Source organism: Pygocentrus nattereri, chromosome 3 (genome assembly GCF_015220715.1).
Source record: "Pygocentrus nattereri isolate fPygNat1 chromosome 3, fPygNat1.pri, whole genome shotgun sequence".
Classification (NCBI taxonomy): Eukaryota; Metazoa; Chordata; class Actinopteri; order Characiformes; family Serrasalmidae; genus Pygocentrus; species Pygocentrus nattereri.
In genome coordinates, this window is record NC_051213.1 from 41731482 (window position 1) to 41803570 (window position 72089).

General features: G+C 40.2%; 3 protein-coding genes across 4 annotated transcripts in view; 1 reads left to right on the forward strand and 2 right to left on the reverse strand.

Moving 5' to 3' along the window:
* Nucleotides 1–3945: 3945 nt before the first annotated feature.
* On the forward strand, nucleotides 3946–52387 carry chrnb2 (cholinergic receptor, nicotinic, beta 2). The gene is made up of 6 exons (XM_017721737.2): nucleotides 3946–4247; nucleotides 35354–35499; nucleotides 41799–41843; nucleotides 42930–43039; nucleotides 43927–45064; nucleotides 49079–52387. The coding sequence occupies exons 1-6, from the start codon at nucleotides 4199–4201 to the stop codon at nucleotides 49226–49228; spliced, it is 1638 nt and encodes a 545-aa protein (XP_017577226.1). The 5' UTR covers nucleotides 3946–4198; the 3' UTR covers nucleotides 49229–52387.
* Nucleotides 52388–53299: 912 nt separating this feature from the next.
* Nucleotides 53300–56291, reverse strand: s100t (S100 calcium binding protein T). The gene is made up of 3 exons (XM_017721749.1): nucleotides 56239–56291; nucleotides 54386–54551; nucleotides 53300–53865 (listed from the first exon to the last, which is right to left on the reverse strand). The coding sequence occupies exons 2-3, from the start codon at nucleotides 54548–54550 to the stop codon at nucleotides 53689–53691; spliced, it is 342 nt and encodes a 113-aa protein (XP_017577238.1). The 5' UTR covers nucleotide 54551; nucleotides 56239–56291; the 3' UTR covers nucleotides 53300–53688.
* A 4233-nt stretch (nucleotides 56292–60524) lies between these two features.
* The window catches only part of si:ch211-105c13.3 (uncharacterized protein LOC325758 homolog), a 15472-nt gene continuing 3907 nt past the window's right edge, over nucleotides 60525–72089 (reverse strand). The window contains exons 2-4 of one of the 2 annotated variants that reach the window (XM_037535999.1): nucleotides 63010–63042; nucleotides 62232–62359; nucleotides 60525–61475 (exon numbers count right to left, since the gene is read on the reverse strand). In XM_037535999.1, coding sequence (XP_037391896.1) covers nucleotides 61317–61475; nucleotides 62232–62351 — 279 coding nt within the window. In that variant the 5' untranslated portion in view covers nucleotides 62352–62359; nucleotides 63010–63042 and the 3' untranslated portion in view covers nucleotides 60525–61316. The remainder of the gene's footprint in view (nucleotides 61476–62231; nucleotides 62360–63009; nucleotides 63043–72089) is intronic. The other variant, XM_017721738.2, reaches the window with a different exon arrangement.

Consider the following 72089-nt stretch of genomic DNA (forward strand, 5'->3'; position numbering starts at 1 on the left):
ACTGACTATAAAGTTCAAGGTAAATACATCAGGAATGTTAAAATTATCCCTGCTGAAAAAAACGGAGCAGACCTGCATGAATTCCCTGGCGGTCTAGGGCTGGTTTAGCATGGTTGACCACTATACCAGCATCCAAAACACAACGTGTGTTAGTTTTGGTGGTGATTATAAGCCCTGACTTCCCACTTCCGCACCACATTGAACACAGCATTATGCTGCTGTCAGAAGAAACCCTTCTGTCTCTGTTTGTGTCATTTTTCAGTTTTTGACATAATTTGAAAACACCCGTTATCCTTTATGCTGTGTTCAAACTTCATGATGAATGGACCGAAAGAAACAGTACAAAATGACTTGGAAAGACGTCTGGTTCCATTGACTTACATTAAAAGTAAAGTGGTTTTTTTCCTTCTCCTGGAAAGTTACCATTTTAGTTTCTTCCAACATCAGGTATGTTGGTCAACCAGCATGACTATACTGGTGACTAGCTAAACCAGCACTAGACCAATATAGGCCAGATTATTCCATGTCTGTCTTTGCTGTTTTTGTTTTACCTGGGACACTAAATAGATAGATTTGATTATTAAAGTTGTAGGAATCATAAGTCCATTCAAATAATCAACATTCTTATGAAACCAAGGACTTCTGTTTTCTTTATTAGTCTAAATAATAAAACATTCTTTGAAGATGACTGTAGAACCCTTTTCCAAAAGGTTCTATATCAGTCTGAAGAACCATTTCATCATTATTTATAGAGCTCATGGTCCTGAATAATACCATTCTTTTTACTAAAGAATCCTTGAAGAACCATATACACCACATTCTCCAACAATCTAAAGAACAATTTCACCATGCGAAGAACCTTTTAAGCATACAAATGGTTCTTTGAGTACTCATGGTTCTATATAAAATCATTGTCTTTACTAAAGAACCCTTAAAGAACCATCTTTTTTTAAGAGAGTATATATAGTTTTCGATAATGGTTCTATCTAGAACCATATGAAACACATTCTCCATCAATCTGAAGAAAGATTTTACTATGCAAAGAACCTTTTAAGCATGCAAATGGTTGCATAATTCTATATAGAACCATTATCTTTACTAAAGAACATATGAAAAACCAGACTGTAGACGAACCCTTTTTGGTGCTATATAGAAGCTTTTTCCAAAATGTTCTGTATAGAACCTTATACAACACCTTCTCCATCAATCTAAAGAACCATTTCCCATGCAAAGAACCTTTTAAGCTGGCAATTAGTTCTTTGAATGCTCATGGTTCTATATGGAATCATTGTCTTCATGAAAGAATACTTGAAGAAACATATTTTAGGAGTGTAGAAGAACCCTTTTGGTGCTATAGATAGAAGCATTTTCAAAAGCAGAACCATATACAACACATTCTCCAACAATCTGAAGAACCATCTCACCATGCAGTAATCTTTCAAGCATGACAAGGTTCTATATAGAGCCATTGTCTTTACAAAAGTCCCTTAAAGAACCATCTTGTTTAAGAGTGTAGGAGGATCCTTTTTGGTGCTATACAGAATCATTTTCAAAAAGGTTCTAGATAGAACCATATGCAACACATTCTCCATGAATGTGTAGAACCATTTCACCACGAAAGGGACCATTTAAACATGACATGCTTCTGCATACAGCTCATGGTTGTAAATAGAAGCAGTGTCTTTACTAAAGAACCCTAGAAGAACCGTCTTTTTTGAGAGTGTAGGTCTCCATCAGGACATTCTGGACATACCACGGAATTCACCCAAGCGAAGTTGTGTTTGACCTTGCGACGGAGACGCTGGGCATCCTGTGAAAGAAAAACCTCCCCAGCCTGCTGTGCTGAAAGTGGCAGTGAGAATGGGAGGTATGTCCTCACCCCTCCTCTTCCTCTTTATCGCTCCAGCCCGTCTTCTCCCTCCTTGTGCACTAACACCAACGATACTTTGTTTTCCACCCGTATTTGGCAAGCCCCACCTCCTACAATGGAATTGACTAGTAGGATCCTACCTGCTGGCCCTGGATTGGCTAGCAGTCTAACAGACTACACACAGTAAAGATCTACTACTGTACATAGTAAATATGTACTGTACAGTACTATATATATAAAACAGACAAGTAATTTATTTTTCAGTGTCTATTTCTGAGGAGATTATGTTATACGATAATCTACTTGCATAATGAAGGAGAAAGTCAAAGGAAAATAAATCTAAGCCGCTTCTCCTTCTGGGTCGCAGGGGGTGCTGGAGCCTATCCCAGCTATCATCGGGAGGAAGGCAGGATACACCCTGGACAGGTCGCCAGTCCATCACAGTGCAGACAGACATATACATTCACTCACACCTAGGGGCAATTTGCCACATCCAATTGGCCTGACTGCATGTCTTTGGGCTGTGGGAGGAAACTGGAGTATCTGGAGGAAACCCAGGGGAGAACATGCAAACTCCATATGGAAAGGACCCTGGTCACCGGGGAATTGAGGCCAGGCCCTTCTTGCTGTGAGGTGACAGCACTAACCACTGCACCACCATGCCAATGTTTGCCAAGGCAAATAAATGAAAAAGAAATGCTCAAAATATGATTAAAAGCTGAGAAAATGGAACTCCTAACAGCCACCTGGAACACCTGGTAGACCGCCAAAAGTGTCCTTGTTAGATATTCATTCATTCATCTTCTAATCCATCTGTCCTCCCAGGCCAGGGGGTGCTGGAGCTGGTCTTTGGGCAGAAGGCAGCAGGCACACAGACATATACACTCACACACAAACACACACACACACCTAGGGGCAGTTTAGCTCAAGTTGTCCTGACTGCACAGTTTTGAAGGGGGTGGTGTTCGAACACCCGGATGAAACCCACACAGACACAGGGAGGACGGGCAAACTCCACACAGAAAGGACCCTGGTTACCCAAGTGGGGAATCAAACCCAGACTCTTCTTGCTGTGCGTTGGCAGCGCTACCCACTTTAAGACGTGTCTACCTGAAAAGGATGGAAGCGATAATACAGGCAAAGGGCTGAAATGTGCATTTCAAAATGTTATATAAACATTTGTAACAATCTTAAAACAAAGTATAAAGAGCTTTTGAAAAACATAACAGCTAATGTTAATGGAAAAACAATTTAATAAAGTGGGTAATAATCATATATATATGATTATTACCCACTTTATTAAATTGTTTTTCCATTAACATTAGCTGTTATGCTTATATATGTGTGTATATATATATATATATATATATATATATATTTGTATATATATATATATATATATATATATATATATATATAGGGCAGTTTGGTGGGTAGCGCTGTGGGTACCGAGGAGGGCCTGGGTTCGATTCCCCGGCTGGGTGACCGGGGTCCTTTCTGTGTGGAGTTTGCATTTCCTCCCACAGTCCAAAGACATGCAGTCAGGCCGATTGGACATGCTAAATTGTCCCTGGGTGTGAGTGACTGTCTGCCCTGTGATGGACTGGTGACCTGTCCAGGGTGTATCCTGCCTCCCGCCTGATGACTGCTGGGATAGGCTCCAGCACCCCCCCGTGACCCTGAGGGAGAAGTGGCATAGAAAATGGATGGATATACATACATATGTATGTGTGTGTATATATATATATATATATATATATATATGTGTGTGTGTGTGTGTGTGTGTGTGTGTGTGTGTGTGTGTGTGTGTGTGTATATAAAGTAAACACCCTGCACAAGTCGCCATTGCCTTTACTAAAGAATGCTTGAAGAACAGTGTTTATATATATATATATATATATATATATATATATATATATATATATATATATATATAAACAGAGAGAGAGAGAGAGAGAGAGAGAGAGAGAGAGAGATACATTTCACTTGGCAAAAGAAAATGCCTATTTTAATGCTGATACTGGTGCTACTAGCCAATTGTAGCGCAGGGGGCGTGGCTTGTCGGAATACGGGTGTGAAGAACAACGACGTCGAACATCCCTCCATCTACCTGGTTTCCCCGTAAGCTCCTCTCTCTCTCTCTCTCTCTCTCTCTCTCTCTCTCTACCACTTCTCCCTTACCGAGCACACGGAGCATGTGAAGACGTCACAGCGACCAACGACGAAGACGACGGAGAAAGCAACAAGCTAACACTGCTGGGGGTGCATAATCGTTCGTGTCCGTCTCGATCCATCTCACCAACTGATGTCCTCCAAAAGCGGGCTACTATGGCTCCACGGACGCTGCTCTGCCTCCTCCTGCTCGCCATTGTGCAAAGTAAGTTGGCTGTGTGTTGATGGACGGGGCTGCCTGGCATTCTCTCAGTGGAAGAATCACAGCTGCTGAAGCAGCGTGGCAGCAAAAGCAGCTCCAGGCCATTAGCCGCACTGTCCCGGTGGAATATATGTGACCTGTTCATGTCTTTGATAGATTGTGTGATGATGATGCTGATGATGGTGTTGGTGATGATGGTTTAAACAGTCAGAGTGTGTGAAATGGAGACGCAGTGGTGGTTGTGAGGAAACCCTTTAGTAGAGGAGGGAAAGGTGTGTGTGTGTGTGTGTGTGTGTGTGTGTGTGGTGCAGTCACGCCTGGATGATAATGCAGGATCATTAAAGGGGTTGAGCAGAATACCATGCATTATGTCACAGAGCTGATTTGGACTGAAATGTGAGAAGCTTGTTTACCTCTCTGTAACCTCTCAGGGGTCTTTGGTGTGTGGGGTGGGGGGATATACATGAGCTGGCAACCAGTATGTGTTAATCAGGGGTATTAACAGAAAGTTATTGACAGTATTGAATAAGGCAGAGAATAATTAACTGCTAAGGAAGATGAATTGAAGCGTGCGCTCACACTAGGGATGGCTTTAAAGGGCCCGTATCCTACATTTTTGTTCTTAATAGTTCACATTTGTGTGGGTTTGCATGTAATGCTTCCTTTTCCATGACCACTCTTTATCCCTTAAAATTAAACGGACTGTGCCTTTAAGACCAATATATGTAAATGATCTTCGTTCTGATTGGCTGCCTAATTGAAAAAGCATTGAAAATTGAAACACTCAGCATAAATCGGCAGGGCTGCACTGGGGTAGCAGACCATCTGGCGGATTTATGTATTTGTTGATTTTGTGATGTCACAAAAAACAGTATGTTCAAAATGGCATTTTTCACTTAAAAATATGTTTCCGCATGTGGACTCTGTGGTGGTCGTGGGGGTGGGGGGTTGACAGGGGGATGGAATGGTGTGTTTTGAACATTTACAGTGATTATGGAGTATGTTAAAAAGTGAGGCTAGGTTCTAAGACCTAGGCCTTCTAATGATGATCATATCAGCCACTTCAATTTACGTTTTTATGTTTAATATTTTCATTTTATAATCCAGTAGATTTTGTCAAGCAGCAATTTTCTGCCACACTTTTCAAAATAAAATAAAAAAATTCCTACATTAAAGTGGAGCAACCTTGCAGTTGTGTCTTGGAAAATTACCTCTTATTGGCTCTATTTTTTAGTCGTTCTCTTTGTAATTATTTTCACATGCCATTTTTACATTTTACAGGTTCTTGTTTTACGAACCACGATGGGGTATAGTGTTCAGAGTCACCAGTTAAGTCTGCATAGCTGTGACTGTAGTGAAACTTACTTTACTTTAGAATCCCCATCCAAAATTTCACCCATCATCAGGGGATCTTAAGTATAAACACCACAACCAAATGACTAAATATCAATGATATTTTTGCATATTTTGATAAAACTGTGAGAAATCAGTGTTGGCCCATATTTTAGGCCCTAAACTTTAGCATGAAATTTCACAAAATTGCTTGTAGTAAGAATAACTAGCTAGCATTACACTAGAATTACAATACTCTACTTTAAATACTTAAACCCTTTCACCAGAAAACATTTTATCTTAAGTGTTTTTTTCCACATGTGAAGGTAGAAGAACTCATTTTAAACCTTTTTTTGGATTTTTACCCCAGTTTAGGCATGCCCAGTTCCACATGATAGCTATATCTCCCACATCACATGATGGTACCAAGCTGAGGAGGGGGCATCCTAACCACCCAGAGTGAGTGAGACCAATTATGCTTGGACATCCGGCCGTGGACGGCTGTGGTATTGCTAGGGATTTAACTTGCAGTCTTTCGACAGTAAGGCCAGTGCTAAGCAGTTTTGCAGGAGCCCTAGTGGTCGTTTCACTCACAGAATTCAAATCAACTTGGATATATTTCATTAACGTAAACGAGTCGAAATATTTTCTGCTTATCTCAGTTGTCAAATTATCTAGGATGGTGTTTCTCAACCCATCCTGTGATGGACTGGTGACCTATCCCAGGTGTTTCCTATCTTCCCTGCCTTGACCACTGGGATAGGCTCCAGTTCCCTTGCGATGTAGAAGGATAAGCGGCTTAGAAAAAAGGTGTGTGTGTGTGTGTGTGTGTGTGTGTGTGTTTTTCTCAACCCTGTTCTTTCCCACTGCCCAGCACATTTTAATGCTTTTCCTGACACTTGAACTCAATAATGGGCTGTTAAGTTCAATCAGGTGTGTTGGGAGCAGGGAAAGCACTAAAAGTGCAGAGCAATGGGCCTCCAGGAACAGGATTAAGAAACACTGATCTAGAACACTGCTGTCTAAATTGACTCTGATAACTGTAGTGAGCAATGAGGGTTGAGAGGGGAGGGCTGAGGGGGGGGGCTGAGAGGGCTGAGAACCCCCTGCTATGAAAACGCTTCTCACCTACCCATGAAGACAGCTGTGCTGAGATAAAACAGCAGCAGTTTACTTCATATCAAAAAATCGTGTACAACTGCCGCAATTAAACACCATAAAAACACATCTATAACTGGTTCGCTCACCTACAAAGATGAAAATTTAGTTCGCTTGTGGCTTATTGATGAAAAACAGGCCTAGTGCACAAATCAAGAGATGTCCAAAACTGGTGGAAATTACATTTTTTGGCTGCAGTTAAAAGCGGATTAGCGTTTTTGTTTTTGATAGCATGATAGGAAATGTTCATACCATTCCATCCCTAGCAAGCAAACACACACACACACACACACACACACACACACACACACACACACGTCGCAGAGCTGTGGAAATCGGCTTAGCCTCTCTCTTTGTGTGTCGGAGCCCAGAAGGCTAATTCAGCTAATTAAACTCTGACTAGGAGTGAAAGAGCCAGTGAATGGCGTAGGTGGGAAGAGGGGTTTGGGCGAGGTCAAGAACGAAGAGGGGTCTGGGGACCAGTAGCCTACATTCATCATGCCTTCATCCCTTTCTTCTTCATGTGTCTAATTAAGGGCGAATGCGGGTCTAGCACAGGTACCAAACACGCAAACCTGACGTTTATTAACAAGCACGTTTAGCGTAGCCGTGATCTAATTATATGCCATCAAGTCAGCAGCACTGATGTAATGCTGTCTACATGGATGTAGGCTTAGACTGAAGGTGAGTGGCTCAGATGCAGTGTAACCTTGTTGATTCTTGCATGAATTCCACATATTGGTAACGCTGCCTAAGTACGCAGGCTTACAGAATCAGAATATGTTTTATCGGCCAGGCATTTATCTTGGCAGTAGGTCATATTAAACTAAATATTTACACACACACATCTTCTAAGCCACTTCTCCTTCTGGGTCGCAGGGGGGTGCTGGAGCCTATCCCAGCTGTCATTGGATGAAAGGCAGGATACACCCTGGACAGGTCACCAGTCCATCACAGTGCAGACTGACATACACATGCACTCACACCTAGGGGCAATTTAGCATGTCCAAACAGTCTGACTGCATGTCTTTGGAGGAAACCAGGAGGAAACCCACGCAGACACGGGGAGAACATGCATACTCCACACAGAAAGGAACGTGGTTGCCTGACTGGGGACTTGAACCCAGGCCCTCCTTGCTTATATCTTATATGTATTAATGTATTTACTTGTTACTAAATATATAGTATAAGAGATGTAAATCTCTGACCTCACAACAATTCACGTCTAGGAAGGGGAAGATCTAGTCCATTGGGAAATCCCACATTTCACCACAATTCAGTTTTCTCCCCAATTTAGCCATTTCCAATTCCACCTGTTACCTAGGCCCAATCAGATGATGCTACCAAGCTGGCAGAGATAAGGCAAGTATACGCTTCGTCCAAGACAGCCACGTCTTTTCCAACTTTCACTTTGCAGCTCAACACACTCGGAGGAGAATGCTAACTGCCCATTCTGTTACCTCAGCTAACAGATGCCTGTATTGGCTAGCATTGTGCTGAGTTATTAGGGAGAGTTGGTATTGGCTATTGCTACTTTTTACAGCATAACACAGTATATGGGGCGAAAAGCTGTAGACTGCAAGGTTTTTGTGATTTTTTTGACAGAATTTAGCTTTGTTTTCTTTACTACGGTCAACTTTATTACTTACCATGCCTCGATAGCTTAGTAAGTAGCAGGATATGCAAGGAACTAGTGTAGTTGAATAGCATAGAAGTTCAACAATCAGCCAGGACCTGTGTCAGGCTCCAGTCCTCGCAGGCCAAAACACTACAGACTTCAGCACACTGCCTCATTAAACGCTCTTAATTCAGTTCATCAGCTAATTTGCAAAGCCTGCATGAATTGAATTTAGAGTGTTAGATGAGGGTAAACGTTAATCTCCACAGCACTTTAAAGGAAGGTCCCCAGTTTGACAGGCCTGCTTCCAAGTGAGAAGGCCTAGACCCCCAGCCCTCCATAGCTACACCCCTTTATTTAACAATTCATCCAGAATCTTGAAACCGGAGCATTTTAAAGGTCTAATGATAATGATGGGAACTTGATGGTGAGTGAAAAATCCTTTTACGTTAACTTCCATTACAGATTAACAATTTTTTGGTCTCCTAATGGTAAAGTTGCCATTTTGGAGATGGAAGGTTTTGTTGAGACAGCGAGAATGATTATATGCTTGTCCATCGCTCTGTGTTCCAGCAGCAGCAGGTAGCAGTACTAATGAAGTTTGGTCATTTCAGGTCATTAGCAGCAAATTATATTAAGCTGTATTTCCAATGCAAAAAATAAATCCCTTTCCGGTCTTCTGAGGAGCTCTGACCAGTATTTTCCAGTGACTGCCACCAGTCTGTCATTTTCTTTTCTGCTCTCTTGGCTTAATCCTAAAATAGAAAAAAGGATTTCAATTGAAATGTTTTTTCTGTTTTCTATGTGAAAGTGATCTACTGCGTTACTGCAACGTCTCCATTCCATAGATCGTGTAATTAAAAGGTCAGCTGTGGACATCACTTTTTTCATTTCACTGCTGAGCCTTTGCGAAGTGTTTTCAAACAGGACGAGCTCAGCAGTAATCAGGTTTGCAGTGCATTATCCTAATATCAGCATCTTCAAACGTACACTGTACATGTCTGGTGATGAATTATCCCCAAATACCCAGAGAAGTACATATTTCAACTTGCACTGCCATCTCATTTTTCATGCTTGTTATGGAGATACAGTAGCGGGTTGGCTCCACAAACAAAAGATGGTCCAGTATTTCATTTGCTGTGTTTACGCAGGTACATGTTATTAACCCTGGGTTTATGTACGCAGCAGATGGCAGTTACCTATGAGGAAGGCAAACATGTAATAATACTCACAGTAGGTCTGAAAGTCGTTGCCTTAGGGTAGCAAAGTCATTTTCCTCACTTTACAATGACATGATGACAAAATGACAATCAAAGGGTTAATAATGAAGTGAAGCTTGATAAAGCTGGAGTGTGGAATTTGTGTTTATAAGATGCATCGTTTAAATAATTTTACCATTAAGAGAAATTCTTCATATGTGCATGTTGCCTAGAAGCAACAATGTACAACAGTGGAAAAGTTAATGCCTGTAGCAAGTCAGTTATGCAGTCACTACACTTATTATCGGTTGTTTATTTAGAATAACCCTTTATGTAGAATTCTTTTTCATGGTTTTGGTTATTTGGGACATTTAAGTAGAACTTTAACTAGAAGCCTGTTCTGATCAGTGTCACAGTCAGAATGCAGTATGTTTTACAAGTTTAGAAAATGATTACAAACAATGACTTGACAGTAACTTAATAGTTACTGCTTTTAATTGTTTATGCATGTATTTAAATGATGGTTTGGTGTACAAGAAACCAAAACATTACTTTAAAACAAGTAACAGGGTTTCTTTAAAAGAAATTTTAAAAAATGTACTTAGTTTTTTTTTTTTTTTTTTAGAAGTTATACTATTTAATGAGCAATATGTTGTGTTGTTTTTTCCTACATATTTAGATTTAGTTTTTTATGATATCTTGCATGATTATTTTTTTGCGCTGTTACACAATGTTGCCTCAAGGCAACATACTCCAAAAGAACACACATTTTCTATGAAAACTTGGTTTATATTTTTACAACCAGGTTCATTTTATACAACAAATGCTGTCATAATGCGTCCTTGGTTACAGCATATATATATATATATATATATATATATATATATAAGTATGCACTCATTTTTTGGCCAAAATTCTCAGGCTATTTTCAAACACTTGATGTATTGTTTTTATTGTCTATATTCCACTGCTGTGTAAACCATACTGATGTATTCGGGTTAGTTTTGTAATAATTCTGAATAGTACCAGAATAATTTAATCAAATTGTGCTGAAATGCAGGAAATCATATCCTGGAATTGTTATTAGGCTTAAATTGTTGTTGTGAGGTCACAGTTTTAGACTACAGTACTTAAATAATAATGTCCTGTCTGGTCACAAGCAAGGCAAGAATAGGTGGAGAACATTTAATGTGGAGAGGAACCCTCTCGGCCAAAACAAAGATCAATATGGAGTTTCTCTCATTTAGTCGGTTCTGACCTTTCATTAAGAGTAATTAGCATTAGCTTCCCTGCCCAGGCCATTCCTCTCTTCCCCAAAGAGGTGCTGATGGATTTGGTGACAATTCTGGCTGGATTCAGCCTTGGCCTTGAGGGAGCAGTAAAAACGGACAGGGCCCGTTAAGGGGTGACTTACGGCATCCGCTGGGCGCCGATCGATGGCCGGGACAGTGAGTTCTGAGATCCCATCCCAGTCTTGCTGCTCTATCATCCTGTTAAATTCAGGTCTGTTTTCATTATATGGTGCGTTTACAGCCAACATTAGTGCTATTCAGATGGGACAGGTTTTGCTTTGCAATATGTCTGCAAACAGTTTTATGGTAGAATGTCTTTTTATTCTTATGATTGATTTGCTCAGGATAAGACATGTGTTTACAGCCTACCATCAAAATCTCTACATAAAATGATTACATAAAATATATGTAGTTTAGATTTTATCCATCATATTCCTTAGGCAAGGTGTGTTTGTAGTGAAACAGGTAGATGTGTTCACTTACTTTTACTTAGAAAATCAACACGAAAGTAATTTGACCAGTGGTGCCTAAACTGGACTTTATATGACTATGTTACCTAATTTTTTAATGTTTGTTTGTTTTAAACCTGCCATAGTATTCAAAGACATTGAAATGCAGTCAGTAAAAAGTTGCCGAATACTGGATTGGAATGAGATTAAAATCAGAGATAATCTATGAGTAATTACATTACCACAGGTCTCTGTGTTAAACTAATCCTGTCCAAGTAGTGCTGTGCCTCAAAGCAGAAATGTGTGTCCAGCCCCCTACTGAGCAATTTTTCTAAGACCCTGTGGAGAAAACACTGAAAGGAACCAAGATTCAAAATGAAAAACGTCTTAAGAGGCTCAAAAAGAAAACGTCCTTAAGTGACTCAAAAGGAAAAAAAAAAACAGAGTATGAGGAAGAAACATTTAAGAGGAAAAGTTCTTCAAAAGCATGAGGAGAGAGCACGAGAGAAACAAAGGATTAGAGGAACCTTAAGAAGAACCAAGACTTAAGACAAACTCCCTGAGGAGGAAACAGAAAAGAACCAAGATTCAGAAAAAAAAGCTACCGAAGAGCATGAGGAACCAAGACTCAAAAGGAAAAACATCTTAGAGCATAAGGAAGAATCATTGAGAGGAACCAAGGCTCAAAAAAGCTGCCTAAGACTTGAGGACCCTATGAAAAACATAAAAAAGACTTAAAGCAAAAAATAAAACAAGAAAAGAAGGAGGAACCACTGAGAGGTAAAACCCTAGGAACATGAGGAAGAACCACTGAGTGGAACCAAGACTCGAACGGAAAAACCTTCAGACTATGAGGAAGAACGACTGAGTGGAACCTAGGCTTAAAAGGAAAACACCAAAGAACATGTGGAAGATCTACTGGATAGACCTGAGACTCAAAAGGAGATATATATAAAAGGAAGAACCACTGCAAAGAAAGGAGACGCAAAAGGAGATACCCTGCGAGTGTGAGGAAGAACCACTGCATAGAATGGAGACCCAAAAGGAAAAACCCTACGGGTATGAGGAGAAACCATTGAGAGGAACCAAGACTCAGAAGGAAATCCTAAAGAACATGAGGAACCAAGACTTCCTAAGAGCATGAGAAACAAGGAGTTTACAAGGAAGCTTAAACAAAGGCACTTGCATCATACAGAGAAAAGATCAGGGATATGCTAGAAATGCTAATAACAAATGTTAATGCTAACATAAAATATCTGAGAGTTCTACTTATTGTGTGGGACACCTGATGAGAATATGGCAGTAAGAAGTTCAAAATTAGCCTAAGGTCAGTTTCAGGTTAGGACTTTGTCCAGGGATTGTTAATCAAGAAGCTAATAATGTACTAGCGTAGTTATGCTAAAGGTAATGTGTCTAAAATGAGTGGAGTAGTTGTGAAATGCTACCGACTCCCCTTTGTTACAATTAGAAGAGGCTGAACAGAGAGATATGGACGTCCAGGTGTGGTCAGTAGATACCCAGAGAAGTAAATTTAACATGTCTGGACTGCTACGAACACAAGCTAAGGCCTAAGAAACACACACATATGCTAACCTAAACGTGCATGCATTTAACCCTAACATATAAAAAACACACACACTCTTCTTCGGAGGTCAGCGGAAAGCTGGGAGCTACCGAAGGTGTGGGTGGATAGGTCACCTTATGTTCTATATTTGGCATCTATTATACACACCTCAGTGCACACACACACACCCGCACACACAAACACACACACTCAAACTCCTCTCACCCACAGTCTTCCTCCCTCCCTCTTCCTCTCTCTCTTACGCATTCTGACTCTGCAGGGACTTTCAAGGACATTTCTCTCCCTTCCTGTACTGCGGGTTTGCTGCTGTGCTTTGCGCTATGCTAGTTTCCAGAAGACGATTCTGTGGGAAATTAGCAAAAAAAAGAACTTCAAATTTGCCTACAGATCACTGTTTAACTGCTAAACCAGTGCTAAAACTAAATCCTGAAACCAAATGTGTCTAATTGAAGTCAGTCAACTAGAAAAACGTTTGCTTCCAACGTTTTGCCCAGGAGCTACAAGGCTAATGAAGCTAATTGTGATCTAAGCTAATAGCCACCAGATTAGCTTCACCCAAACAGGTTTCTTGTTGTAACAGACAAAGTCAAATACACTTGCTAGAGTGGCTTCTGATACTGTATGACATACCGTCATCCGTAAACATATTAGTGTGTTAAAAACAGTACAAGCAGCCGTTTTGTCTGTACTTTTTTTTTTTTACAGATAACAGTATGAAGCTTATAGCCACTTGGTTAGCATTGCGTGTCTAAATCATAACAAACATGCCTCAAATGGTGCAGAGTTCTTAATCCCAAACTGGCATGTTTATGTGTTTTATAACACTTTATGACTCACTGTTTTCTTTGAAAATGAACAAAAGTATAGATTAAATTAGGGATTTAAGATGCTGGTTCTGTTTTTAATTAAGTGACTCTTATTAGTCTCACAACGTGGAAATTTCACCTCCGCAATCTAACCCATCCGTGCGGTGAGACACCACATACACACTAGTGAAGACACATTCTCGGGGGTAGTGAACACACTCGCCCAGAGTGGTGGGCAGTCCTATCCGCAACGCCCTTGGAGCAGTTGGGGGATGAGATGCCTTGCTCAAGGGCACCTCAGTCATGTACTGTCGGTTCAGGGGATCAAATTTGAGACACCTCAGGGTCACAAGGCTGGTTCACTAACCTCCAGCCCACGACCTCCCCCTTGAGTGTTGGGGGGAGAAGAGGGGTCCATCCTACACACCCAGAGAGAGTGAGGCCAGTTGTGCTCTCTTGGCTTGGACTCCCGGCTACTGATGGCTGTAGCATCTCCAGGGATTGAACTCACGATCTCCTAATGATGGGGCCTAGACGCCTAGACAGTCGTGCCACTCGGGAGCCGTATGAGCTGTATGACACACTTTTTTGTACACTGTAGTCCTGCAGAAGCAAAAATCTTGGCGGATCGACTACATTTGGGGTAATGAAAAAGTGGTGTACATTTTTCACTGAACTGGTATGTATAGTGTGGATTTTTCAAGCGCTCAAGCCTTTTCAGAAGCACGTACTGTAATAAAATAATGTACAAAGTGAATGTACTGTTTCCTAAACCATATCAACAAGTCCGCACCACCTAAATGAAGACCTGGATGTGGTTTCAGCTGGTTAAGAGAAGTTTTGGTGATGTATATTTACAGAAACCATTTGGGCTGTTCAAGTGACTGTTGAGCACTAGCGTTTGTTAGTCTCACCACTCCAGTTCTAAATTAAAGAAGCAAAATTTGGACCAAATTTAGACTCGAAACACGTCTCAGCCAATCGCCTACATAAGATAAGATAAGATGAGATAGACTTTTATTATCCCACTGGGTGAAATTTGCATTGTTACAGCAGAATACACAGTAAGCAGATAAAGAGCAGATGTGCATCATACAAAATACTAAATAAAAGATATACTATAGAAATAAATAAACAAGGCATCTGTTAGCAGAAAAAATATAAAAAATAAAAATAGAATTAAACTATACAAATTTACAGTTTACACATGCAGTTGTATGGATATTGCACATTTCTGAGCAGGTAATGACTGGATATCACACAGAAATTGTAGATTTTGCACAGTAATAATTACAGATATTGCACAGAACTTGTGTATGTATTGCACTTGTACCAATCTATCAGCAGCAGATATTGCACATTAATTAGAGGTAGGATATGATACAGGTCTATGTGGTGCGTTCGTGATAGAGTGCACTATGATAGAGTGAGGTGTGAATCCAAGTGGGGTAAGTTGAAAATTGTTTGTTTGATTTTTCACCTTCAAATTTTCTTGAAACTACAGCTGACATAAAATGAATATAGTGTCAAGCTGTTAGCTTGGCACTAATGTAACGTGACAAAACTCATGGATACTGCCAGAAATTAGTTTTACTGTGCTGCTTGATTTCCACATTAACATTGCAACGTAATGAGATACGCTTCATGACTTTATCAAGCTTGGATAGAAGTGAAAATAAGATTTAAGAAAGGTTATGGAATGACTTTGTCATTCGCAGAGCTGTTGCAGGATGGTATCCTGTGAAACCACTGAGACTGGCGATACGGGAGGCCTATCTGTTCTCTGTGCTATCTGGATTGGCATGGGCCTCTGCATTCAGTAGTGGAGGAGCAGATAGCAGATTAGCATCTGTGAACAGTCGATTGCTGATGTGCAGAAATGAGATAGCGAAAGAAAGTCAGAAGAGGACAAGGGAAGCACCCATTCTGAGTTTAAGCCATCAGTCTGTGCTGCAAACAGGGAAGATTCTGTAAGAATCTTTAAGAATGTAGTATATGCCGTGACTTAGAGAGGAAATAATAATCGCTAGATTTGCTCAGATGTGGCCTCAACATTTAAGATTTTCAGTGCTTAGTGGTGACGGCCGGTGGTGGCTTGTGTACAGTTTTATTTCATAGATGTGTCCACTGTGTCCTCACCTGCTCCAATCCTACTGTTTCAACCTTGAAGTTTTAGTGAAGATTCTTTTATATAGTGCAGATTCTTTTGTATATTAGGTCTTCTGATGTGATGAGAGGCAGGAGTTTTCTAACAAAATGACACTTGGGCTTGGACTAATGGACACTACTTAGATTGGGGCTTGGCAATTTTGTGATATGTCATTGCTGTGACGAATTACAGCAATATATACTTTATTTCTAGAACACTGAATGACTGCGTGTACTATAAAATGACTTCTTCCCACAGTTTGTACCACAGTTAGTTCCGGCCTTGCAGTGTGATCAGCTGAGAGGTGATCTGAGAGTGCCAGTGGCTCCTGATAATTGCTCTCCAACTGAATCTCTTTAAGTATCACTCTGCCTTTTTCGCCTGTAATGTAGTATTGACAACCGGCTATTAAAAAAGTAACAGCCAGAAATATAACGATAATGACGTAAGCGATCATTGACCAAAACACTTCCGTTGTAAGCAGCAGTCGCTTTGCATCGCATCGTGCTGATGTTTCACCTTAAATTCTGTGTAGAGCAGTAACAAGTATGTGTTCTTAGTTTGTCACACCACAAGAAATGACTCAAAAAGTATTTCAAATGAGATTTCAAAGTCATGGGTGTTCTCTGCTCTGAAATACTGAGGGGGTAAAGGTGCAGAAACCCTGCCCAATTGCAGAAAAGGTGCACCAGAGCCAAAATTCAGTTCATAGACAGATGACACTGCCCTACCCAAGAATCAACCTGGTTTCTGTCAGTCTCTCATGCAAGTTAGCAAATGGTATTATTGAGTAGCGCAACCTAGACACTCAATAAATAACATAGAACAATGTTGGGGAACCACTGATGGTATAGCTATGCTATAGTTGTTATAAGGTTATAATGTTAGGGGAGGGGTCATGTTAAATATGGCTTCAGTGCTTCGTTGAGCCATGACCTCAAACCTGCACAAAACATTCTGAACTCAAAAATGATGAAAAGCAGTTAAACTAGCTCCAAAATTGAGTACTACACAGTTTACAGCCTTTTCACGTTTTCAGCAGTTACTTTCTAATATGTATAAATTTACTTCACATAGGCTTTAAATACGGCGGTTAAGCCACACACCTATTGTCAAAACATATGAGGATAAACTGATCTCTGAGGTGGAGAAAAGTGAACTGTATGATCCTTTTCTCAATTTTTTTAAAAAGATGATGCTGGCAGTTTCGGTTAGTTGTACCATGTTTTTAAGTCCACAAAATAAATTCCATAAAGACTTGTGGAGGAACTGCAGTGGCCTGCAGAGACCCTAACCTCAACCCCACTGAACACCTTCGGGATGAAATGGAACGTCAATTGTGAGCCAGGCCTTCTGTCAACATGAAGGCCTACAAATGGTCTTTTGATTGAACGGGCCCACACTCCAAAATTTAGTGGAAAGAAAAAAGTGGAAGCTCTTGTAAAGGGGGGTCAGCTACATGTTAATGTTCATAGTTGTGGAATGGGATATTCAACAAGCTCTTATAGGTGTGATGGTCAGGTGTCCACACACTTTTGGCCATATAGCACTCAGTCGCAAATACTAGCTAAATCATTGCGCTTTACTGAGTTGTTAGTCTTCCCATGAAAAATGTAACAAATATCCAAGTAGTAGGGATGGAATGATATGCTGAATGATATGTGCTGATACATATTGCGAATTGGTAGGTATAAACATCTGTATGGAGCAAGTTTTTTGTTTTGGCTGTTCAGAATCGGCCCATAGCAGCTTCTTAAATCCTCCTGGGACGATTTTTTTTCTCCATGAGGCTGAAGTTGGCTTCCTGTCAACTGTTATCTGTCAGCTTCGTATTAAAAGGTTCTGTTATACCTTAAATGGAGGCGCAGTAACAGTAACTGCTCCACCTAAGGTGGAATGGAAAATTGATATCTTCATAACTGATGCAGCATATTTGTTTGTTCAGTCTGCCACTCTTCACTCGTCATTATTGTGTTCGAATGAGAAACCTCAGCATTTCAAACAGCTTGGCTAATCTAATGTCAAATATTCTTGTTATCATGCATTGTGTAGGATCATCAGATATCATGGAAAAGTATTGTGATGCTATGTTTGTTCCATATCGCCCACCCTTCCCGTAGACTGACGCTATGACTAATACTGCTGTGAGAAATATGTGCCGGTGATGTTCCTTCCCATCAGCATGTCAATTAATTATTGTAGTCTGTAGCCAATATTGATTGACAGCAAGAAGCCATTCTTTCCAGAAAACGAGTCACAGATGGTAATAACATAAGCTTTGTCTGATGATGATTAAGAGTGAACGCATTAAATGCTGTGGTCGGCAGTTAACCCACAACAAAGATGTCAGGATTGACTGCAAGGAGGAAAGAGAAAGAGATGACGGGGGAACAGCTTGGCAGCTTGTGTCCTCGTTTAGTCCTGTTCATGCGTGTTTGTTCTCATCCAGAATGAGCTGCAGTAATAATGCAAGTTTACTAACCATTTTACAGCCTCTTACAGAGGACCGTCAAACCGAGCTATTAGAATGACCATGTGAAGGCATATGGAACATGTATTTGCTGATGGTCAGTTGAATGCTGACTTTTTGAAGTTTATATAGCAGTGGCGAATATATAGCAGGGCTTCCAGGAATTAAACAAAGCATATCTACGCTGTGGTAATTAAGTTTTGGAGGCAAACCAGTTAAGTTCTTGCAAATTGTCCAAGGTTTGTGGTATCAAGGTAGATACATCCAAGCAAACTCTCCCAATGATTAGGCCTTTAGGAGCTGGACTGAAGGCCTTGCATTACAGATGAACCACTAACATAATTAGGAAGCGACAGTGGAATCAAATAAGCATGTTTTGCAATGGATGGGACCAATTTAGTGAGAAGTTCTAGGTGTGTCACTTACTGAATATGAGCAGTAGTCTTACCAGGTTTCACTGAGTTTTTAGAAATGTAAAACAGCAGTGGATCCTTACTGAAAGAGTCACTGTAAAATTGATACATGCAAGGTCAAAAGTATTTAGTAGTGTTGCACTGAAACCGATACTGTATTGGTATCGATACCAATGCTGGCACTTAAACACAATATCAGTGATGGGGATACCGATATCAATGACCAGTGCCGCAAAGCAATTTCTAATGCCTGCATATGTGCCAGTAGACAGAACTTAACAACATGTCAGCATTGTTGGATGATGAGCAGCGATAATGCTCATGACAGTGTAAAAAGTACACTAACCACTTACATGAATGGCTGAGCTGCTTCTTTCAGTAATCATCGCTGTGTGGTTGCATTCTTGACGAACTGAGCATTTAGCTCATTGATTTAGCCTTGATTTATCCTTTAGCACAGCAGCCCGTTAGCCGGGCCTGTAGGTCCACTAGCCCCATGTGCCATGTGCCATTGTTGGTTGGGTATATCACTCAGCAGCAGGGTCTCGAGAGCCATCGCTTCAACCAAGCTAGAAAACCCCTGAAAGTCACTGATATTGACAGCGTGAATGATGGAGATATTTACTGCATTGACGCTCAGAGTTACAGCACGAGTGAACAAGATGCAAATATGAGACAAATGACTTGTCAAATTGGATGTAAGTTGTAAAACATGGTTCTTATTACTAATTATATAATAGTAAATACTAAATATATATACTAAGTAAACATAAGTTTTCCTAAGCAGCTAATAAATATAAACCAACAGCTAAATGCCGTCTAGTCAAGCTGAGTTTGCTTTATTTGTGACACAAAATATAGATTTTACTAAGATAAAATATTTTTTAAATATAATTGTGTAAATATCAGGACCTTTAGGTGAGTTAGGTTAGATAGAGTTAGTATCAGTATTGGTACTCAGTATTGGCCATTCATAGATGAAGTGAATGTAACAACGGCACGTGTGAAGGTCTTGCAGATATTAGATGGTAAGCAAACAATAGATTCTTGTACTTAACAAGTTAGATGCGAGACAAATGAGCAGGCATTAAGACTTGAGGTCTGGGTACTCATGTGGACGTCAATTTGACACGTGCCATTGACCAGAACATTGTTGCGGACTAAGTACACCCCTTCATGGCAATGGTATTCCCCAGTGGCAGTGCCCTTTTTCAGCAGGATTGCAGGATACATTGTTTGGAATGGTTTGAGGAAAATTATAGAGTTCAATGTGTTGCCCTGGCCTTCAAATTCCCAGATCTCAGTCTGATCTAGCATTTGCTGGAACAGAAATTACAATCCATGGCAGCTCCACCTCACAACTTATTGGACTTAAAGGACCTGCTGTTAATGTCTTGGTTCCAGGTATCACAGGGCACCTTCAGAGGTGTGCCTGGTGGCACATGGAGGACCAGCAACATATTAGGAAGGTGATTATGTCCTTGAGGGAGAAGCGGCTTAGAAAATGGATGGATGGATGGATGGATGGATGGAAACTTGGTGTGTGTTAATGTTTCTTATATGCTTGATAGTAATATGGACAGACATTACTGTGCAAAACAAACCTTAATCTTATCAGGATACAATCCAGATATTAATTACCTGAAGGTACCAGCTGTAAACAGGCTATAAGTTTTCTTTAGCGACCATTTTGCCTTAAAACACCCTGCATTCATTCACAGAACAATGTCCCAAGAATAAGCAGCATGTTCATAGCCATTTCATGCAATAACTTTCTGTGAGGGACTTGTAGAGACGTTAAACTCTAACATCTGACGTCTGTTTCCCATCGCCACCACTGAACAATTCTGACTCTCTACGAAGGAGTATTTCATATGAAACCATGCTAAATGATTTACATCTTAACTCTTTAATTATGAAGAAATTTTGGAAAAATGTTCACCTTTCAATAATCCTGGACAGCTGATTCAGTGTCTTGTAGGCTCTTTCCTACTGCATTGCAGGATAACAAACGAGCAAAGCCAGTGTGTTTTTTTGAGACGGGCCCAAACAAGCCCAGACAAGTTCTACCGAATGATCTGCCACCTCCTGCCAATTCCAGCAAGGCCAGCGTCTTCCCAGATGAGGACACTTGTCTATACCACATACACTCCAAGCATACATAGCCAGACAGAAGCAGATGCAGTGAGCAAGCACCTGGCAAAAATAAAGCAGGTCCAAAGTGCTATCGATCAGAAACCTTTTATACCACATTTAGGCAGGAGAAATCGTTTTATAGAGGAAAGGAAGCATGCAGGTGTTTGAAGTATCCCCATAAACGTAACCTTTCGCCAAAGGAGTGCATGAGTGATGGGGTCAGTGCAGAGCAGCGCTGCTTGGGCATTCATCCTCACCACACATTTATTGCAAGCATTAATGGCATTCTGTTAATCACTGTAGGCAAAAGCCAATGGCCATTATTTAACGCTAAGGCAGAGGTGCTTAAAGAATACATCTACCAGAAACACTGCTACTGAGAATTGAAAGCTGTGGTCCATGCTAACTGAGGCCACTGCATGTCATCTGGCCACTTTATTAATTAGGACAAATAAGTTATGGCTTCAATGTATCATTTTAAATGACAGCATAATGCAAATGTGTTGCTCTTATTGAATGCAAATGGCCAAAAATCACATGTACTTATTTCTGCTTATTTTTTTTCTTCCAGTAAAGACATGTTAGGCGTGAGTACGTGCATATGTATGTATTTTTATATATATATATATATATATATATATATATATATATATATACACATACACACAATGTGTGTGTGTGTGTATACAACCCCATTTCCAAAAAAGTTGTAACGCTACAATTCAATGATGTGCAAATCATGTAAACCATGTTTTAAAGGAAAATACTACAAAAATAACATCACATTTTGAAACTGAGAATTTTTTTGATAATATATGCTCATTTTGAATTTGATGCCAACAACACATTACAAAAAAGTTTGGGATGGGGGCATGTTTACCACTGTGTTTCATCACCTCTTCTTTTACCAACACACTGTAAGGGTTTGGGAACTGAGGAGACCAATTACTGTAGTTTTGAAAGTGAAATGTTTTCCCGTTCTCGTTTGATTTCAGCTGCTCAACAATTCGGGATCTCATTTGTCATAGTTTTCATTTCATTACCCTCCAAACGTTATCACTGGATGACAAATCTGGACTATAATTTCTATAAACAAGTATAAGTTATAAGTTATGTATAAGCAACAATGTAGTAATGTAGTAATAGCAATAGAGCAGTGAATGCTACCTGCATTGTACACTGTAATAAATTAACAGGCCGCATTCTCAGCCATTATAAACACTGTTGAAAAGCAGTATACAAATGAAAATATGTTGTAATTACTATTATTATTATTATTATTATTATTGATATAAACCCAATTAGTGTAGTGCACACTCTTCTTCTGCTCACTGATTGAAAAATATTTCAGTATTAAATGTTCTGTAGTGAGTCACAGTCTATCCTTCTGCCTCCATCCTTCCCTCTCTCAGCTGCTTTTACTCCCCCACTGTGTGTGTGTGTGTGTGTGTGTGTGTGTGTGTGTGTGTGTGTGTGTGTGTGTCCTGTTTAAACCTTAATACACGCACGGATATACAAACGCATGTACCCACTATCTCTCTCTCTCTCTCTCTCTCTCTCTCTCTCTCTCTCTCTCTCTCTCTCTCTCTGTGCGGACAGCAGGAGTAAATATAGCTCAAACATGCAGGCTGGGACAGACTTGGTTTTATCTATGATGCTGAACTCAGATGCTTGTTTTTGTGTACAGATCTGCTCACATGTAGGCTTGTTGTGCAGCCAGTATCAAATACAAGTATTTCATCTTTGGCTGGAGCGTAAAAAGCATCAATCCAAAGGTGGTAATTCAGGATTCTAGATTTTTTAATCGATTATAATTCAAGTATCTATTCATTTTTCATAAATATTCAGTTGCTGTGTAAATATCTGTGTATTCAGTGTTTTTTTTAGAATAATTCTGGGCCATACCAAAAGAATCAGTTCAATTGTGGTGAGATTTTGTGAGGCACTGAGTAAATTCCTAACAATTCTAAAATAAATCTTCGATGTCATAATGTATTGAATCATTTCCTAGTTAGAACTAGTTCTAGCGAAATTTCTACTGCATTGAATCATTTCTTGAAACCCCAATTCAGTTGATTTGTGATCAGATAATACAACAAATCATTTCCTAAAGCGCTGAATTTAAATTGAATCATGGTGAAATTTGAGAATATAGGATGCATTGAATCATTTTTTACAGAACTGAATTGTGGTGGAGTTTGAAATTTCAATCATTTCCTAAAGAATTCGAGCCAACTAAATGGTGAAATTAGGCAGTGTGTAATAAATTGAATTGTTTCATAAAAGATGTAATGTGATCGATTTGAGATTGCAAGATACATTGTATCATTTACTGAATTGGGTAGATCATGGTGAAATTTTAGAGCGTACAAGGCATTATATTATTTCTTAAAGAATCAAGTCAATTGTGGTCAAATTTGAGATTTCATGTTATATTGAATTCATTTCCAAAAGAACTGAATCAAATTGATTTGTGGCCAATTTTGAGATTTTCATTACGTGTCAAAATATTTCCTGAATGGAATTGGGGTGCAATTTGGGATGTCTTGATGCATTGAATTGATTACAAAAAAACTGAATTGAGTCAAATTAAATCATGTTGACATTTGAAATGGGAAATTTTAAGAATGACCAAATCGCCTTTTTGTGGGATTTCATGATGCATTGAATCATTTTTAAGGAACTGATCAAATTGTATATGCCATGATCTGAGATAAAATTTTGAGTCAAATTGAATCGTGGTGAAGTTTGAAATTCAATATTTTAAGATTCACCTAATCGCCTTTTATAGACTTGAACAAAATTGAGGAATTTCTTGCTACATTGAATCATTTCTTAATTGAATTGATTGAATTGTGCCAAATTTTGAGATTAAAACTGCATTGAACAGTTTGCAGAAGATTAGAATTCAATCATTTTGAATCGTGCTGAATTTTGAGATTTGTGATGCACTTAATAATTTTGTAAATAATCGCAATCTGATCAAATCTTTATAAGATTGGGATCTTCCTGCTTGGTAAAGCATGCTGTGTGTGTTTGAATGAGTTGATGTGCAGATGTGTGTGAGCATTGCATGTTTGTGCATCTTCTAATGAGGCTGTTACTAAAGATGGGGGGTGGGGGGCTGGGGGTGGGGGAGTACTGAAATATTCATCGGGTCACATTAAGTTTACAATATGCGCAGAAGAGGAACAGCCCATAGCTGGGCAGAGGCACAGGGAAACATTCCAGGCACTTAGCACGGATCTGCCTGGCTTTATATAGCTCAGCATGTGGAGAACAGAGCGGAGACGGACAGAGGAAACATGTTGATTTATTAAAATGCTTCCTTTTCTCAATACAATCCTGTTCTGAAGGACAACACAACACTCTCTCCAAGAGGAAGAGGGAGGGAGAAGAAAGAGAGGGACAGAACAAGAAGGAGGGAAACATACACGAGAGAGAGAGAGAGAGAGAGAGAGAGAGAAAAGATGGAACATCTACAATTTAAAACTGAATATATTGTTCCCTCTCCACTCCATAAAGCCTGTGTGTGTGTATATATATATATATATATATATATATATATATATATATCTCCGTCAGAACTTTGACCAGATACCAGGGGAGGTGGGGGACATTGACTCAGAATGGGCCATTGTTGAAGCGGCTGACTGTAGCTGTGGCCGTAAGGTAGTTGGTGCTTGTCGGGGCAGTAATCCTCGAACCCGGTGGTGGACACCCCAGGTGAGAGATGCCGTCAAGCTGAAGAAGGAGTTCTACCGGGCATGGTTGGCCTGTGGGACACCAGAGGCAGCTGGCAGGTATCGACAGGCCAAGCGATCTGCGGCTTCAGTCGTCGCCAAGGCAAAAACCCGTGTGTGGGAGGAGTTTGGTGAGGCCTTGGAAAGTGACTTTAAGTCGGCTCCGAAAAGATTCTGGCAAACCGTCAGGCGACTCAGAAGGGGAAAGCAGTGTGCCACTAGCACTGTATATAGTGGAGATGGTGTGCTGCTGACTTCGACTGAAGACGTCATTGGGCAATGGAAGGAATACTTTGAGGACCTTCTCAATCCCACCGACACGTTCTCCAGTGAGGAGGCAGAGTCTGGGGACATGGGAATAGGCTTGTCCTTTACTGAGTTTGGTTCACATAGCCGGTAGTAAGTCAGACTCGTTCCCAGTGAGAGTTGGACTCCGTCAGGGCTGCCCTTTGTCACCAATTCTATTCATATTTATTATGGATAGAATTTCTAGGCGCAGTCAGGGGATGGAGGGTGTCCGGTTTGTTGACCTCAGGGTCACATCGCTGCTGTTTGCAGATGATGTGGTCCTATTGGGGACATTAGGCCGCGAACTTCAGCTTTCGCTGGATCGGTTTGCAGCTGAGTGTGAAGCGGCCAGGATGAGAATCAGTACCTCTAAATCCGAGACCATGGTTCTCAGGCAGAAAAGGGCGGAGAGCCCTCTCTGGGTCGGGGATAGGCTCTTGCCTCAAGTGGAGGAGTTCAAGTATCTTGGGGTCTTTTTCACGAGTGATGGTACAAGGGAGCGGGAGTGACAGGCAGATCAGTGCTGGGTCAGCAGTGATGCGGGCTCTTTACTGGTCTGTTGTGGTAAAGAAAGAGCTGAGCCCAAGAGACAAGGCTCTTGATTTACTGGTCGATCTACGTTCCCACCCTCACCTATGGTCATGAGCTTTGGTTAATGACCGAAAGAATAAGATCGCGAATACAAGTGGCCGAAATGAGTTTCCTCCGCAGGGTGTCTGGACTCTCCCTTAGAGATAGGGTGAGAAGTTCAGTCATCCGGGAGGGACTCGGAGTAGAGCTGCTGCTTCTTCACGTCGAGAGGAGCCAGCTGTGGTGGTTCAGGCATCTGGTTAGGATGCCTCCTGGATGCCTCCCTCGGGAGGTGTCACAGGCAAGTCCACCTGGGAGGAGACCCCGGGGAAGACCCAGGACACGCTGGCGTGATTATATCGCCCAGCTGGCCTGGGAGCGCCTCGGAATCCCCCTTAGAGACCTAGTGGAAGTGGCTGGGGAAAGAGAGGTCTGGCCCTCATTGCTTAGGATGCTGCCATATATATATGTGCACACACAGTACACACACACTTACATGCAAATGTTTGAACACCCCTGGACAAATTACATTTTTTTGATTTTCTTATCAGAAAATTACCCTAGCAACAGTATAGTAACAGTTTAGCAACTTCCTGGGATTACCAACTTAACTTCCAAAGATAGCATGGCAACAACATAGCAACACCCTAGCAACCACTTGGGATTCTATAGTAATAACCTAGCAACATTTAAGCAGCCCCTGTGATAACAAAGCAACAGCTTAACAACCTCTTGGGTTACCATAGAAACAGCCCATAGTAACACTTTAGCAACTGCCTGGGATAACACAGCAATAGCCAAGCAATGCCGTAGCAGCCACCTGGGATACCATAGCAATGGTCTACCAACATGTTAGCAACTTCCTGGGATAACATAGCAACAGCCTAGCAACAGCAACAACTTTGAATTTAACATCATAGCAGCCCTGTCATAACATAGCAACACCTTAGCAACTTGGCATTCTATAGTAATAACCTAGCAACATCATAGCAGCCCCCTGTGATAACATAGAAACACCTTAGCAACTACTTGGAATACCATAGCAACAGTATAGTAACACTTTAGCAACCACCTGGGATTTCAGAGACTTTAGCAGAGGCCTTGATAAATCATCTTTCCTCCAAGTTTGTTCACCTTCTAATTCTAGTTTAATGCAGTGTTAAATCAGTGATGTGACTTGGTTAAAGATTGGCCTTCATTTACTGCCTTGTTTCATCAAATAAACCCAGAGAAACACTCGGACTTGTGCATGTTGCATGCACACACGCACACACATCATCTAAGCCGCTTAACCTTCTGGGTCGCGGTGGGGAGCTGGAGCCTATCCCAGTGGAAGGCAGGATACACCCTGGATGGGGCGCCAGTCCATTGCGGGGCATTTGCATGTTGCAGCCATCTGCAAGATCAATAATGATTAACTAACCAAACGCTGCACAGCCCTAACACTATGGATGAGACAGTTGCCATGTTTTGTCCCATAATAATAATAATCACATATTTCAGGTGTTAATAATTCTGATTACTGTCTTTACTTCCAGTCTGAAAACCAACGGGTAACAGCTGTGTCTTTCCAACAAAAGCTGTTCCTAAGGGAGGCACTTTCGTTATGCCCATTATGTGCATCTAAAATGGTTAAAGGAGACTAGATATAAGATAATCCTCTTGCATAAAGAAAAGGAAGTCAACGAAAAAGAAGTGAAAAAACAGAGTAAAAAATGATCAAAAGCTACAGTGAAAATGGCACTCATTGGGTGGAAGGCAGGAAACACTCTGCACAGGTTGTCAGCCCATCACAGGGCAGACCCATATGTCTGTGTATATACCTTCACAGCTAGGGGAACTTTAGCATCTCCAGTTGGCCTGACTGCATGTCTTTGGACAGTGGGAGAACATATAAACTCCATACAGAAAGGACACTTGTCACCTGCCAGGGAATCAAACCCAGGCCCTTCTTGTTGAGAGGCAACAGCGCTACCCACTGAGTGCAGGATCGTGAGACACAGAAGATTCAGCCAGCTTCTAAGACTGAACTTTGGAGGTCTGAAAAAATATCCCTGAAGTTTTGGAACTTGAAGCAAGTCTAGTGTAAAGAATGGAAGCTGTAATAAAGGTCAAGAGTAGACAGACTAAACATTGAGCACTTTGATATTATATGTGAAGACTTGAAAAGGCGTGTGATAGTAATGGGGGATGCAGAGTAAACAGAAGCTTGTGCCAGTAATGGGCAGGGATAGAGGAGATGCTGTTAGACTGAGTGAGAGAGAGATGCAGTGGATGACAGCAGGAGAAGGGGAGGTAGAGTTTATGGTGCATGATTAGCGTCTTCATTGATCTGCTGTGTAAAGCCATCATTCCTGACCACTGAACACGGAGCGAGAGAGGGGAGAAAAAGAAAGATTTACTTTGAGGGAGGAGAGAAAGAAAGGCAGGGCTGTGTGTGCACTTTATAGAGTTACAGTTGTCTGCAAAGAAGAAAATATGTTAACACATCCTCTACAAATATTTTAGTGCACGGTTATTCTTTATGTACATTTATACATATATTTAAAGTCAGTAGACTGGCTGGACCAGTGGTCTCCAACCCTCGTCCTTGAGAGCAGCCTTCCAGCAGAGACTAGTTCCAACCACATACTGCCGCACTTGCTCCAGGTAATCAACCTCTTCCCAAGTATTAGGGTCAGTAAGGGGCACGCCAGCTTATTGAATATAACCTCTGCAGGAAGGTAGCTCTCCAGGAAGGTTGGAGACCACTGCTCTAGGCCATGCAAGAAATGAGTCTTAAGTTGTTTTAGTTGCATGTTTGGGGTCATTATCTTGTTGAAATGTTCATCTTCTCCTTGGATTCAGTCCAAAATTAAGTAGCCACCTGTACTTTGCTCCCTTCATGTTTCCTTCATTGACGTGTAACGGCCTAGTGCTGTTTACAGGCATACAGCTCCATATTGTGATGCTCCCACCTTCGTACTTTACTGTAGGGATGGTGTTCTTGGGATCATTCTGAGCTTTCTCCAGACATTTGCATCTTTAGCATCTGTCTGGGGGTGACTAGTTGTGGTTTCATAAACATTCCACTTGCATGTCATCGAAACAGTTGCACTGACAGAGATGTTTGAGGTCTTTGCTACAGCTCTGTTAAATGTGGGCAATATGATGATATTGTAGCTTAAGCGCAGAAGAAGCAGAAAATATTCTGTGTACAAATGCTCTTGTTTGAACAGGCACTTCAACAGCAAATCTTTACAAAGACCAGTAATGCCCAGCCCAGTGCTTCTCTGACACGAAACACTGGGAGAACTTGTGAAGAAGGTAGACCAACCATTAGTTCACTACAAAGCCCACCCTGCTCAGAAACAATTACTCCAATAAACACATCTATACATCTATACACTACAACCAACCCCCACAAAACAGCAATAACAGCAGTCCCTTTTTGACTGTGGCACACTCCACGTTGCATGGCCACAAGCCCCAAAGATCTTTAAGCAGTGTGGAGCCTGTGGTGGACCCACAAGATTTTATCTTTATTGAGATGCGTTTTCTTATCGTAGGCTCTTCTGAGTATATCATGGACATTGCAAGGTACTTAAAATTCACCTTCATGTTTCATCACAAAGAAGACAGAATTAGTTCTGCTTACCTTGTTTAATGCAGTACAACATGTGGGAAACATGGAAGTCTGGAGAAGCCATGAGGTGTTGCTATAGTTTGTTACCTTAAGATAACGAGTTAATTCTCTTGTGATTTCAAGATAACAACGTTGTTATCTTGACATCTCAACTAACTTGTTACCTTAAGAGAACAACTTTGATTTCTTGAGATCACAAGATAACTAATTTGTTATCTCAAGAAAATAACTTATCTCGGGAGCACAAGATAATGAACTCGTTATCTCAGGAGAACATCTTTGTTGTCTCAGGACCACAAGATAACTACCTTGTCATCGCAAGAGAACTTTTGTTATCTTAATGAACTTTATATTTCAAAAGAACAACTTTGTGATCTCTGGGTCATGAGAAAACTAGCACACTATCTCAAGAGAACAACTTTGTTATCTCGGGATCACAAGAAAAATAACTTATCTCAATAGAGCAACTTTGCTATCTTGAGATCACAAGGTAATTAACTCGTTATCACAAAATAACTTTTGTTAACTCAGGAGCACAAGATACTTGTTATCTGAAGATAACAGTCCAGAAAATGACTACCTTATGGCCTCTCTGGACCATATAAAATGTCTTTTTAGTATCATAATATGATATTTTTGCCATATTGCCCACACTTACACTCTGTAGCTCTGTCCTTCACCATGATTGCTATTTGTTGTGTAAAATCTTCCCAACATTAATATCTAGAACTTTATTTATTTTTATAGAACCTTCATTTAAAAGAGTACTAACTTGTTTACTGCACTCGGGAACTGAAAAAGCATCTGACCTTTGTGGAGCTCCACTCTGAGCCACGAAACAAAGAAGATGTCAGCAGACAGGCTCATATGCTGTGTGCCGCTTTAGTAAAAGAGGATGCTTTCAGTTGGGAACAGACAAAAGACTGAGATTTCTGGGTAAAGCAAAGCAGGATGCAACATGATAGAAGAAAAGCATTGACTTTGTTTTGGATTTAGCTTTTCAGCTCTTCAGGGAGCTGCTATTTATCGACAAAAGGGAAAAAAAGGTTTCGACTCATGGGACAAGCAGAAGCAGCACTTCTTTAGATCCTTTCAGAAATAAGACAAAAGAAGTCGCCTCCCAAAATATAGCTGCTAGATTTCAGAGATAGAACTGCTGGGGGCAGATTTAGGAGAGATAAGGCGGCTTTGTTGTATTGCCTTCTATAAGGACTAATAGATGCTCGGTGAGAGAACACGTCACTACTTTAAGGGTGGAGTGAAGCTTTGAAAAGTATCATTTCCTCCTCATAAATGGATAATAAAGTATAGCTCCGCCCATTCACGTCCAAGTTACGTGAAGTTCAGTCCACACTGCTTTGTGAATGAGGCACAATGCAGGGTCAGAACAGCGCTCATTTACATATCTCAGTCATAGCCACCAGTGGTTCCAAAATGCACTGTGTTATATTCTTCATAACTTTCATATTTTAGCTACATTTAAAAGGTGGGTGTCATATGAGGCTGTAGCTGTCTTCTTTCCAGTCAAATAGATGGGTGATGTAATTTTAAACCCTTATAATAAAGGAAGCTGAGCTATTTTCCACAAATCTAGTCTATAAACTATAAGCATGACTATTATTATAAAATAATACAAAGAGCATTTTTGGCTCTCAGCCAAAAATTGTAAGCGTATAGCAATATGTGTGATCATAAAACACATTTTCTGTTCATTTGAGGGGAGCTGTTACAAAATTTTTAAAAAATTGCATTTATTTCATGCAGTTACTGAATAATGTGCCTTAATTGGTCATGTAAATTCAGATGGACCAACCAAAATACACCCTGCAGAATAAGAGTCTAAAGAAGCAACAAAGCGGCCTGTTTGGCTTTGTAAAGAATGACGTCATGAGTGTTCCTAAGATTGAAGAACGTTCTCAAATGCAATTTTTTAAAGAAATACGGTCAACTGTCTAAAACAAGTATGTGCTGTCACCTCACAGCAAGAAGGGCCTGGGTTCGATTCCCAGACCGGGCAACCAGGGTCCTCTCTGTAGCAGCGTCCTATTTCAAGGGCTGCATTTGAAAGTGGTACGAATAGGCTGTGCCATTTCAAAGCCTCCTTCATATGCGGCCGAGAAATGTGTCCTTCTTTTCCATGGCATCCAAGGATCCAATGGATGGATCCTTCGCCAGCCAGCATATCCCGAGGTTCATTGCATGCCGGCAAAGATTCATGAATATGATGACATATGATGAGGAGTTCACTTTTAAATGAATGTATTGGGTTTAAACTGATTCGAATAGCTAACGATACAGATGTTAAAGAAGCCAATGAATGTGCGAAACGTATGTTTCATTAAGAAAATCTCCAGCTCTAATTAATAAAAAAAAATAATCAAAGTTTATGGCTCCATCTTTAAAAAAACTTTAAAATAGCTTGACAGGAGCGGCGGCTTGTGAGGCAGCAGTAAAGGTCTCATCTCAGTTCAGTCTTAGCGTGTCTACGCAGCATTTGAAGGACATGCCTTTGTAGACTGCATCCTTCGAAGGATCCAGCCCCTGGATTGGGACACACTGTGTGTGGAGTGTGCATCTTCTCTTCGTATCTGTGTGGGTTTCCTGCTTCCCACAGTCCAAAGACATGCAGTCAGGCCAGCTGGAGATGCTACGTTGCCCCTAGGTGTGAGCGAATGTGTGAATGTTTATGTCTGATTTTGTCTTCCCTGTGATGGACTGGCAGCTTGTCCAGGGTGTTTTCTGCCTTCCGCCTTTCTGCCTCAATGGGATATACTCCAGTGCCGCCTGTAACCCAGGAAGATAATTGGCTTAGATGAGGATTGAGTGAGTGTCTGGTGCACGATGACGTAATCAATCATCCAAAGATGTTTTATAGGTGGAGCAAAAGTCATGATATTTTAAAGGAAGGTTAAAATAAAAATTTTGTTTTGTAAATAGAATGTAGAATGATATGAAGAATTGTGCTGTATGACCAGAGACTTCAGTTTTGTTTTTTAGACTAGCTTTAAGAGAAAAAGAAGTTTCTGTCATAAGGAGTAATGCATTTTAAGTTCAGCTCATTTGTGAATCTGCTCTGTGGTCTTTGACACAGTCGGCCTCAGGTGTGCTACGTTGGTCTGGAGGTGCAGAACAGTGCTGACCGTGGTCCTGAAGCAGAGGGCATCGGGAGGATTAGATAAAATAAGATAATCCTTTATTAGTCCCACAGCAGGGAAATTCACAGAATTACAGCAGCAGAGTAATAGAAGTAAGACACAGAGTAATAGAAACGGGAAACAGTACAAACATTATAAACATTATAAATAATAAAAATTGAACTTAAATCTCTAGACTATTTACAACAAAATAAGAATAAGAATAAAAATAAGAGTGGCATAAGATCTGTATTGCACTTATGAAAATATTGCACAATGAAAAATATTTACATTCTGAATGTGTGTATACTGTGTGTGTATATTGTATGTGTGTGTACTGTGTGTGTGTATATTGTGTGTGTGTATATTGTATGTGAGTATACTGTGTGTGTGTATATTGTATGTGTGTATATTGTGTGTGTGTGTGGTCTACTGGGAGCAGTGCTGGTTGAACAGTCTCACAGCAGCAGGAAGGAAGGACCTGCGATAGTGCTCCTTCACACACTTGGAGTGAAGGAGCCGGTCACTGAAGGAACTGCCCAGTGCTGCCAGAGTCTCATGCATGGGGTGGGAGTCGTTCTCCAACATGGATGCTAGCTTGTTCAGCATCCTCCTTTCTCCCACCGCCGGCACTGGGTCTAGAGGAGTCCCCAGGACTGTGCCGGCCCTCCTGATCACTTTGTCCAGTTTCTTCCGGTCTGCAGTGGAGATGCTGCCACCCCAGCAGACCACTCCATAGAAATGGCTGATGCCACCACTGTGTCAAAAAAGGTCCTCAGGAGTGGCCCCTGCACTCCAAACGACCTCAGTCTCCTGAGCAGGTAGAGTCTGCTCTGTCCTTTCCTGTAAAGTGCAGCAGTGTTGTCTGACCAGTCCAATTTATAGTTAAGGACACCCAGGTACCTATAAGAGTCCACTCTTTCAGTATCCATTCCCTGGATGTTCACTGCTGGAGGTGCATGTGTGCATCTTTGGAAATCCACCACCAGTTCTTTGGTCTTCCCCGCATTAATATGTAGGTGATTCCGCAGACACCAGTCCAGTCGTGAATCAGTTCTCTGGACTCTCCGTCGTCCTTATTTGTGATGCGGCCGACGATCGCTGAGTCATCAGAGAACTTCTGTAGGTGGCAGTTTGCTGAGTTGTGCATGAAGTCTGCGGTGTACAGGGTGAAGAGGAACGGTGCCAACACAGTTCCCTGCGGTGCCCTGTGTTACAGACCACCGTGTCAGACACACAGTCCCTTGTCCTCACATACTGTGGACGGTTGGTGAGGTAGTCCAGGATCCGGTGCATTATGTGATGGTCCACCCCTGCCTGCTCCAGCTTGTCCTTCAGGAGCCCAGGCTGTATGCTGCTGTTCCATGGTGCTGTAAGTCTGTAGAGCAGGAATATTCAACTAAAACCTGCCAAGGGGTCCAGATGAACTAACATAAGTAATGGTGGCACGGTTACCTCGAAACTTAATCATAAACGATTAGTCCAGGAACCTGACGAAAATAAAAGAAGACATCAGATGTATTTTGATACGTCTGAACTGTTTTATTTTGAAGGTGTTTTTCTAATTTTTCTAATTGGCATTTTAATGTTTGTTTATTTATTTATTTTTGTTTTTAATTGTATGGCTATTGCTTTTGTCTATTGTTTTTAATCCACTCCTTAATCTGTCATTTTTTATCATGTTTTAATCGTGATATTGAACTTTTTTGGTACTTTCTTTTGATACACAGTGGTCATGTTTACAAAGCTTCTATATAAATAAACTTTTCTTAAATAACTAAATAAATAGTTTTCACAAAAACTCTTAAGTTTATTTTAAACATCCTGAGGAATATTTGTCTCTTCCTAAGGTAAAATAAATTAAACTTATTAAAATACTTCAAAAATAAAATTTTAAATAAACAATAATAAAAGTAAGCATTTCCTGCTCTTGCGTTGTCCGGAAATGGATGAGCAAAACTTTTATAGATAGCTAACTTGTTATCTCAAAAGAGCAACTTTGTTATCTCGGGATCACAAGAAAAGCAGCTCGCTATCTCAAGAGGACAACTTTGTTACCTTGGGATCACAAGAAATCTAACACGTTATGTCAAGATAACTAGTTATCTTGGGATCACAAGAAAAATAACTCATTATCACAGGGTAATTAACTCGTTATCACAAAATATCTTTTGTTATCCCGGGATCATAAGATAACAGTCCAGAAAATTATAACCACCTTATGGTCTCTCTGGAATCCCATATAAAAATGTCTTTTGTCAAGTTGTTAAACTTTGTTTTCTCGAGATAACAAAATAGTTAACTTGTTATCTTAAGATAGCAGTCCAGAAATTGATAACTACCTTGTGGCCTTCCGCATAAAAATGTTAAGTATCATATGATATTTTTGCCATATTGCCCACCCATAATCTCTGTAGCTCTGTCCTTCACCTTCACCATGATTGCTATTTGTTGTGTAAAATCTTCCTAGCATTAATATCTAGTTTTTAGTCTTTATTTATTGTTATAGAACCTTCATCAAAAGAGTCTGGTGGAGCTTTCATGTTCACCTTTGGGTTCATTTTTTATCCAGATCTGGATTTCGTTGGTCGGATCTTTCGTAAGTGACCGTTTCTTAGAGGTACATGACATTTCAATCAGACATGTCAGGTTTGAACTTGAAACCTTGTTGTTGTCAACTTTGCCGTTTTTAAAGAGCCATGTTTACAACTCCAACCAGAAACAGTAAATTAAATGAATTAATCTGAAGAACATGTGCTTTTTGAGTTGATGTTTGCCCTACAGTCTCTGTTCCGAAGAGCTGCCTTCGGCTGAGTTGTTGCTGAAATGCACGGATAAGCTGCTGTTTTGCTCATCTTTGCCAAACACTCCATAATTCCAGCGAGCACTGTGTGGAACACCACTCTTTGAAACTGGATCTTTGTGTTCAGTCAAAGCTGTATCTCGTACTGCTGCATTTAACACGGTTTGTTCGCCCGCGCTCTATGTTGTGTCTTAGTCTTTTTCTTGTCAAAGCACCAAAAAAGAGTCACGAAGAGTTTTCATTGTACAGTAAAACTTCATTTCTATCCGCCCGTAACAGTAAAGAACATGACTCGACTTGACTGATATAACTAAGCCATGTTTCATTTTCTTCTATTAGGTAGCCGAGGGGCTGACACAGAGGAACGGCTGGTGGAGCATCTCCTAAACCCTGCCCACTACAACAAACTGATCCGGCCAGCGACCAATGGCTCAGAGCTGGTGACAGTGCAGCTAATGGTGTCGTTGGCCCAGCTCATCAGTGTGGTGAGTTTATCTTTGCATTAAAAAGATCACGGGGTATGCATAGATGTACATATTAAAAAAACTTGGAGACATTAGATTAGTGCCCCCTTGAGGAATTATGAAGTAGTGATAGTTGGGTAAATCAAGCGGACTTAATATGGAGAAAACTATTGAAGGTGCCTTTACATTTAGTAAAAACATTATATATAGATAAACACTATATGACCAAAGGTATGTGGACACCTGACCACCACACCTGTGAGCTTGTTGCCCAGCCCTTTCCAAAACCATAAGCCCCTTTGTGGCTGTAACATCCTCCACTCTTTTAGGAAGGCTTTCCACAAGATTTCGGAATGTGGAATTTGTGCCCATTCAGTCAAAAGAGCATTTGTGAGACCCATAAAGGCCTGGCTCACTTTTGACATTTCATTTCATCCCAGCGGGCTCTGTGCAGACCACTGAAGTTCCTCCAAACATACTCGTTTTTTTTTGTTTTTTTTTAGGAAAAAAGGCTCTTGCCCGAACTACTGTCACAAAGTTGGAACCATATAATTGTCTAAAATGTATTTGTATGCTGTAGCATTAACATCACTAAGGGGATCAAAACCCTGAAAAACAGCCCCAGCTCATTATCCCTCCTCTACCAAACTTTCCTGTTGGCACTGTTGCATTCCGGTATGCAGTGTTCTTCTGGTATCCACCAAACCCAGATTCATCCATTAGACTACCAGATAGTGAAGCATGATTCATCACAGAGAACTTGTTTGCACTGCTTCACAGTCCAGTGGCGACATACGACATTATCTTGGGCTTATGTGCAGCTGCTCAGCTATGGAAACCCATTTCATGAAACTCCCAGTGCACAGTTCTTATGTTGATGTTGCTTCTAGAGGAAGTTTGGGACTGTAGTGAGTGATGTACCAGAGGATAGGTAATTTTAACACACCACACACTTTAGCACTTGAAAACTCCACCCTGTGGTCTAGTGTTACATGGTCTAGCGCTTTGTGGCTGAGTTGTTGTTGCTACTAGATGTTATAATAGCACTTATAAGGCAAATCTAAAAGGTCCGGAGCTGACTTGTGGCAAACCCGAGCTCTTTAGTACTACCCAACCCATTTACTGCCAGTGTCTATCTATGGAGATTGCATGGCTACGTGCTTGATTTTATACACCCATTATCAATGGGTGTGGCTGAAATCACTGATTAGGAGGGTGTCCACATATTTTTGGCCGTATAGTTTATTCCATATACAGTATTTTAATATTGTATCTTTAATATCCTATTTCCTTTAATATGATTTAATCTTACCGGATGTTGGGCTTGTAGGACACACAGAGCGAAGCTTGTGAATAACATGAAATACATGTTTAAGGGGCTCCTTCAGTGTCAATCTGTTGATTATGTCGGTGAACACTATTTTGAATTATTCATAAAAATTGCACATCGTCCTGGAATTAATACATGGAAATGAAAAGAAACAGCAATAAATAAGTACATCAATAAGAGAATAGATACAAAAATGAATACTGACACACTTAAAAAGATGCTTCTTCAAGGGTTCTCTATATAGAACCATGACCACTCAAAGAACTCTTTTCATGATTAAAGGGTTCTTTGCATCATGAAAGGGTTCACTAGATTGATGGAGAATGTGTTGTAGATGGTTAATTGTTCACCAAAAAGGGTTTTGTTATTGCAATGATGTCAAGAACCATATGTAACACATTCTCCATCAATCTATCAATCCGTTTTGCCATGCAGAGAACCTTTTAAGCATGTTCTACATAGAACCATGGTCTTTACCAAAGGTGTTTTATTGTCGTGTAAAAGAACCCTTTCGGTGCTATATAGAACATGTTTCAAGAAGATTCTATGTAGAACCATCTACAGCACATGCTCCATCAATCAAAAAGACACTTTTTATTGGAGTTGTGCTAACAGATGTGCAAACAGATGTTGCAACAAATGTTTGAGCTCACTGAAATCCTCTCAGACAGGCATATACAAAAGTTTTGGCACCCCTGGTCAAATCCTGTTTTGATGATTTTTGGCTTCAAGGGCTGTTTAGTAAAGAAAATTGTTCTGTCTAGAACCATGAACACTCATTGTGAAAAGGGTTCTTTGAGTGTTTATGGTTCTAGATGGAACCCTTTTTTTTACTAAACAACCCTTGAAGAGCCATCTTTTTAAGGGTGTAAAAGAACCCTTTTGGTGCTATATTAAACCCTTTTAAAAAGGTTCTCTATAGAACCATCTACAGCACATTCTCCATCAACCTGAACAACCATTTAATGATGAAAAGAACCATTTAATCGTGCAAAGGGTTCTGTGAGTGTTCATGTTTCTAGATAGAACCATTTTCTTTACTAAATATCCCTTGAAGAACCATCTTTTTTTAAGTGTGTAAATGAATGCGATTAATTGAAAATACATCTGTAAATGGATAGATAGATAGATAGATAGATAGATAGATAGATAGATAGATAGATAGATAGATAGATAGATAGATAGAAGCACCTAGTCATGCAGACTGCTTCTACAAACATTTGTGAAAGAATGGGTCGCTCTCAGGAGCTCAGTGATTTCAAGCGTGGTATCGCGATAGGACGCCACCTGTGCAACAAGTTTCCTCACTACTAAATATTCCACAGTCAACTGTCAGTGGTATTATAACAAAGTGGAAGCAATTGAGAACAACAGCAACTCAGCCACGAAGTGGTAGGCCACGTAAAATGATGGAGCAGGGTCAGTGAGTGCTGGTCGCCACCTTTCTGCAGAGTCAATCGCTACAGACCTCCAAACTTCGTGTGGCCTACAGATTAGCTCAAGAACAACACAGAGAGCTTCATGGAATGGGTTTCCATGGCCGAGCAGCTGCATCTAAGCCTTACAACACCAAGTGCAATGCAAAGTGCTTCCCACTGGACTGGGATTATGGTGTGGGGTTGTTTTTCAGGAGTTGGGCTCGGCCCCTTTGTTCCAGTGAAAGGAACTCTTAATGCTTCGACAGACCAAGAGATTTTGGACAATTTCATGCTCCCAACTTTGTGGGAACAGTTTGGGGACAGCCCCTATTGGAAGAACTTGACAGGCCTGAATAGAGTCCTGACCTTAACCCGATAGAACACCTTTGGGATGAATTAGAGCGGAGAGTGCGAGCCAGGCCTTCTTGTCCAACATCAGTGTCTGACCTCACAAATACGTTTCTGGAAGAATGGTCAAAAATTCCCATAAACACATTCCTAATCCTTGTGGAAAGCCTTCCCAGAAGAGTTGAAGCTGTTATAGCTGCAAAGGGTGGGCATCATATTAAACCCTATGCATTAAGAATGGGATGTCCCTCAAGTTCATATGTGTGTGAAGGCAGACGAGCAAATACTTTTGGAAATATAGTATAGATAGATAAATAGATAGATAGATGTACTCGAGAGCTGTGATGAAGACTGGTTTGTGTACAAAGAATTAAAAAAGGCTCTAAACCCACATAGTTGTGTGATGTAACTCTGTTTGCTCTGTCAGCTTCTCTCTACAGCCTTATTCCCACCGGCGCTGCACTGCTCCTATAGTCCTCCTGCTCACTGAGCTCTCTCTGCTAATTTCCACTCTATAGCATCCTCTACGCCTTTAGTGCAGTGTAAATAAAGAGACATCTATCCAGGCTGTTAGCTGGAAGCTAATGCCCTGTAATGTATCTCCGGGGACCTGCCTGACCCTGACTGAGGAACAAGGCCATAATCTGTATGAGTTGAGAACGTGTGAACCAGGACTGAAATACACTGTAAGTGCAGAGGTTCTATCACAAGTGCTCTAGCAGTCCTAGAGCAACACCTGGCCCGTCCAATCAGATCAGACCTAGTAAGTTGTAAGACAATCATATCTCAGACCTTGATGTCAGAGAAGCTCTTCTGAGTGTTGTTTATTGCCTGAAGATTTAAGATATATTAGTGCATTTTGGATGTTTGTGGGCTTGTCCAGCTTATTTTCTCATGTGAAACAATGGGAATTGTTATCAGTTAAGCCAATTTGACACTAATAAATTCACGTTGGCTTTAAGGCATTTATGATGGGCTAATGTGGTGCCCTCGTATGGAGAATATTGTGCCTGCTAAATGTGTGCGAGTGAGTTGCAAGCCATGTGTATGGGGTGCTTGGCATCTAAAATGGAGAAAAAGGATGTAGCATAGTTAAAACAGTATCAGACATTGTCAGAGTACATTTTTGTCTGTTTAGACTGAAGTTCCACTCAAACAGCTGAAGTAGTTGTATTTACAAGGGGGGAACTCAAGATTCTAGATAATATAGAACAACCAGATGCAGCATGTAGCTTGACTTATTTACCTTTATGCCATCACAGTTTTGAACCGACTTTATGATGAGGCACGGAATGATGATTTTTTTCAAACCACCATGCAGCATTAGCCTGCTCCAGTTTTTCAACCATACTGCCCAGACTTCTACTTCTAGTGCTGTAAAAGGTAGAAGCCGTTACCTGCCCTAATGTTCTGCCAGTTGTTATTACTAAGCAATTAAATGTGAGGTAAACAATCGTGTGTTTTGTTTAAACATGCATTTCTTCTCTCGTATTATGTTAATAGAGGGTACTTTTGTATTTGCTTGGCTACAATGACAATAACTAATAATTTCACATAAAATCAAATCATACTATTTTAATCTAAAACCACAATTTGCTTATATCTTCTAATAGTTAATTGTGCAGTTAACTCTAATGAACTGTAATTTAACAGTTTACCAAATGCTCATGACGTAACCTGGAGGGTGAGTGTGGGTGTTGTTGTATCCAGCCAGAGCAATAGCACACAAGGAAAATGCTACCATGCTTTTATAACCAAAAACAAGAGGCCAGGTGGCGAAGCAAAACACTGAAAGTGTGTACAATCCTGCTTATGGGAAGGTAACCTGGGGCAATGACAACATGCTGATGGCAAGCAAAACAAGGTGGACAAATACACCCACTATGCAAATAGATGGAGCTAGGAGCCAATGGGAAAGATGAAATTGCAGTGAGTTGATTCACCTGAAAGATGCCATTTGAATGTAAAGGTTCAGTGTGTGGGATATATTCCGTTTGATGTGCAACAAAATCTATTTGGATTCAAACAAAATGTGGGATTGTAATGTGGTTGCCATTGTTACTATAGTGATGTCTTTGAGATATTGTTTCCTAACTGTCCACCAACTTGTAACCAGGCACCCTTCTAAAATAAAATTCTGATGACACCACTGGGATGAAGTTAACCATCTGGTATGTACAGCCTTTCTGGGAGCTCCTGAATGCAAAGTTTCCATTACTAACTAGAAACATACATTTCGTGGAGGAAACGCAGAACGGTTGTGCAGCTTAAATGGTTGTTACTAGTGTCTATCGTGGTTTCTCTGGTGTCTCTGGTGGTTGCTGTGATGTTGCGAAGTGGTTGCTAGGTGATTGCTATGGTGCTGCTGTGTGTTTGCTAGATGGTTGCTATGGTGTTGCCAGCTGGTTGCTAGTTGGTTGCTATGGTTTTGCTGTGGTTTTCCATGTGGTTGTTATGGTATTGCTAAGTGGTTACTAGATGGTTACTGTGGTGTTGCTATGGTATCCCAGGGAGTTGCTATGGTGTTCCTATGTGGTTGCTATTGCATTGCTAAGTGGATGGTAGGTTATTGATATGGTATCACAGGTAGTTGCTATATGGTTGTTGTGGTGCTAATTTGCTATGGTTGCCTAAGTTCACTACAAATTTCCTGCTACCTTAACTACACTTCCACTTTAAATCCACTACCATCTTAAATCTGCTACATTAAATCCAGTGCCACCTTAAATACACTGCTACCTAAAATCTCCCATTTCCTTAAAAGTGTATGTGTGTGTGTGTGTGTGTATGTTATGTGTGGTGGTTTCAGTGTGTGTGTGTGTGGTGTGTTGGTGGAATCTGTGGTGAGTTGAGTGTGTGTGTTGGTGCCAAAACTTTCGCACTCCATACATTCCTATTGGTAAACATTATGCAAAATTGTATTGCTACATGGAAACCGTGCATCCAATCAAAGCTGTATACAAGCCCGAATCAAACACTCAGACCGGACAAACCGGAGTTAGAACAATGTATCTCAAAAACTGCTTTGCAATGTGCAACTATAATTAGCTACATTAGCCTTTTAGAACCAGTGCAAAACTAAGGAAACTAAGCAAATTTCAGATACTAAACAGAGCTGGGCTGATTCACTGTATTTGGAATTAAGGAAAAATTGTGTACATTTGGTTTTAATGACCCTTCCTCATCTTTAAAAGCTGTTCTCTTGTCTTTGTGTGTGTGATTAGCATGAGCGGGAGCAGATCATGACGACCAACGTCTGGCTCACTCAGGTCAGTCTTTACTCACAAAACATGTCTCCTTCTGTTACCTTTCACCCTATGCGTGTAAACACACCAAGAGGGTCTGTTGCATGCATACATGAATGAACCCAGGGTCATTAGCACCTGAGGTGTTGCAGGCCATGGCAGCTTTCTGATGCACACGCTCGCATAGAGCTGTATCATGCTTTCATGTTCTTCATGGTTAAAAATGTTGCTTGGCAGGAGTGTCAGTAGAACGCTGCCACAGTACCTTCACTCTACGGCTGAGCTGCGAATGACCCAGTGTTACACCCACTGCTCAGCTGAACTGAGGGGGAGGGAGTTTAAACGTTATTAAGTTAATGGTTTTTCGGATCAAAGCCCAGCAGAAAGTATGTTAAATCACCATCAGCATCACCAGACGCTCATTACTCTCAGTGTTTGTGTTTGGGTGTTAGGACGACAGCTATTAGTTACGGCTCTTTAACGGCCTCATCCAGTGTGTATTTAATCTGGCAAAATTTATAGCCGGATGTACTTACTCAAGCTTTCTAATCAGACAAATTCAGTCTTCACTTTAGTTAATAAAACATGACTGGACACTAGCAATAGTACATGCAAGTAGTAATAATTCGGTTAGATCACTTGCTTGTGCGCTTTGTGAGGGTAATTTATTCTCTCTATACTGTGAGTGATTTGACTATTCAGACTCAGATTCAGATTCCTTTATTGATCCCAGGGGGAAATTGCAGTTTTACAGTTGTAGCCATTTATATAAAAGAATAAACACTTTAATAATTGAAAACAATATAGAGAAATTTGCAGTATGTACATGAGATTTAAGTACTTATGAATACAGTAAAGTGGCACTGATTGTGATAATAAATATGAAACAAATGGTATAAAGCAGTTCAACTATTTAAATGATTTAAATTAAGTTAGTGTCCCTCTGAGTTATTGCACACGCAATATATTGGCTATGCAGGGAATTTTGTCACATTTTGATGTAATAGCATTACATATTAGTGCTAAATTTGTTTGAGGTTTTAGATGGTAACTGTCACTTGTTTGTGTTCTAACTTTCTACTGAATTGTCCCTGTGAATTTTGTGTTCAGGAATGGCAGGATTACCGTCTAACATGGATCCCAGAGGAGTTTGACGGCATGAAGAAGGTCCGGCTGCCCTCCAAACACATCTGGCTGCCAGATGTTGTACTCTACAACAAGTGAGTACCAGACTCTTCTGGTCTGTAGGTTTCAGGGCTTCTGCTCTGTGATACCTGAGTGTGGGAGGTACCTGCCACTTTTGCTAGTCCATTAATGACCTGACTTGAACTTACCATAATTTAAAGGGTCAGTTCAACCTAATCAACATACATGCACACACTCTCTCTTTCTCTCCTCAAGTCTCTGAAGATCACATTAATAACCCTGGAGTGAGTGTTGCCTAATTCAGTGAACACTAGCTTCTCCTGAAGATTTGCATTGAGCTGTGTACCAGCTTGCAAGCTCTCCAGAGTCTGTTCTGCAGTTTTCTGTGGACATACATGGATATAACTCACTAACCAGTTGGCTCAGGCTTGTCACTCATTGCTGGCATTGTGAGAGTCACAGGCCTGCAGAGTTGAATGTCTTTGCTTTAAAATGTCTTATTCAACATAAGAAGCCTTTGTGGTCTTTGTGGTGCTCAGGGCTTTCAGGACCAGAGTATCACAATTCTTAATCTCAGTATTTTAATTAATTCACCCATATTTGCAGCCATTTTCCTGGGTTCTCAACACATTGGATGGGAGCTGAGCAGTTAACCATTCAGCAGCTGTGAGTTGGGAGGCTTATGGTTATTTGCAAAGATACCTTAGTGGACACAGAAAAGGGATACAGCAACTGGACCGAAGGTTGCATCCACAGGGTTGAAAGTAAAACCTGGTGTACATTATGAAACATTACAGTTAGATAGGTACACCGTTTTTAAACTAGATATGATATTATTAGATTTTGTCTACATTGTATGAATCATACACTGGGAACCATTTGATCCTTCCACCCTGAGTGTGGCAAGATAAGCAAAACTCATTGAGCACCACCTCACCCACCTCTTTTCTGTCTCCTTCAGTGCTGATGGGATGTACGAGGTGTCCTTCTACTCCAATGCTGTAGTCTCCTATGATGGCAGCGTCTTCTGGCTTCCTCCAGCGATCTACAAGAGCGCATGCAAAATTGAGGTGAAGCACTTCCCATTCGACCAGCAGAACTGCACGCTCACCTTCCGGTCATGGACCTACGACAGGACCGAAGTGGATCTGGTGCTTCGAGCTGACGTGGCCAGCATGGACGACTTCACGCCCAGCGGAGAGTGGGACATCATTGCCTTGCCAGGGCGTCGCAACGAAAACCCGTCGGATCCCACCTACGTGGACATCACCTATGACTTTATTATCCGCCGCAAGCCACTCTTCTACACTATCAACCTCATTATCCCTTGCGTTCTCATCACATCTCTGGCCATTCTGGTCTTCTACTTGCCTTCTGACTGTGGTGAGAAGATGACCCTGTGCATCTCTGTCCTCCTGGCACTCACTGTCTTCCTGCTCCTTATCTCCAAGATTGTGCCCCCAACCTCACTGGACGTCCCACTGGTGGGCAAGTATCTGATGTTCACCATGGTCCTGGTCACCTTCTCCATTGTGACCAGCGTTTGTGTCTTAAACGTGCACCACCGCTCGCCCACTACCCACACCATGCCGCCGTGGGTCAAGCTGGTCTTCCTGGACAAGCTGCCTGCCCTGCTTTTCATGCGGCAGCCACGGAACAGCAGTGAGCGCCAGCGCCTTCGCCAGCGACGCCGAGCCAACGAGAGACGGGAGGGTGGCCGGGGTGGCCTCATGGCCGGGCTGGGCCTGGGTGTCTCTTCTGAAAGTGGAGAGGCATGTACATGCTATGTGAATCGTGCCTCCGTCAAGCAGTTTGGAGGCGAACTGGGGGGAGGAGGTGGAGGAGGAAGTGGAGGGGGTTCCATGGACGGTTTGAATGGGCTGAGGGAGGGTGGGCGTGAGGGCAGGGAAGGGACCTCTACACCGCTGCAAAGCTCGGCACTGTCCCGGGGGAAGCAGCAACAACAACAGCAGCAGCAGCAGCCTCCCACAGCCCTCACACAGGCCCTGCTGGGGCAAGCCTGCCCAGGCTTTGAGGAAGCTGTGGATGGGGTACGCTTCATCGCCAACCATATGAAGAGTGAGGACGACGACCGCAGTGTGAGTTGAAATCTTTATACATGTAGCTTGTGTGCTTCTGTCAGATGCCTGTGAATTGAAACATGCTACATGTCCAAAAGTGTCCAGACACTTGTTTTAAGAGATGGATTCTAATGAATTCACCTATTCAAATTTTTTAAAACATTTGCTCAGTGTCCTCCAACAAACACCAGCCATTCTAAATGTTGCTTGATGTGCCTTCACAGTATATGCTTGTTGGAGTCTCCAGAATGTTCTCCCCATTGACACTGTTCTAAAATATACTCCTCCAATTCACACTGTTGTAGAAAGTTCCCCATTCACGGTGTTCTAGAATGTTCTTCTCCATTAATAATATTTCCCCCCTTTCACACTAGTTCATTTGACTTCAGAGTTCATATTTTGGAACAGTATGAAGGCGATTGCCTTCATTAGAATGTTGCTGTCTGTTGGAGAATTTTGGATCATGTAATTTTCAAAGCACGTCATTCCCAGAAAAAATGGATGCTTTAGAACAGCTAGAGGAGTATAAAGCTCACTGAGACTGGATCAGGGGGCAATGTAACTGCGTGCTCTGCAGTGATGGATTACCATCAAAAACCTAGTTGACTAGTAAAAATGAATAGTGGTACAACCCTTATTGTGAATGGCTAGTTGTAATAGAGAACATGGTTGGTTGAAAATCTGGTCAGAATACAACTGCACATTTTACTAAAAGGCTATTCTGTTTTTCTTCATAAGTCTTAGCTGGCATTAGATTTCTGCTTCATAGTTATGCGAGACTTTCGTTCACTCACCTTTGGGACCTAAATTTGCCGAAGTGTAAAAAATTAAGAAGCTTCAATTTGTAGTCATGCCTTTTGGGTTATGACGTGCTCCGGTAGAAAATGCATTGACCCCAACTGCCCTGTTCCTGTTGCAGTAGCCCCAAGTGTATGGGTGTTTTTCTGTGTCGGTGACCCGGAGCTTTGTCCTTAATGAAAGAGACCAAGCTGCAATGCAACAACACTGTGGAGACTTGAAACTCAGCATAGTTTATTCTGCTTTTAGAAAGGCATGCTAGGGCAGGATTTCTCATTAGAGGTCAATATCATTACAATTATACAAAATATTTATACAGTTATATTATATCCAAAAAACTATGTTATATCCAAAAAGAAATCATATGTATTCATTGCTCATTTATTGCTTTAAATGTGAGGTGGTACTGAAGCATTTATTGAGCAACACACAGTAATTGAAGTATGATATTTCCACCATATCATGCTTAAAGAAAGGGGTGTCAGGTTTTCATATCTACAAATAGTGCTGAAATATGAAACATTGCTTGTTTCTTATGATTATCAGTTATGTAATAATAGTCAACAGATTATTTTACAGAGAAAATAAACATGAAGCTGTGGAAAGCATCATTCAGGACACATATTTAACCTACAAATTTACAGTGCCATGAAAGTGTTGATGTAATTAGAACCATTCTGGACTGTATGGAAATTTAATTCTCTGGTATTAATAACATCCCCTGCTGTGCCACACTGCCAATCCTAGCTCCTTCTCTGTTTTCCCCTACATCCATTTTTAATCGTCATTGTCTACATATAGTGCAGAGCTGCATAGATTGCACATGGTCACATGGTATCAATATACAGGCACTGTGTGCAGTATGAAGAGGCTGTGATGTGGAGGCTTTGACAGGCAGTCTTAAAGCATTAAACAGCACAGATATGCGCTCGCTCCCCCACGGCACTGCGCATCATCAACTCCACACTCACTCACTGGCTTTTAAATAGCATCCAGTTGCATACATGCAAACACGGCCTCGCTTTTAGATTTACGCAAAATGAGAATGGGGGTCTATGGGATAAAATGAGCTAGATTAGTTATCTGTGTATGGAGTATAAATCAGGGCTGTTATAATACTTCTCCAAAAAAGGTCTTAGGAGAAAATTCTTTATTTTTTATTCTTAATTTCTCCCCAATTTTAGTCGTTTCCAATTCCATCCGCTACTTAGACTCCCCCAATCACACGATATTACCAACACTAGGAGGGTGGGGCTAGCACAGGCTTCCTCAGACCTGTGAAACCAGCCACCGCTTCTTTTCAAACTGCCGCTTACGCAACGTCACGGGACAGCTGAATGCGCTCGGGGGAAAGCGCCAACCGCCAGATCAGTTATGTCAGCTAACAGACGCCTGCGCTGACTAGCATCGCGCTGAGTGATGGCAGGAGAGGGGGGGGGCCATCCTAGCCACCCGAACAGAGCGAGGCCAGTTGGGCTCTCTTGGACTCCCGGCTACAGATGGCTGTAGCATCACCAGGGATCAAACTCATTAGGAGAGTATTCTTAACAATAATGTCCAGTAATGACAGATTTTATTCAGTTTCTTTTGGTCCATTCATCAGAAATGCTATTAAATACAGTATGGTGCTATGGTCTTAGGCCATCTGAGTTAACGCAAGAATCTTAGCCCAGGCAGTAGTTTGTTCAGTTAAAAAATAATAACACTATTATTTGATTATCTAAAAGAGCATAGGTCTGCACATGGGAAAAAATGAGACCTAAAATGTGGCCTGTGCAAAAAGTATGGCATATTTTATATATATATATTTTTTGAACATGCTAATCTTAGCAATTGAATACAAGTTGTGCAGAAAAATGGAAGAAAACTGACATTTAAGTTCATTCCCTCTATGGAATTAACTTGTTTTCATTAATATTCAATATATGAGCTTCTTTCTCTTTTACAGCGGTTCCATTGTTGGCCACTGAAACACACAGAAGAAAAGTTATTTTATGATTTGCATGTTGCAGTAAATATGTTGTAAAAGTATTTTGATAATGATGAATGTGACAATAGACTATTGTCTAGACTGAATAGATTAAAAGAAAAGACTATTGGTGTAATAGATTTAATGGAAAAGTTCATCTGTAAAATTTGGTGTCAGTGATATAGGCTTTGTGCTAAATGCGATAATAAACCCAATAAATTTACCTCACATAATTTCAGAAAGTGGAGGGGGACACAATTTATATATTGTTGCTGTTGGAACAAAATCTCTATTTTTTTGTTGTTTTTTTACATTGTGTCAAAACTTCAAGATGAATGGACCAATAGAAATAATAGAAAAGAATAGTAGAAAAAATAGTTATATTAACCTAGATTGAAAGTTAAGACTGTTTTTTTCCTTATAGGTATATAGCATAATATATATATTATTTTTATAAAATAAACATGAATCAGATTTGATAAGAAATTTCAGATTTTTACCAGGGTTTTAGACTAAACTCATTTTGAATATTTCAGTAGTAATTGTTTTGGATGTGACAATTTTAGCTCAATTTTAGCTTAATTCAAAAATGCTAGCCGGTACATGGCTAACACAAACAGCTCTGTATGGTTGCACACACATCATATTATAAAATGTTATGTTTTTCATTAAAACACAAAAATCTTTGTCATCCTGTCTGTTTTATATGAATGTTAATACAGAATATTGTTGATTGTAGACGGGGTGTTTTTAGTGTAGTGAGTTGTCGGCTTGGTGATGCCTCAGTGCTGTGTGAGAGGCTATCAGAGGAGCGGGGGATTTCCTTCAGAGAGAATTAAGAGGCCTTCCTCATTCTGTCCATCATCTGGACCTCATCCCCATGGTTACGGGTGGTCTCCATGCCGACCCTCTTCGGCAGCCATCGCCGTGGTTACGGTGCAAATCCCTCAGCGTCTCACCTCATTAGAGCAGTGTGGCGGAATGAAGTCTCTGTGCACATTAACCTTTTCCCTGACCCTTCTCTCTCTCTCTCTCTCTCTCTCTCTCTCTCTCTCTCTCTCTCTCTCACTCATTCTCTCTCTCTCGCTCTGTTTTCAATCCAACACATCTCTCACTCCATGTTCCACTCCATCATCCCTCTCCCTCGCATTCCATTACTTTACCTCTCTTTCTTTCCCTTTATCTCTGCCTCTGAATCCCTCCATCCTCCTCGCTTTTCCTACTCTCCCCTCTGCTCCCTCTGTCTCTCTCTGTCTCTCTTGTAGGTGAGCGAGGACTGGAAATATGTTGCCATGGTGATCGACCGGCTCTTCCTCTGGATCTTTGTCTTCGTTTGTGTCTTCGGCACGGTTGGGATGTTCCTCCAGCCGCTCTTTCAGAACTCCTCCAAGGCGGTCATCAACACGCCCGGCTGACTGCTTGGCCCCCAGGTGGAGAACTTTCGGACACTTTGCGGCCCCGTTGGAGGCTGGACGGACGAAGGGAGGAGAGAGGGCCTGCCCAGGGGGAGGGGGATGGGGACTCTTTTTCGCGCTGGACTGCAGACTGCAGTTATGATCTGCTAGGTTTATACAATGACTTTTTGGAATATCTCAACACCAACAATAACCATGCGTGCAGTTTTGTTTTGTTTTTTTTTTTGTTTTTTTGTCCCTCTCTTCTCTCCAGACCTCCCTCTCTCCTCCCTTCAAGTGACAAACTGCACAAGACAGGAGAGAGAGAGAGAACACCACACTCTGCCAGCCAATCAGCGTCAAGATTGAGCCACCATCACCCACAAAAGCCCTGCCTTCTGACAGCCACCGAGCTTTACGGCTTCCTCAAGAGACTCCTAACTGCTAATTATTGTAGGAGAGCCAGAGAAAGGTGATCTTCCAACAGCTGTGCGAAGCCATTTCTATCTCCACTCATTCAGAACAGATTTGTTTCTCATAGTAGAGGCCTGTCACACTTTTAGCGTCATCGTTTCTGTGTGATCACGCAAGCAAATGGTCCTTTTTGGGCTTTGATGCAGTATATAGTATTCTAATTAACATAATCAGAATGTGATCAAGTGTAACCACTAATTACAAGACACAGAAATTGATAGTGAGGCAATTTGAAAGGTGCAGTTGAAAGGAGCTGGGAATTGAGCAAGGAATAGCTGTTGCTACATGCTAGAGGGTTTCTGGGTGAAAAAGAAGAGGCCCTGTCTAAGGTCTTAGGAGACGTTATAGCATGCTGGGTGATTGATCTATGTTCTTTTGCTAAATAGAGGCAACATAGTGGTAGAATCAACCAGATCAGATTTGCATAAGTAGTTGTGATGGAAAAATGCAAGAGCGTCAGCATTTTCCAGGACAAAAATGCTTGGTTTTGTTACAGCTGTGATATGCATATCAGATTTATGCAGTTTTGCACTGCTTCTTGTAGGGCCTGACCGATATGACACTAATACCGATACCAATATTTAAGTTCTAATTTTTGATAACCAATATCTTTTTCTTTTTTTTGGACAAAATTGAAGAAGACCAATAGTAGTTTTATTAAACAGTGCTTTACTGACTAATATGATTGTAATAACTCCATATAAATGGTAATTATTATATAAAGTCCAAAAGTTTGGGCACCCCTGGTCAAATTACACATTTTGTTGATTTTCCATTTGAAAATGAGAATATGCTCTAGACAGGGCACATTTTAAGAGAGAAAAAAACAGCCTGTGCCAAAGTTATGACACATTTTGTATTTAATGTTTTATTTTCTCTATTTTAAGCAAATACATAGACGTTGTGCACTAAAATTTGAAGAAATAGCACGTCTGACATTATGTTTGGTTGGTGTTCAAAATATCACATTTCTGAATATGGTTTTCCTCTATAACCCTTAAGGAGTCTTTGAAAGATTCATGATAAAAGCAGATAAATCCATGGTACCTTAATATTGGCTGATTGTATTGGCCAAACAATAAATCGGTCAGGCCCTGCATTCTTGCTCCCGTTTTCTTTCTTCACATTATTCTCTCCTCTCCACACAACTCCTTTTTTCTCCTCTGGTTCTACTCATACATCATATTTGTCCTAATGCAGTGTGCAGCTCTAACCCATGTTGCCATGTGTTATGAATGAATGTGTGAGCACAGACAGTGTGTTATGGTCTCTGGTCGATCTCATTTGCAGTGTTGGGTAAAAATACACTCCTGCCCTACGTTTGTACCATAACCTTTTCCACACTGCTCTTGTCCTCTCCTTTCAACTGTTGTAGCTTCTCGCTTTAATCTCCTCTTTACCCTTTGTCTCGAGTCCCTCCCTTAGAGAAATATCTTAGTACCTTTATACTGAGTATCATAGTATCTTTATGAATATCAATACAGCTGGCTATGGACTATGACCAGGGTTCCCACCGAAATCTGGGCCACCTGCTTATTATTTCATGCCACATCATTTGCAAAAACTGAAGCTAAAATGAGGTTTGTGATATTGCTGAGGGCTGCAGTGATTATTTGACAAGGTGGATTAGTCATTTACCCCATCCACATCTATCCAGATATCAAATTAGCAAAGGACCGTTAATCTGTGTTAAGTCACATAATGTGGTATATTTTGTGCCAGAGGTCATCAGTCTTACCCATAAAGAACCAATGCAAGTTTCCATTCTGGTCAAGTACACTAGATTCTATTAGTTGGTCTCAAACAATTGGTGAGTTATATGAGGTGTGCTGTGGCTTAGTTGGAATGGAAGCCTGCAGCCACACTGGCCCTTTGTGGATAAAACCAGTGACCCTTGTTTTGCACATCACATTTTTTTCTAGAGTTGTTTGGCATCAATTTTTTTTTAGATATTATGCCGCAATGCTCATGTGAGCATTTTTCAAGTCATTTTTGCCTTCTTATCTGGGCGAATTTTCAAAAATAAAGCTTGGACAATTTTTAAGAAAAAAATTCTGAAAAATATCCAGATGTTTGTGGACGAGGCCTTTAAAAACATTCTATAATGCTCTGTAATGTTCATATTACACATGTTGTTACTCTGACAGATTGCAATACACCACAGGAAGCATAGAGGGCGATATGGCTTCTGTTGATAACAGAAGAATTCTCTTGTTCCACAGATTTTCAATGATGTGCCTGGGCAAAGTAAGTGGAAGTGGTAGAAACCGCAATGGTTCGATTAGACAATTGAATATCGTAAATGAACTGATTATAAAAATAATGGCTGCAGCTCTAGCTGACAGTATTTTCAGAACGAGTCCACTGCTGTGTTCTTGGCTTTGATAGGACTCTTGCTGTGATTCATCATTGTCCCTCTGGTTCTCTGGCTGACGGTCCTGCACCATGCATCATCACCGGAGGGATTCAGGGCAATCCAGCACAACTCCCTTAAAAGTAACCTTCCACTGACTAAGAATGCCACTGTAAAACTCTCTGCTTTTAAATCCCAGAAAAGGACAGAAGGAAGAAGGAGGTATATCTTGCCAAGAGACCTAAACGTGCACCCCTATGCATATCTTGAACACACCCTCCTTACTCACAGCCTTCCTCTTCCTGACCCCTCACTTCACCTTAATCTGTTCAATAAAGGTTGGAGGTTCGTTACTCTGTGTGGAACGTTTTTTAATTCTGGTTATGGGTGTACATGTTTAACTGAGGTCAGCAAAATGTCTCTACATTCTGTGGGTCAATTCATGGTTGGTATAGGCCTCTGCAGTTGTGCATTACTTTGTAGTCGGCATGTCTACAGGAAAAATTAATGCTGTTTTTGAAAATCCCTGCTGTCGCCCCCTGTGGTAAATTAAATGTTCCAACTTGATGTGTTTTGTGCTGTTTATGTCCCCGACAGAATGATGACACGACTAGTGGGCAACACTGTTGCCCTCCACTTTGCCATCTGGGGATCAGTTCCCCACCCAAGCAAGAACATTGTGCTTTACTAGTAAGTGTCCTTTGGCAAGACTCCAAACACTACATTTGCCTACTGCTGTACGATGATTTAGTTGTATGTCGCTTGAGCATCCGCCAAATGCTGTATATGTGAATTTTGAATGCGATGTATTATGAAGATTCTCCTGCCTAGACACAAGTGGAATATGTACCAGTAAGAGGGACCCAACTATTTTATTATACAAGCTTAGAGTTTTCTTTAGGACAGGCATGTCAAACTGGGGACCTTGCAGCCATAGTGCTACTGTTATTTGCACTATATAGTTCATAAAGGGCTTGTTAATTAGCTGATGAGCTGAATCAGTTGTGTTTTGAAGAGGCAGTGTGCTGAAGTCTGCAGTGTTTTGGCCCGCAAGGACTGGAACCTGACGTGTGCTTTAGGAGCATCTGCTCAACCATCAGACTGGTGTCAGCTCATTATTCCAATACAGTTCAAACATAGTTGATTGAGACCATCAGTACACATTGTGCTGACTACGCCAGTCATACTGTCTGATTCAATTATCTTCACTATGATGTACAACAGTCTCTTGCCCCTAATTGCTAGGAAAAAACCACAAAGAACAATTTAGTCTTTAAAAGTTGAAATTTATTATAATGTTGAAGAATGTTCTTGCAATGATCAGACACAAAAAAGGTTTTAAAAAACAAAAGAGAGAAAGGGAAGTGACAATATTCACATATTCAACAATGACCATCATTGAACTGGATCTCACTCCCTAACTTTTCACTCAAGAATTTATTTGTGGGGGGGTCAAAGCAGGTCGCCACGACCTGTGGTGTGTTTTTCCCAGCCATGGACAAGTGTATGGTGTTACGCCTTACTCGTACGTGGGTAAGGATCGTACACATGCATATCCCCCACCTCCCCTTCATCTCCCCTCATTTCTCATCCCGTCACCCTCTGTCATTCAGTGGTCATTTGTTGGCTTGAGTTCAGAGAGATAGGATGGTACCTAGTCTGTCTTGGCCGACTTCTTGTTTTCGTCCTGATGGTACTCCAGGAAGAAGTCGTTGCAGGCTACGGTGAGTGCCCCCACCAAGATAATGAACTCTGTGAAGTCCACTTCGCCATCGTTGTTGGCATCCAGGTCACCCATCACCTTGTCCACAGCATCCTTGTCTTGAGCATTCTGTTGGAGCAGAAAGATGTAAAGAGTGCTTGCACAGTCCCAGTCCCAGTCCACCATGCCGTGACAACCAGAACATAGGATATTTTCATATTAACTGTGTCTCACTCATAGCTCATTGAAACAATGCAACATCATTGAATAGCTCAACACGCTTTGAGGAGAACACTAACTGCCAGTTCTACACTTCAAACAAAAATAGCATTTTGAAGCAAACCATCTTTTTGACCTATTTGTGTGATATGCTCCTGATCAGTGTTTTTCATTTTGAAACCTCCCCTTGCTTCTACCTGGGCTTCTGGCCATGGTGAGGCCTACACTGAGTCTAAGTGTACTTACGACGGCATGTTTACCGGTCGTTCGATTTCATTTAGTTCTTTTTGTGTTTGACGTGCACTGCCCACATAACAGACTCAGTTACGTTGATCACACTTGTGCTGTAATCACGAAGAAGTCTTGATAGTCATCGAAGTGGATTTATTGATTCAAATGTACGAAGAATGTAGTGTGTGAATGATCTTACCCCGAGATAGTTGCCCAGCTCCTGTGTCAGCATCTCTTTGAGTTCCGCCTTGCTGAGTGTGTACTTGTCCCCTTCATTGCCAGAATATTTGTGGAAGGTTTGGATCATCAGCTGCATGGCGTTCTCAAGAGTGGAGGCATTCTCAGAGTTCAGGGTGGAGTTCATTCTGCAGAGAGAAGGATTGAGATGTAGGGGTTGGTTTGCACTCCACAAAGCTGGGTCTTCGGGAAATGTTGGAGGTTGTATTTTTGGGTCCTATTAAATATTGAAAAGGGCCAAAAGAGGCTTATTTCGGTACAATCTAAAAACAGTTGCACAAGGAAAAGAAAGGGAGAGAATCTTTCCAGGACGCCATGCAGACACATATTCGCACGCCCTGTCCCGATTGCACTGTTGGGGGGGGGGGCTTTAACTAGAGAAGGGAAATGTGAGCCGTCCGATAAGAGTGAAATCCGAAACGGAGAAAAATATACTCAGATACTGAAGAGCTGGAAAGGAAGCTCAGCTTAACCCTCGCTGCATCGAAGTCAGATAAGAACATACACAGCCAGGAACTGAGTTGTGATCCCAGTGTTTGAGCTGTTAAGAAGATTGGATTCTGGCAGACATTCATAGACGGACACACATACATTGGACTGGTGATGTTACAGTGGAGAAGCAGCATCATCGGAGCTACAGGACACATCCAGGCCAGGTATATGGAAACGAGATTAGTTACAGTTATGTAACAGCCTCAAGTGAGTTTTAGTGCTCAGCCCGACTTGTTTTAATCTGTATAGCACCTTTTGTACTTTAAAAGTCAGTAGATTATGAACAGGCAAAGTACAAGGACGTGATACTGGTAGAAAATAAAATGAAGAACCAATTAAGATATAGAAATGTCTAGATTTAGCAAAATATCTAATTGTTTAAAAGATTAATTGGTCTTTTTTTGGCTAAAGCTTTCAGAAAAAGTTAAAAGAATGCTTGTAAAATCATTCTTATCACCAGTTGCTTGATGTTTGCTTTGGTTTTAGTTTAGTGGCATATAATCTGCTTTCATTCAATGATGTTTCTGGAAAAACACTAAGAAAATGTAACGTCATTCATATCAAAATCTTGTGACGTGTGATGCCGGCAGTTACATTTTGCCTGGTGTTTACATTTCATAACAAGTGGATCAATAAACACAATTCAAAATCAGTTGGATTAAAATCTCATATCCCATGATGTTACCATTTTATATAGGTTTTGTTATGACATCGACATGCTAATAGCTTAATACTTTCTCTGCTTCTGCTCAGAATGGTCTCTTTTTAGCAACGTCACTGTGGTCAGCCTTTGACCTGACCAAACTCTTGGGCACTCTTCCATTCCTCCATTCTCAGAATGACATAAGTCACTGTTTAGTTGTATAGTAGTTACAGAATAACACAGAATACTGGATAATAAGCCCACCTTGTTAAAAGTATAGGTTGCTAAATGGTTCTTGGCTTAAATGTTTGGTTCTAGGCAAACCTTAAACAGGTATAGAGCTTTTATATGTATGTTTAATTTCCTTCAAATTTGCACATCCATTTTACAAAAGTGGTTCTTTAAGAACATAAACTAGTGTTTTATGACATCCTAAGAATTGTCATTCAGTTATTACATGGAAAATGAAGCAAAGTGGAGTAAATTCAGGAGTAAAGAAGTGCATGCCCAGAAGTTCATTACAGTTTAAGAGGGTAAAGAACCTTCAATTGAAGGGTTATTTAGAGGAACCTTCTATGTTAAATGCACCCTTTTGGTACCTTTTTAAAGTATATATTGCTGCCACTTCCACATTGTTCATACCATCCATCCAACAATCCATCCCCTCTTCTCCCTCTTACCTGTGAGTCGGATGAGTGCTGCCTTTACTTTCGTCAAAAGAGTGCAAGCGAGGAACGCAGGCCGGTTTAGTGAAGAAGAGATGGACGGCGTGTTATATATCGCTCTTTCTCCTCCCCTTTCTCTCCCCCTCCTCTCTATCTCTCCATCCCTCCATTACCTCTGCCCACCTGTCACCGCCCCCCCCTCATCTCTGTTTACATTCCTTCTTCCCATGTTCTACTTCTCCAAAGGCCCAAAAGCCCATTATTAAAACATTACATCGTGACACGGTTCTTTCACATTTTGTATTTCGAGTATTTCTTGCCTTTGTTTGATGGAGCTGAGCAGGCGTTCCTGATATTGACGCTAAGGCAACCAGATAATCCTAAGGTGTAGTTATATGTCCCAGTGCTTGTCACATTAAAGTTTTAGAGTGGTGGTAGTTCAGCACCCTAGTCTAAATGATTAACCTGCTGTAAGTGATGTCTTAGTCACAGACATCTCTGTATTCTTCCGAGACCAACACCATGTCTAATTAGGCATGTCTATGTCAATCCACTGGTTACAAAAAATACATATTTGTACCAGATGTGCAATAATATAGAATCATTTGTCCACCCTGTTATTCCACATGTTGGTCACAATATCAATACAGAGCAAAAGCAGAAAAAGTAGTTTAAAAAATTCGTCATTCATTTCAAGTCATTTTTCAACTACATTTAGTTGTGCTGAGCACTGAATTGATTGTTTGACACTATTATTAATATTAATATTTAAAATACTCAGTTACACTTGTTTACAGTAATGACATATTGTGCTGTTTTTGAATGCAGCACAAAACTATTTTTATAAGACTACATATTATAGCAGTACTTAACAGTATCCTCTATTATGAATATTTATATATATATATATATATATATATATATATATATATATGCTGAATTTAAGTCCTATATTTAATTGAAAATAGTGCAAAGAAAGCATATCACACGTTGAATCTGAGAAATTCAATTGTTCTTTGAAGAACAAATGGCCATTCTGAATTTGATTCCAACAACCGATTCAAAAAAAGTTAGGACGGGGCAACAAAGACTGGAAAAGTTGTGTACTGGGAACAGATATATAAAAAGAGCATCCAAGAGAGACTTTCAAAAGTAAAGATGAGGAGGGATTCACCGTTCTATGAAAGACTGCACAGGGAAATAGTGCGTCAGTTCAAGACTAATGTTTCTTAAAGCAGAATAGCAAAGAACTTGGGGATTTTATCATGTATGGTACATAAGATCGTAGATATCCCTGTATGCAAGGCACAAAGCCAAAAACCAAAATGGGCTGCTTATGATCTTTGGGCCCTCAGGTGACACTGCGTTAAAAACAGACAGGATTCTCTGAAATCTCTGCATGGGCTCAGGAACATTTCTGAAAACCAGTGTCTGTGAACAGAGTCCATCACTGCATCCACAAATGCAAGTTAAAACAACCATGCAAAGAAGAAACCACACACAACAGGATCCATAAACACTGCCGAGTTCTTTGGGCCTGAGCTCATTTAAAACGGACCAAGGAGATGGTCCTCCGACTAATTTAAAGTTCTTTTTGGAACTCACGGATCCTCCAGGCTAAAGAGGAGGAGAAGGATCCAGCTTGTTAACATTGCACAGTTCAAAAGCCAGCATCTGTGGTATGGGGGTGGATAAGGGTCTATGGCACAGGTGACTTGCTGTGAAGGCATCCTAAACACTGTACAATATAATATATATATATATATATATATATATATATATATATATATATATACAGAGAGAGAGAGATACATTTTGCTATATGCTGCCATCTAGATGACGTCTTTATCATTGACGACTGACAACCTCAAAAATTCTGCATGTATTACAACAGGATGACTCCATAGTACAAGAGTCAGGATGTTAAACTAGCCTGCCTACAATAATGACCCACTGAAAATAAAATTGACGCATTACAAAAAATACACCAAAGGAGACCCTGAACTGTTGAGCAGCTGAAATCCTATTTCAAACAAGAATGGCAAAACATTTCACTTTCAAAACTACAGCAATTGGTCTCCTCAGTTCCCAAACACTTATAGAGTGTTGTTAAAGGAAGAGGTGATGGAACACAGTGGTAAACATGCCCCAATCACAAATTTATAACAATTATTCTGCACTACTAATGTTACATCATCACTGGAAATTCTATTTACTCTAGTCTTGGGCTTGAATTTGACAAATGTCTGAATAATGAAATGGTTAAGATGTAAAAAAGTAATTTAGAGTGGTTTAACATGATATGATCCATTACAGAAAAATAACCAAATAGGGACCCAAGCAGTGTTTCACACACTTTATGCATCAAAAAAGTGACCTTGTTTACAATTACATGAATACACTGCCTGATGCCTGAGGCGTAATAGCTTAAAATGTATTATTAAAATGCATTCTTGGCAGAGAGGTATCGACATTACATGTGTTGGTTCGCTGGTTTTTTTGTACAATAAATGGCTATAGTTGCATTGCAACCCCTGGTTCCTATCAGCACTACAGTAAAGAAAAAAGTACAGCAAACCACTTTGAATGAGTTTGTTTACATCTTAACCACTGAATTATATGAAAAACTTCATCGTTCAATGTGGCGTATGAGTAAGTGGAACTGGGGTCAAATGCCTTCTACGCTGATACTGTTACACACCTAACGAGGCCATATGGCACAAAAACAGCTATTACCGAACACTTCAAGCCCTGAGGATGTGTGGTGGTGGGTTGGCGCTGACCCCAAGGTCGAAAGAAATGCTGATGTCACAATGATCTTGTTGCACAGGTGACAAGCCATCATTTATTGAATGGCGTCCATACACACCTGCTGGCCAAACTTCGGGAAGGACCCTGCACGCACACACACACACACACACACACACACACACATACCGACCTACACCACATAAATGAACAGGTGTATGCAGAGACCAACAGTAGATTTGTGGCTTTAGTTAAGCTGAGTTGGTCTTTAGTTAAAGTGTAGCATTAACCCCATGTAGCTGATCATGTTCTGTATGTTTGAGTGTATTAGGTTGCACCAAGTGAAGCTTTGGATGGATGGCCTAATGCAATACAATAGCATTGATATGTTTGTGCATCTGCACAAGAGTTTCCATATGATAATGTACAAACGACACTGGACGTTATTGACTGTATGTTGCCGATACAAAAATATTCAATGCACTACATTGAAATGATGTTATAAACTCGCATTTAGTACTAATTTAAATGTGATGAGCCCCATTAGCAGTTTGTAAAATGCTGTTTATCTTGCTATGTAAACTATACCGTATCTCCATCTCCAGTGACAGGATTAGAGTTTCATTGGGTCATTATCTCTGCGCGTTTTACTATAAGGTCAAAGGTGTCAGTAGTGTGGTCTCACCTCCTTATCGGACATAGCATCCACATGTAAAAGTCATGCTTCAAGCACAGGTCAGGTATAATGTGAAAAAATACACATGGATAGGAAAAGCACAGCAAATTATCGTGTTGTGCAGCACCATGACAGCAACATACTAACCTCAATGTTGAGCGTGTCATTCCTATTAGAGCATTTTGTTCCCCCACTCAAGACAAAACAACCCAGATAGCAGACAGTTTTGGCCCGTTTCTGTCTTCCCTATATCAGTGTTGGTTGACTATCATGTACATGTTGCATGTGGGCCAGAGTATGACCAGCTCCTGGCTTGTGTCTACATTTGTGGGAAAATCATGGCATGGATATTGTGAACCAACAATGTAGTTGGGCCAGATTTGGGCCATATTCTTTAGTTCTACTCACCATATTCTTTAGTTCTACTCACAGCATGTGGGCCAGATCTGAGCCGAGGACCCAGCAGTATAGTGGGCCAGAACGAAAAGAGGATATGGGCCAGACAAAGTTTGCTAACTGGGAATAGTAAGACTACACACACATTAATGAGAGCACAGGTTAACATAAACCCAGTAGCCAGTGCAACATTTCCCATAAAGCACTTCTACTGTTCAATTTTGTAGCTCAAACAAGCGAAGACTGAAAATGATGTAATTCTGAGCTCTGACATCCATTTGGACGTCTTCGCCACATAGCAGGGTAGTTGTAGCAAGTATCAAGTGTTTGGTAGCAGCACTAGCGTTGCTGTTCACATTTCTAACTGTAGCACTGACCACTGATTTTTACGACATGCCTTTGTCACATTTTCATGCCTCTTCTCTCATTTTCAGCTTATCTCTATTCACCCACGGCAAACAGACTGAGTGCACCAACAAGAGTCATTGTACTTTTTTATTGCCATGTAACATAAGGCACAAAAGACACGTAGCGATAAAAATCAATTTAACATCAGTGCTGCGTTTCTTATAAGACTGCAAGAGATGACTGGATGATGCATCATTTTGGCATATGGCTAATTTGACAGTTAAAATTAACTCTACAGCACATACATTTAATAACATTTGGTGTCCACAGCACATTGTGTTTGGCCCACATTGGCAATAGTGTTTCCTTATCCTGGCCCTAGAGGTCTTTGCATTTTAGTGCTTTCTTTGTTCTCGAAACATCATCATCTACTGATCAGCACCTTAAGTTTCAAATTTAATTTAATATAGACAGGAAAACATTAAAATACTCAATGTAAGGGAACTCCATGGGTCAGGATTAGGCATCACTAGGCTAATACAGCTGGCATGAAGCACCATAGTTTCCAGACAAACAGGAGGTGTGCATTAGGAGTGGGCAATACAAAGTTTTTTGCAGATTCGCACACATGTTGCAAGAGACACAAAAGCCAAATAAAACAAAGCAGAAAACTGTGAGTATGATTTTTGATTTTATATAGCAAAAAAGGAAAAGAGGAAAAATCTGGTAAACATATAATGGCATAGTGGTTTTTTATGGGCTCTTTGTTACTGTGCAGTTTTAATTTGAGATTAACGTTGATATTGTCATGTAATTTAGCACAATATCACATATCGCCCACTCCTAGTTTGCTTTGCCAGTTTTAATGGAATACTGGAGTGCACAAAGGCTTAATTGATTGACTGTTGGCTGTTGAGGGCTAGTCTCAGTTGGCTGCACTGTTCTGGGTCCCCGTTTTCCTCTCGCTCAGTGAGGTCGCCAGGTAACCCACCAGGTTCATGTATTCCTGGAAGCTGACCTTCCCATCCTGGTTATCGTCCAAGCCGTGCATCATCTCCTTCACCGCTGATGAGCTGTCTGTGTCCTGTGAGATGTGGAAGAAGAAGAGAAGTAATTACAAACAGCCCTTCAGTGACATTAAAAGCAGTGCGCAAATGTGAAAATTATGTGCTGATTCAGTTTTGGACAGGTGTGGGTAGTGAAGGAATTAGGATCAGCGTTGTCCAAGGGTGTCATAATGCAGAATTTAGGGTTTTTCTCCAGATTAAAACTCTAAATAGAGCTAATGACCAAGGCCTTTGTGAAATTAACTAGATGTATTAGAGCAGAGTAAAGTGTTATTACATGAAATTCACAAAAAAATGTAAACATTTTCTTAAGAAAGTCTCTTTATTTTCTTAAGATTTTCCTATTTCTTAAAACGGAAAGAAGTTGCATTACTGAATGAAGAGTAATACAACACTTAAGTCATAAAGACAGCATTAAATGGTTCCCACCATTGCCTGGTGTGATGTTTTAAGTCTTAGGTATACTGACGAAGACGTGAAAATGGTCCTAAGAGAACACAAGGATCTCCAAATCCTCAAAACTACATAGTGTAGCTTTACTAATTTTTATTGCGAATCCCAGTAGATGTCACAGTTTTAAAGGCTTACAATTAAAACTCTTACAAGTGTGAGGCTGCTGTACGTTAGGAAAATATTTAAGAACTTTTTTAAGAGAAATGAGAAAACCTAAGAGGTTTTTAGAAGAATAACAATTGAGTTAACTTTCTGAAGTATATTTAAATAGGGCCTTTGATTTTGAGACTTTTTTGAGACTGTTTTGCTGTTTGTCTTACCGACATGATGTTCCCCAGCTGAGACTGGACCAGTTTTTGGAAATTCTTGGCTCCAAGACTGTCCTTCCCACGAGCTGAGGTTATGAACTGAGTAACCACTGTCTTAATAGCAGACTCCATCTCTAGACCTAGGAAAGAAGGAAATGATTGAGGAGATAAGCATATGTGTGTTTGTGTGTGTGTATATCACATTATTTAGTTTAGTTTTATCACATTATTTAGTTTATATATATATATAAACTAAATAATGTGATAAAAATAACAGTTTTATCACTAATTGCAAAGCACAAATCAATACCCACTTTTTAAATATATCATTCTATACAACATAAACTACTGGTCTCAGTAACAATGAGTAACAATATCACGAGTAACAGTAACAATGGCTGAAAGTATTAAGCAAATCTGAGATGGTCAGTTAGGAACTTCTTCCTTAAGCGTAGCGATTAGAGGCCGATTTAAAAAAGGGTGTTGCTGTTATGTTTGTGATCTATGCAATGGAAAACTAAAGCCTGTGAAACTGGGGTCAGCGCAGGCTTGGTGTGACCTCTATAACAGTTCAGAACTGGGGCAGCCACAGGAAGGGTTAGTCTCTGGAAAACGAGTGACCGGAGGAGTGTGGTGATGTTAGAATAGTTAAGACGCATGAAGGAGGGCGGAGGCAGAAGTGGAGAAATGCACAGAGCCAGAGAGTCTATGCTGAAAGACAATGGAACTTGTGATCTTTGACGGACACTCAATCCACTCAGGCTACCAGCAGGCTGTGAGCTCACATTACCTGAGGGATTGCCTGCTGCCTGTCTGTTACTCTCTCCATCATCCGACAAAAAACACACACACACACACACACACACACACACACACACACACACACACACATGTTTGTTTTTATAGACATCCAGAGACCACATTTATTTAGTTTCCAGTCAAAACGACCAAGGATATTCAAGGTTACTGATCTAATCATCTCAGAAACATCTCCTTTAGTCATTTAAATAATGCACAAATTCTGAATGGGCATATAGTTTTCAAAAAACTAAATTTTTCTTTGATATGTTGTCTTCTTAATTTTTTTCAATTAAATATGGGGCTCAAATGATTTGCACATCATTGCATTTTGTTTTTACTTACATTTTTTTTCCTCTTATTTTACTTACAATTTACTTTTTTGGAAAAAGTGTTGTACTAAGAAATTCTGAAATCTGTGTAAATGTTTCAAAGATTCTACTTTTCAGTGAAATTATTATGCTGATAATTTGTTAGCAAAAACTGAAGCTTAGTATAATAATAATTATAATAATCTATCTATCTGTCTATCTGTGTGTGTGTGTGTCTGTGTGTGCATAATGTCCCATATGCGCTAAATATATAAGTACCTATACGTAATAATAATATGACCAAATGTATTTCACATATAAGTAACCAAAAGAAATTTGCTCTTTCAGCTTTTGTAAATGGATGAAAACATTTCTGAAGCTTGTAAAACATCTAACACCCAAGGTGCTGAATTTCATATTCTTGTAGCCCCATCAAATATTTGAGACTACCAAATAATTCATGATCTAATTTGGATTTCCTTCCAGTGACATTTAACTGGCTAATCCATGGGGAGAGTGAGATTAGCACAAGACTTTCCAGGACAGTAGCACAAATGACTGGGATACGCCCAGAACAATGGACAAATGGACACATACATACTGCATTTGGTTCAACTTTAGGATTCAGTTCCTCATAACAATATAAGAATAACATACATAACTAAATAAAGTGACAATTCAGAGAAATGTGGGGATGGGACATATCTAATCATGATATCAGTGACAAAATGATTACAGGTTTCACTATTATTTTAACCGTGGCACTATTAAAAAATAATACTCAAAACATTTAAAAAGCACTATAACTATAATACTACACTGATAACTTTTTATGCTCTGTTATAAATAAATGGGAAATTACCTCCAACTCTATCACTGTTTACTGTTCATAATATAACTGCAAATGTGCTTTATAGGGACACTACAGCAGTAGGTGATTTACTTCCACCATAATGCTAATTGTGCACAGTTATCAGAATTAGGGTCCGTCATTAAGTACAAGTTTTTAGAGTACAAGTATTCATTTTTCAGGAGGAATCTCAAAGGAGACTGAATACAAAAACAATCCATTTGCATAAAGAAAGGAGAACGTTAAAGCGACACAAATGAAACAACAAAAGTTTCCTTAAGTGAAGTTCACAAAATTACTAAAAGATACAGGGAAATTATGACTCTTAACAACCACCTGGAAGACCTGGTAGAACCCCAAAACTGTCGTCAGATAAACAGCACTTTAAAAATTCAAACTGCTTTAGATCTGAAAACATCCACAGGTGTTTCTGTCCATCCTTCCACTGTGAGAAGACGACTCAGCGTTACGCGTCTGAAAGGATGTGTAGCTCTCAAGAAGCCATTACTGAGAAAAAGAAACAGACAAATAACATCTGAAAATCAAAGAAGCTGCTGGGAACATTGGACTGACCAGCCCAGCATCCAGACCTCAACGTTACTGAATGTACTTGGGATTTTTTGGATCGCGAGAAGCAGAAAATGCAACCAACTTCTAAGACTGAACTTTGAAAGTGTGGAAAATTGTCGCTGCATTTCTTTCAAAAACTAAAAAGCAGTAATAAAGGCAAAGTATGGACATACCAAATGCTGAAAAATTAGATACTATATTTAGTCGTTGAGGCTTCCGTGTCATTTTCTGTTGAATATATCTACTCAAATATGCAGACAAACACGAGCTCATGTGCATCTAGACCCGAATGGATGGCACGCGAGTGTGACGCAGAATGGGGTAATATTATAGGCAAACAAGTTTGAGGTAAATCTCCCATCTGACACACGTCACACTTGAATACACACACTGCCCTGTTAACATTAGCACACTACACTGCTGACCATGCACCTGCCAATTACCACAGCACCTCTCTATTAACCTAATTACAGAGAGAGAGATAGAGAGTCAGAGAAAGAGATAACGAGAGAGAGAGAGAGAGAGAGAGAGAGAGAGAGAGAGAGGTAAAAAAAGAAACAGGAAGGCAACAGGAGAGACTAGACTCCTCCATGTACTGATGACCTATCTGATCACCAACCGCATCAACACTGGAGCACATAACACAGAAGAAATTGGCAAAAAGCTTCATGTCAGATATTATATATTTGTATATCTTTCATGTAAATGTGTCTGAGGAGAAACATAGATGTGCTGTTAGTTCATGCTGTTATCATTCTCGTCCGTTTCATGGTGCTAGGTGTTGCCTTCAAATGAGAAGCAGATAATTAGCAAGAAAACGTAATGAGAGAAGGGGACCAGACAATTACAGTGATGGATTATTGCCACTGGTGATTAGCAACATGGTGTGGGGGACCCAAACAAACTATCATGTTATGAGGCACTGTGAATCGCTTACTGGTACCCTGACTCCTGGTCTAATCGGTGGACCGCTCATACAGTCCTGCTAACTGCTTGGTGGAGAGGATAGCAAGGTCAACCAAATTGTTAATGCTGCACTACATAGAAGGAAGCAGCATTAGTGAGTCAGAAGACGAAGAAAAAAGCTGGCACAAGGTGGGTGTGCGTTGCGAGTCAGGCTGTAAAGCCATGTAAAAGTCAGGGGCAGGTTTGTGGACATTTTTAAATATCAGCGTCACACCCACAGGCTCAGAAAGAAGGCCAAGCTCGATGTTTCAGTCTCAAACGAAAAAGCAACATGACACTGATGAAGATATGATCACAACAGAACAACCTCAGAGAAGACGTACATCGACAAATTATGATGATGAGTTCTCGCTGAATATATGCGCGTACAATAATCAGATTCATCCCCTCAGGGGAGGGGTCCAACCCACGTTAGAAAACATGCTTATGCACATTGTGTGATCGCCCCGTTAACATACTCTGTGCTCATTTACACTACATTTACGTTTACGGCATTTTGGCAAACGCTCTTTTCCAGAGCGACTTACATTTTGATCATTTTTACACAGGTAGGCGACGGTAATGTTAGGAGTCTTGCCCAAGGACTCTTATTGGTATAGTGTAGTGTGTTTACCCAGGCAGGGATTGAACCCCAGGCTATAGCGTAGAAGGCAGAGTTGTTATCTACTACACTAACCAACCACCAACCACTACTACTTAAGTTTAAGTCGGCTGCTCATTATGGTATCATTATCGGTATCGCCAAGTACCTGAACTTTGTCTAAAAATTGTTTAATCTGGAAACTTTTTTATTTTGTCTTTACTCATGAAAATTCTAACACTAATATAATGTCATGTACCACTAGCCTGTCAATGGGAATTCCCATGTAATATTAGCATCATGCTAACATCTTACCTTTCAATGGTTTAGCATGCTCCCCCATAAATATGTGTTATTAAAGCTTGTAACAGACAACGAACACACATAGCACCCAATCATTTAACAATTTCAAAGCTATATTCCAGCATACAATGATTTTCTTGCTTTATTACTATTATAAAGACCCTAAACAATAAAAAATAAATGGTAAACATTGTTTAAAATGGCTATTTTTACTGTAGCTATTTCTGTTGCCCTCTTACAATTCATGCTGGTTCTGAAGAGCAGCAGCACGTCAGTATTAGTATACATTATGTATTAATTTTACATATGTAATATTAAAGTTACTGCAAGAAAACCTGAATGCAATCTGAATTTACTGAGATTTGCATTTCAAGAATGCATTGCATATTTTGTTTCATAGCTTTTGATACATATACATTCATAGATAAGAGTGTATACACATAAATACATAGAATGGATTTGCATAAACATATTCTGTGTATTGCTTTCTGACATTTGTCATTTTTGGAATCTATAATATGCAAAAATATAACAAAAATGTCATGTAAATAAAGAAGTTTAACATTTCAGATGGTCACTTTTCATTTTGGGATGACTGACAGTATTTTCCAGGACGGTTCTGGAAAAAAAAAAAAAAGAAGCTAGAGTAAAAGTTATTTATTAATTTCCACCTCTCAGAGACTTTCACTCTTCACCCCAAACTTTAGCTCCATGTTATCTTTTGGATCGGTCATGAGGTGGCATTGAACTGGACCCTTGACAAAAAGCACTAGCAATAGTGCAGAAAGCCAGACAGTGAGTAATTTAGCCCAGATGCATTTGCAGGCCATCTAGTGGTACTATTCATTCCCTCCATCTGTCTGTTAACCCGCAGTTCAGTCATTCTCCTCTAGATGTCCCAACACCTAGCACAGAGCAGCGCAGGTGGTTCTCCACCCACCCGGAGCCTCGCTTCCCACCCAGTCTCCTGTGACAGCAGTGCAATCCCATTCATTTGCCTGATTAAGAGCTTTTGAGTCTATAAATTAAATTAACTAGGCAATATGACCGTGAACTCTATTAAATGAATGACTGACAGCTATTGATGTCTTCTTATTGACCATCTGTCAGCATCTTATTTCCAGATTAGGGAAGGTTACTTTGAAAACGTATTCAATTACATCTCAACAATGACATAATGTGAAGCACTGTACAAGCCTTACTGCTTTAAACACATTACTTTTTAACTTATTACATTACATAACATTACTGCTGTATTTACGGAAGAATAAAATAAAGTGCTGACTGCAAGTCCTCTCACATCAATGTTTATAGGCAAGAATATAGTGCACTTCTAAAGATTACTTCCCACTGACGTCATCATTTTCTGTTTTTTGTCTTATTTGTAATGAACGTTTTCCCTTTAATATATAATTACATCAGGTGTGCACAGCTGTTTGAACCGTTTGGAACTGCTTGTCATATTAACAATTTTTGTTGTCAGAGACCCTTCATTAATTTCCAGTCAAAACGGACATTAAGTAATTAACTGTCATTCATTAATTAAATAATTATTTGGTAAGATGATTCTGATTAGATTAGATAGGAAAATCCACTTGCAGAAAAAGAAGAAAGTCAAAAGAAAGTAAATGAAAAAAAGGTTTAAAATAAATACATATATAAAAGCTACAGAGAAAATGGGACTCCTAACAACTAACTGGAAGACCTGGTATACATCTAAAACGGTCTTAATCAGATAAACAGAAATTAAACCCCACTTATACTAAAAAAATAAATAATTGCAAGTTGTTGGTGTTAGAACAATCGACTGACCACACCAGAATGTCCAGTCCACCAGCCCAGACTGAACATGTTGATGACTGCTTGGACTGTGAGAAGCAGAAAGTGTAACCAATTCCTAAGAACTTTGAAGGTGTGGAAAAATATCCCTGCAACTGAAAGCAAGTCTCCTAAAACGAATGGAAGCTAGCTGTGATAAAGTTGCTTTACCTGTATGTTATGGATGTTATGAATGGAAAATAAATAAGGGTGGTCTCTGACTTTTACACAGTACTGTATTTAATTATAATCTATAATAGAGTTTAATATTACAAACTACTCAGCAAATGGTATTATTGGCAAGTTCGATCACTGGTGATATTAAAGCCATTTGCAGCTGGAAGTCCAAGACAGCACAATTGGCCTCGCTGTCTCTGGGTGGGTAGGATGGCCTTCCTTCTCCCTCATCACAAAGCTAGTGCTGGCAATTGTTAACTGACCTAGCACAACTGGCGGTTAGTGGTCTCCTCCGAGTGAGTTCAGATGTCCAATGACATTGCTGATGTGTGTTGGCAGCAGTTTGAAAAAATGCACTGGCGCTTGTGTTTGCCTTCACTCTCTTAGCACTGGTGATATAGATTTTTTTAGTTTTGTTTTTTAAAAAATGCCCATATTTACATTTTTCCAATATATCCAAGACATACAGAGTGAATGTGAAATGCTCTGTTCTGGAGAAACTAGAGCAGCTAGAGAGAAAGTTTTACTATAGTTTTTAAATAAGGTTGTGGCCTAAAACATTTTTTAATGCATCGCTGTTGTCAGAAGAAAACCTTATACCTCCAAAATGGTAAGTTAACAGGAGAAGGAAATACCTTTACTTTTAATGTAAGTCAATGGAACCACTCATTTCATTTTGGTCCGTTCCTTTTCATCCAAACTTAATGAAATCCACACACAACGTAAAGATCAACAGGCATTTTCGCATTCTATAAAAAAGCTGAAATACAGTTAGAAAATGGTAACGAGGTTTTCTTCCAACTGCAGCAATATATTCACGATTTATTTATATACTGAAAAAAAAAACGTGATGGCTGAAGGCATTAAGGAGAATCTAGAACCAGATCTATGTTCTTCAAATACAAATCTGGTTCAAAATCTTTGCCATTTTTCTGAAAATAAAGAAAGCTTAAAAGATATCAACTACCTTTTTCCAAAGAAAATAATGTAGTTCCTGTTTTCTATGTTTAATTGTATTTGCATTTTTCAGTAGTATATGGTGTTTTTAATAGGACACTTGCTGCCCAGATAAATGGTTTTAAAAGATGTGCTTAGGTGCCTAAAACGTCTACACAGTACTGTATCAGTCTTTAAGACACAGTAACAAAAACAGCCTTTTCAATTCTAAGAGATAAAAGAGATGTCGGAAAATGGTAAACTTGTTTTTGGCTTTTAAGCCTATGTGAAGGCTGCATTTAATGAGAAGGATCTGCCAGTGGATGAATGCTACTTAAGCAATAGAGAGGGAGTGTGTCATCGTGAAATAACATCATCACCGTAATTTGGTCACAGGCATGAGCCGAAGGCGATATTATTTGCGATAACACACGACCTCGAGTGTTCTGTTGCTTTTACACAACAGGCAAATAAATAAAGTAAGAAATAAATAAATTGGGCCATGAACAGGATTGAATAGGTTTTAATGTTCGCAGTTCCTTCTGCGAAATTATAGTTCCTTAACAAGCAGCTTGTTGCTACATCAGAGTAACAAATTTCACTCACTTACTGCACTGTCTGCTGTAAGCCTCACCTTTTGAAAAACGGGCTGAGCCATAAAACTATATCAAGTTCATATCAATATATAATTATATCAATATCAAGTTCAGCTCAGTTTTGTCAATTTTTCCTAGATCAATATTGATGTTTTGTTCCAGTGAGTCTGCATCTTATAGCCCATTTTGTTTAACGAATGGTATTCGGTTCATTTCCGGTTTGTTTATCTGTTCTTCTGTCACAGATGCCGACTGAAAAGCTGCTCAGTGGAATTTAGTTTAGTCTCATCTTCATCTCATGAGTCTGGCCAAATCGTCTGTTGGTCAAATGTGACCTTAACAATATCCATGTTTTGTCTAAAACATTCAAATGGCTTGAGCATCTCCTACAGCTGTCAAAGTCGTTGCTTAGCAACGGCGTCTCCACTGAGTGATAGTGTTTGTGAGAAAACTGTGATGTTATGGCGAAATAACAGAATGCCTCTCAACCAATCAGCTTGCAGGGCTGGAACTAACTGTTGTATAATCACTAAATCTCTAGCTTAATTCTCAATGCTATACTTCCTTCTCAGTCAATTTAGAGTCTTCTGTGGCCCTGTTCTTCATCCTGGACACATCTGACATTTTTTCAGGTTTATTTACAGCTGCTTTATAGCTTTCAAATAATTCTTAGTACAGTAAGAAAGCTGTAGATGACTCACATATTAGGATTGTTCTATATAAACTGACTATTTTAACTTTTCAAAGTTACTGTATCCTGTAACTCCCAAACTTGCTTGTTTCACTGCTACATTAGGTAAGAATAAAGGAGTGTTCTTGTGCTAAATAAATAATCGCTGTCACTGAGGAGTTGGCAGTACCTGTTCCACCAGGTTAATCTCTCAAGGACTTGCTAAAGCTCTAGTCTGAGAGCACCTGCAGGTCTTAACGTGACTAAAAAAGGAACGCTACAACAGTGCTCCTTTTTTTCCAGAAAAGCTTTGATGGCATGTGGAATGATTTCTGAGTACATTTATCACAGTCTTTATATTTTCTTACCTTCAATTGATTATACACGGCTCATACCATGGAAAGCCTCATTTTCACAGGTTTTTAAAATATTTTTTAAAATAATAACACTATTAATGTTGCTACCCAGTCAACACAGTCCATGGCGAAGCCAAGCTGCGGAAACAGCCTGTCTTGAGTGAATAGTTTTTGTGATATCATGAAAATCTACACATTTAGCCTATTCAGCCTGCAGCAGTTTAGCCCCGCCCTTTCACACAGAAGTTACTATGGGTGTTTTAGCACGGACTGCTTTATGAATGAAGCTCAACACAGGGCAGCCAATCAGAACACAGATCATTTACATACACCACTGTGCAAATTATGTTAATACAATAATTAGTGACTTTACCTGTCGCTGCTGTCGGAAGAAAACCTTGCATCTCCAAAATAATGACTTTAGAGGAGCAGGAAAAACGGATTTTACTTTTAATGTAAGTGAATGGAACCAGATTTTACCAAGTAATTTGAGGCCGTTTCTTTTGGTCCATTCATCAAAACATTTGTAACCAAATGTAAAAGGCAACAGGCATTTTCAAAATATGTCAAAAACTGAAAAACGACAAAAATGGAGACTGGAGGTTTTCTTCCGACAGCAGCGATATGTCAGTGTCAAACTTAAACTCCTTGAAGCAGCCCAGCATTATTAATAGTGCAGCACCTGACTTGGCTAATCAATACTTGAATTCTGAATTTCAGCAATTTAAAATATACACATACACATACACACACACATATATATATATATATATATATATATATATATATATATATATATATATATATATATATATATAAGTATATATATTGCTGTTGTTTGAAGAAAACCTTGTATCTCCAACTTTACAGGAGAAGGAAAAAAACTAGTTTACTTTTAATGTAAGTCAATGGAAGCAGACCTTTTACCAAGTCATTTTG

Excerpts from the sequence above, each read along its gene's own strand:
- chrnb2 (XM_017721737.2), top strand. The coding sequence starts at position 4,199 with ATGGCTCCACGGACGCTGCTCTGCCTCCTCCTGCTCGCCATTGTGCAA. Across the intron at positions 35,500-41,798 it reads TGGCCCAGCTCATCAGTGTG|CATGAGCGGGAGCAGATCAT; the intron begins GTGAGTTTATCT and ends GTGTGTGATTAG. Across the intron at positions 41,844-42,929 it reads CCAACGTCTGGCTCACTCAG|GAATGGCAGGATTACCGTCT; the intron begins GTCAGTCTTTAC and ends TTTTGTGTTCAG.
- s100t (XM_017721749.1), bottom strand. The coding sequence starts at position 54,550 with ATGAACTCCACCCTGAACTCTGAGAATGCCTCCACTCTTGAGAACGCC. Across the intron at positions 53,866-54,385 it reads AGCTGGGCAACTATCTCGGG|AATGCTCAAGACAAGGATGC; the intron begins GTAAGATCATTC and ends CTGCTCCAACAG.